General features: G+C 69.4%; 4 protein-coding genes across 4 annotated transcripts; 1 reads left to right on the forward strand and 3 right to left on the reverse strand.

The window, feature by feature from the left end:
• Positions 1 to 4168: 4168 nt before the first annotated feature.
• On the reverse strand, positions 4169 to 4945 carry INS (insulin). The gene is given in 3 exon segments (XM_037517388.1): positions 4169 to 4260; positions 4263 to 4316; positions 4759 to 4945. Coding segments are annotated over 3 exon segments (333 nt in total).
• Positions 4946 to 6861: 1916 nt separating this feature from the next.
• Positions 6862 to 12198, reverse strand: TH (tyrosine hydroxylase). The gene is made up of 13 exons (XM_037515663.1): positions 12109 to 12198; positions 10612 to 10812; positions 9892 to 10066; positions 9585 to 9673; positions 9344 to 9411; positions 9121 to 9171; positions 8805 to 8950; positions 8591 to 8726; positions 8446 to 8515; positions 8001 to 8057; positions 7790 to 7885; positions 7555 to 7688; positions 6862 to 7021 (listed from the first exon to the last, which is right to left on the reverse strand). Exons 1-13 carry the CDS (start codon positions 12196 to 12198, stop codon positions 6862 to 6864), a joined length of 1473 nt encoding a protein of 490 aa, XP_037371560.1.
• A 24225-nt stretch (positions 12199 to 36423) lies between these two features.
• On the reverse strand, positions 36424 to 36998 carry ASCL2 (achaete-scute family bHLH transcription factor 2). Its single transcript, XM_037515664.1, is given in 2 exon segments — positions 36424 to 36566; positions 36569 to 36998. Coding segments are annotated over 2 exon segments (564 nt in total). The 5' UTR covers positions 36990 to 36998.
• A 12351-nt stretch (positions 36999 to 49349) lies between these two features.
• Positions 49350 to 60362, forward strand: TSPAN32 (tetraspanin 32). Its single transcript, XM_054697544.1, has 9 exons — positions 49350 to 49415; positions 49789 to 49903; positions 50573 to 50670; positions 53417 to 53491; positions 55452 to 55553; positions 55935 to 56021; positions 56621 to 56704; positions 56999 to 57090; positions 59939 to 60362. Exons 1-9 carry the CDS (start codon positions 49350 to 49352, stop codon positions 60360 to 60362), a joined length of 1143 nt encoding a protein of 380 aa, XP_054553519.1.
• Positions 60363 to 65058: the final 4696 nt, after the last annotated feature.

The raw sequence follows: 65058 nt of genomic DNA on the forward strand, positions 1-65058 counted from the left end.
CCCAGCCCTGCTCTCTGGAACCTCATTCTCCAACCGTGATAGGACAAGGAGCCCCCGGGCCATCCTTGGGGAACTGTCCTGCAGGGCTCCCCTGCATCCCATCAGGAGCCGTGGAGTCCTTTCCCAGGAAGACAGTCAGCTCCCTCCTTCCCCGGACACCAGAGAACCAACCCGTGGTGTGGCCTGAGGCCCAAAGGCCCAGATCGGGCGCCATCAGCCAAAGGCACTGAACTCACGCTGCAGACCCCAGCCCTGGCCCTGGGCCCCCGCAGGCCGCCCCCACGCAGCCCGGCGGAGCTGAGAGGAAGCTGGCGCCAGTGTGTTCTCAGGTACCTCTGTTCTGAGTTCTGACCACAGCGGGTGCTGGGGTGGCAGCCCCAGCCTCCTCCCCCGTCTGTGGCTCCGCAGCTCTCCTCCCCTCCGGCCTGGCCTCTCTCTGCGCGCCTTTCTCCCAGGAGGTGCAGGTGCAGGGAGCAGCCCCAGCGGGCAGCCAGGACAAGTCCATTCTCTGGGAGGGACAAGGAGACTGAGGGAGGTCACAGAGGACCAGCTAGGTGCAGGGAGGACCAGCAAGGCCCAGGGAGGACCAGGGAAGACCAGGGAGGTCAGAGAGGCAGGTGCACGCCTCAGTTTCCTGTCTCAGTCTCCCACCCTGCCCTGCTGAGCCACTTGAGGAAACTGCCCTGAGCCTGGAAATTCAGACACAGAAAAGCAGGAGCCAGAAAATGAGCCCCCGGCAGCGGGTGGTGGCTGTAGGAGGGGCCGGCTGGTGCGGGGGGCCTGCCTGGTCAGAGGGTACGTTTCTGAGAGGCTGGGCTTGGAAAACAAGGAGCAGGGGCGCGGGTGAGGGACACAGGCGGGCCGCCGGGCTCTGCTTTCCGAAAGCACAGATGGGCTGGGAGGAGGTCAAGTGAGGCCTGGGGGGATGTGTCCCTGGCCCCCACTTCTGACAGCTCAGCGGTCTGGTCCCCGGTGGGGCACGCAGCCGACCCCCAGGCTGGGGCAGATGGGTTTCCAGACGGAAGGCCCATGCTGTGTGGTCCCGGTGCTAGGGTTCAGCCCCTGACACCCTGGCCCGTGGCCCCAGGGCTATGCCTGACCTCGTCCCTCTGAGCATCCGGGGGCACAGAGCTGGGGAGGTGGCACCCAGCTCCACCCAGCCCTAGTGACCCATGTCCAACATCCCCAGAGGTGGCCTGAGGTGCCGCCACACCTCAGCCCAGCACCTTGGAGGATAGGAATTGGGGGGTGAGCCCCCAAGCCCAGCAGAGACCCTGCCCTGGGGCCCAGGAGACCCCCCCGAGGGTCTGCGTTCAGACTTGCAGCGGATGGCACCCGGTGGGGAGTCTGGGAGGGCTGGGGGCCGAGTGGGAGCAGGAGGTGAGCCAAGGGCTGGGGGCGGTGTGGGGCGCCAGCACAGGCCAGCGGGCCACGGGGCGAGAGAGCGCGCCGGCCTCCACCTTCTGGCCCTGAGGCCGCCTGGCCTGGCAGTGACAGCGTCACCCCTGCCTCCAATTCCCCGGGGTGCCTGCCTTCCGCCTCTGCTCCTGGTTTGCTCTGCTTTGTGGGGGAGAGGTGGGAAGTCACTGCAAGGACCCCCCCAGACCTCTGGGATCCTGAAGGCAAGAATCAGACTCTCCCTGGAGATTGTCCCACAAGGAGGGGGCCTCCTAGGCATTGTCCAGCTGCCCCCCCCCGAAGCCTCCGGGGCTTCACCCGGGTCCCGCGTAGACCCCACGGCTGCAGGATGCAGGGTGGACAGCCCTGTGGGGTCCCTGGTGAGAGGTGACAAGTCTTAGTCTCCGACCCACATAGAGGCCTGAGCTGAGGGGCCGCTGCAGCCCAAAAGTGGGGCTTTGGCCCCCTCTGCTGGCCATCTGTGGAATGCCGCAGCCCTGCTGCCTGGGCCGGCGTCCGGAGGGCAACAGGCCGGTGGGGCCGGCTCCCCAGGCGGGGACACAGCTGGCCCCTCGCAGCCTCACCGGACTCACTCTGGCTGGGGACCCCCAGGCTCTGCCAAGAGCCCTTTGTTCAGGGGACACAGGTTCCGGGTTCACTCTGCTCCCTGCCAGACCCCTGGCCCTCGAGGGCAGGGGCCGATGCCCCCTCCCTGCGCCCACCCACCCCCCACCCGCCCCGTGCCCCTCAGGCCTGGAGGACAGTGAGGAAGGCAAATATTCGCTGCCAGCAGAGAAGGCAAACACCGCCAGGTGCCAGCTCGCCCTGCCGGGAGCGGAGGCAGACCAGTGTCCTGGAGGCAGCTGCCCAGCAGAGCCTGGGGTGGGCCCAGAAGGCGGACCCCGGTCTGGCCTGGCCCCCCAGGAGCAGGCGCCATGTCCCCACCCTCCACTCGTGAGCAGGACTGAGCTGCGGAGTGCGGGTGCCTCGGCAGCCTCACCGGGGGACCGGCCCTCCGGCCAGGGGCTGGGGACACGGGGGGGGCTGGGACCCTTGGAGCCTCTGCCTCCCGCTTTGGGGCCACTGGGCCCCCCCTGGGGTGGCCGCACCCCCGCCGTGCCTGCCATGGCCAGCCCAGGGCCGAGGAAGCCCAGGTCCAAGGGCAGCAGGCGAGGCCCCGGATGCACCGGCCTTGGATTCCCAGAAGGGGCAGGTCCGGGCAGGGCCGAGTGCCAGAGCCCGCCCCAGGGGTGACCCGGCGCCGGGGGTGCTGAGGTTTCGGTGGGGTGGGGGCGCCAGGCCGGAGACAGCTGCCTCTGCCACCCCCTGACCTTGGGCCCCACGACCTCACCCATGGCCGGGAGGGCCCCCGCTCCCGTCCTGCCGGGACCAGTCCTGCCGAGGGCCGGGGAGGCTGGGGGGCTGGGGGGCGCACCCAGGGCGACCCCACTGTGACCAGATCTGGGGGCCGGACCTCCGGGTCCATGGGCGTGACCCCGCTCAGGGCACCCGGGAGGCACCCCCAGCACCTCCAGCACCCACCACGCGGGGGCCCAGGCCCCAGGGGCTCTGCTTCCGCCGCTCGGAGCTGTGGGTGCCCGAGCGCAGGGGCCGCCCAGGTCGCCCTGGTCTGGTCTCGAGGGCAGCGCTGGCCCGCGCCCGGCCGGCAGGCCCCGCGTACCTTGGCTTCCGCGGAGCGCCCTCGCCTCTGCCCGAGCCCGAGGGGCCGCCGGTGCCCCCCGCAGGACTCGCCTCCGCCCTCCTCCAGCCCGGTCTGCCCTGCCCTGCCCTGGGCCTGGCCCTGGCCCCTGCTCCGGGGGCGGCGCTGGTCTGGGCCGTGACTCCCTGGGGTGTGGCCGCGTTCATGGGCGGGTGCCCTGGTGGGTGGGGTCCCCCGTCCCAGTGCCCCCCACACCTGGCGAGCTCCTGTGAAGGGGCAGGTTGGTTTGCACCCGGAGGCCGGCGGGCTGGCCGGACCTGGTGAGCCCAGGGCGCCCGCTGGCCCTTCAGGTGCCCGGCCTGGCCACCTGGACCCCCTGGCCCGCGGGCAGTGCGTGGGCAGGGCCCGACGGCTTCACCCTGGGCCGCTCTGAGCGCTGAGGAGGCCTCAGGCCCGGCCCCTGCGGACCTGGCCCCTGGGCGACCTTGTCCTCAGGCCTCGCCGTGGGGCTTGTGCTAAGAGGGAGGGCTGGGGGCAGCCTGTGCGTGGCCCTGTCGGCTGCCATTCTTGGGGGACACAGCCAGAGTCCCCTGAGCACTGAGTGGTCTGAGCCGGGCCCGACTCTTGGGGTGCCCGCTGGCCTCTCCCAACCCTTCCTGGGCAAGAGGGCGCCCCTGGCTGCGGCTGGGCAGGGGCTGCGGCTGGGCCAGGACAACCCCTGGGCCTCTCCCCTCCTCACCCCTGCAGGCCTCCCCGCTAGCCCACGCCGGGGGCAGCCGGAGCCCCAGGGACGGCCCCCCCACCCCGCCCATGCTGCTCCTCCTGGAAAAGCTGTCGGGGTGTCGGTCCAGGAGCGTCTGCTCCGGCCTCGTGGAGCCCCCGCAGCCCCGTGCGCCCAGCGCAGCCGCGGCCGCAGGACGGGGCCACGGCAGGGGCGGCAGCAGGCCCGGGGGCCACGTGTCCCGGCGCCCAGTGGGAAGCTGGTCCCTGCGCCTGTGCAGAGGACAGGGCTCGGGGCAGGACCCCAGGCCGCCGGCGCCCCCACCCGCGCCCGCCCCCCACACACAGACGCTGGCGCAGGCTCTCGCGAGGTTTATTGGGGGGCGGGGGCTAGTTGCAGTAGCTCTCCAGCTGGTAGAGGGAGCAGATGCTGGTGCAGCACTGTTCCACGATGCCGCGCTTCTGCGGGGCCCCCGCCAGGCCCCCGCGCCGGCGCCCCCACCCAGCGCCGCCTCGTCCACCGCGGCCAGCGGCCAGTCTGGAGCAGCGGGAGGGAGAGAGGAGCCGGCGGTCAGGGGACGCCCCGCTGAGCTGGGCTCCCGCCCCGGCCCCCGCGCCCCAGCCCCCAGCGGGGCCCCACGGGGCTTCCCGGGTGGTCCCAGGGCCCAGCCAGGGGTCTCCCCGCCTGACCCCACCCACAGCCGCCACTCCCTGGGGCGGGGTGCTCTCCCGCACCCAGGCTGCCCGGGACAGCTCCCCGAGGCCTGGGGGACGGGAGGCCGGGGCTGCCCATCACCCCAACACAGTGCCCAGTGCTAATCCTGGCCCTGAAGTCCCCCCACACGCCCCTGTCCTCGGAGGGGGGTGTTGTCTGAGCAGAATGAGTTTCGGGGCAGCAAGTTCAGCGGGGCCGCGGGGTCGCAGGGCCGCGGGGAAGGCGGGGCGGGCAGGCCAGCGGCCGGCCGGCCGGGGCGGCTCACCCTGTGGGTCCCCCAGCTCGCGCCGGGCCTTGGGCGTGTAGAAGAAGCCGCGCTCCCCGCACACCAGGTAGAGCGCCTCCACCAGGTGGGAGCCGCACAGGTGCTGGTTGACGAAGGCGGGCGCCGGGCGCGGCCCCCACACGGCCAGTAGTGCCAGCAGGGGCAGGAGGCGCGTCCACAGGGCCATGGCGGAGGGAGGACCTGGGCACAAAGGGGTGAGCCCGGAGGGGGTGCGCCCAGACCCTCACCCAGGGCTCACTGGGGGAACCCCACTCCCGCCACCCTCCTGGCCAGCCGCACCCCTGCACGCCTGGGGCCCCACAGACCTGCTGGCGACACCTGGGAGCTTGGGCAGGAGGACGGGGAGCAGCGGGCCCCACCGCCTTTATAGCCCCTGCCCCGCGCCGGGCCGCCGGGGCCCCTGGGTGGCAGATGGCGGGGGGCTGAGGCTGCAGTTTCTGGGCCATTTCCCCGGTGCTGGGTCGGCAGGATCACCTCCTTGGCGTCAGCACCGCGGGTGCCGCGGCCCCAGGGTGGCCAGCTCGCAGCGGGGGGCAGAGCACCTGCCCCACCTGGCCTCCATTTCCACATGAGTCCAGGGGAACTGGCGGGAGGAGCTGATCTGTCCTGGGGAACCCCTCAGATGGGCCGAGGCCTGAGGGGTGCTCCTGGCCCCAACCCCCACACAGCGGCCGGCTGAGACCCCCCCAGCTCCCCGGGGCTGCAGAGAGGGGTCCGCCACCCCATCTCTCAGCTTCAAGTGGGGGCGGCAGAGCCCCCCGCATGGGGACCACAGGGATCCAGGGACATTTGGGGAGGCCGATGCCCCTGCCAGCTACCCTCTTGACCTCCACCCCTCTGCCGGGGGCTGCCCTCTTAGCCTGGCCCCGCCATTGGCCTCCCCTAGGCTCCGGGACCGGCACCCAGAGGAAGGGCAGGGTCCCCGGCCCCTGTCCCGTCGCTGAGCACTGGGGTCTGTGGCCCTCTTGAGGCAAGGACAGGCTCCCCGACACCATGGACGACCCACACTCCCTGCCTGCGCCCCCAGCAGGGAGGACCTGGGCACAGAGGGGTGAGCCCTCAGCTCACAGCTGCAACCAGGGAGATGTGGGGACCCCTGAGACAGGGATCCAGGGCAGGAGCCTGGGGGAGCGGGGACCAGCAGGCAGTGTCCAGGGGCCAGTGGGCGGGAGGGAGACGGGTGGCTGGCAGCCCCAGGGTGGGGGGAACAGCGAGGGAGGTGGGAGGCCCTGGAGGTCGACAGGGGTGTGCAGGCCCCGCGGCCCCACTGCCGAAGTCAGTGCCTCTCGGGCGTGGGGGCACCGACAGCCGGGCATGGCCTGGAGGACCACCAGTGTCCACCTCCCGGGCTGCTGTCTCCAGGGCCGGAGGGGGACAGAGGCCTCTCCTGGTGCCGGGCCACGGCCAGACCCCAGTGGCCAGATCCACCCCCACTGGGCTCCGGAGGCCAGGCCCTGGTCAGCTGGGAAGGGGCCAGCGGCCTCCCGGTCAGCAAGCACTTCGGGGGCTGCTCTGAGTGGGGCGGGCGCAGGGGTCCGCACCTGCCCTGCCAGGCCACACCCTGGAGCGCGCCCTCCCTGCTGGGGTCCCCAGGCACAGGGCCTGGCTGCCGGTCCTCCCGCTCCCGCGGGCGGGGTCTCCTCTGCCCAGCGGCAGGGCTCGGCTCAGGCCGGCTTCGGGGGGCAGGGAGCTTGGCCTGGGGGCTCCTGTGCCCGGGCCAGAGGCCAGGAGGCTGCAGCAGAGGACGGCGCGGCGGTGGGAGGGTGCAGCCCCTCCACGGTGAGCCTGCACCCCAGTCAGCACACACACCAGGGGCTGGTGCCTGGGCACTCGCTTTTATTGAGGCGACCGGCGGGCAGCTGGTGGTGGTGGGTGGACGGGGCAGCGCACGAGGACACGGCTCCCCAGGCAGAGCTCAGAAGCCGGGTGGGGCTCTGCCGGGGGGCGGGGCCGGGGCCGGGCTGGGGGCGGGGCCGGCGGGGCGGGGCCTGGCCGGGGGCGGGGCCTGGCCGGGGGCGGGGCCTGGCCGGGGGCGGGGCCGGCGGGGCGGGGCCAGAGGGGGCGGGGCCGGCGGGGGCGGGGCTAGCTGATGGCGCTCAGCGCGTGGGCCAGGGCGTGCAGCTCGTCCTGGACGCCCTCCAGGGAGCGCTGGATGGCCCGGGGGCTGTCCAGCACGTCGATGGCCAGAGTGTATGGGTCGAACTTGACGGCGAAGGGACGCTGGATGCGAGAGGCGTAGCTCCTGGGAGAGGGCGGCGCCCTCAGTGGGTAGGGGTGTGGGCAGAGTGGGGGGCCGGCTCCCCGGCCTTTCTGAGCCTCCCGCGCCCCGGCAGCCCGGTCCAGCCGCCGGACAGAACGCGGGGCGGCCAGTCCCCGGCCCCAGTCAGCCCCTGCAGGTCGCCCAGCCCTCCCTGCTCCACCAGGCCCAGTTCGGTCAGGCCTCCTCCTCCAGGAAGCCCTCCCAGACTGTGCCTTGGGGAGCCCCAGCCCCGTCCCTGTCCCTAAGCTAGCGCGTGGGGCGACCTCTCCACACCAGGCACACAGCCCCTTACTTTTCTCTGTGACAACAGGCGCCTGCCTAGGCCCCTAGGCGCTGTCTTGCTCGGCCCCTGCCACCCCCAGGAGGGCTGCCACTGATCCCTGCACCCCCAGGCGTGGACATCCCCCCTCGAGGTCGGCAGGCTGCCCCGCCTGGCACTCAACCTGCCCACCAGCCAGCAGCCCCGGGCCTTGAGGTGCCTGCAGACACAGGCCCCGCGCAGGCCGCCCACCAACCTGAGCTTGTCCTTGGCGTCGCCGAAGCTCTCGGACACGAAGTACACGGACTGGTACGTCTGGTCCTGGTAGGGCTGCACGGCCGCGGCATCGGGGTCGAAGGCCCGTACCTCGGGCTCCGAGGACAGCGAGTGCTGGGGGCGCGGGCAGGGAGTGTGGGTCGTCCGTACCCACTGCGCCGTGCCCTGCGCCCCCACCCTGGCCGCCAGCCTGCCCGCCCGCCAGGGCGCCTCACCAGGAGCTCCCCGTAGGAGGACAGCAGCCCCGCGCCGTAGGCCTTCACCTCGCCGTTCTGCTTGCACAGCCCGAACTCCACGGTGAACCAGTACAGCTGCAGGTGGGGGCGCAGGTCGGTGGGGGCGCGCGGCTGGGCTCTGGGGGTCCTGCAGCAGGGCAGCCAGGCCCCACCCCCCACCCCTCCGGGCCCTGCACAGGACGGAGCGCACCGTGGACAGCTTCTCGATTTCCTCGTCCGACGCCCCCAGGGACGCGAGGCCAATGTCCTGCGGGAGGAGGGGCGGCTGAGGGGCTCTGCTCAGCAAATTGCAGGGCAACCCCTGGGTGAGGAGGGGTCACCCCGGGTTCCCTGGGCGCGGCCCAGTGTGCAGGGGCCCTCCTGGGGTGCAGGCCCCCGCCCCAGGATCGTCAGGGCCCTGACTGTCCTGCTTTCCCTCATGTGCCCAGTAGAGGCCTGGGGTGTGACTCCACTCCCTGCCCCCCCAACGCACTCTGGCCCCCTGGCTTGGAGAATTCCTCCTCCTCCTTTTCATAAGGTGGCCTTCCCAAGTGGGCCCAGCACATGCACAAGGCCCATCCCGGCACCATCCACCTGGGGGCTCCGCGGGGTAGGGCCTGGCCAGTGGCCGGGTTGGGGGACGGCTGGGGTCTCACCTGGGAGAACTGGGCAAAGGTGCGGTCGGCCAGCATGGGCACGTGGCCCAGAAGCTCATGGCAGCAGTCCCTGGGGGCGGGAGGGGAGGTGGGTGTGGGCCTGGCCGCACCCTCCCGCGCCCCAGGACGCCCTGCGCGGACTCACGGCTCGGGGGAGTGCATGGGCGAGGAGGCATGGCGGATGTACTGCGTGCACTGGAACACGCGGAAGGCCAGGCTGGCCAGGAAGTCCCGGGCGGACAGCAGGCCTGCCACGGGCCGCAGCTGGAAGCCGGTCCGCTCTGCAAGGCGGGGGGCGGTCGGGGCGCGAAGGCGGGCAGGGCCCCGCACCCCTCCCGCCTCCGCCGCGCGGCGCGCACCCTTCAGGAAGCGGGACACGTCCTCCAGCTGCGGGATGCTGTCGGCGCGGTAGCCGCTGAAGCGCTCCAGGAGCTCGAAGGCCTGCAGGTGCTCGCGGCAGGCGTGGGTGACGTAGAGGCCCCGCAGGGTGCTGTAGACCTCCTTCCTGCGGGCGAGCGTCTCAGGGGCGCCCCGGCCCCCAGCGTGCTCTGCCCCACCCTCCCAGGGGCTCCCAGCCAGCCCAGGCCCCAGCCTGCGGCGCCAGGCCTCGGGTCCCTCCGGCGGGCGCCCCTGCGCGGGGCTCCGGCCTCCTGCCCGCCCCCAGCGGTCTCTCACCAGGTGGCGATCTCCTCGGCCGTGTACTCCACGCGGGGAATGGGGTCACCACTGCGGAGGGGTCAGCGGTCAGTGAGGCCCCGGGGGCCTCGGCCAACTGTTCAACCGCTCTCTGCCACAGCCGCCTCGCCGTGACTCGGGGCCCCAGCTGGCCACAAGGTGGTGGTGGGGACAAAGACCCCCCCCAGCCGCTCGGTGGCAGGACGTCTGGGCCCCTCCTCACTGCTTGTACTGGAAGGCGATCTCCGCGATCAGCCTGCGGCGCTGGCGGTAGGCCTGGTCAGAGTAGCCCTGCGGGCAAGTGGACGCTGGTGGGGGCCGCCCGCCCCACCTCCCCGGCCCACCCCCGGATCCCGGCTCCCGCCCCCCGCCCCACTCCCCCCACCCCGCAGAGCCGGGGACCCAGCCCCCCACCCCAGCCGGGCACCCCGCAGCACCGCCAGCCCCCGGGCAGCGGGACTCACCGGGTGGTCCAGATCCAGGTCAGGATCAAACTTGGTGACCAGGTGCTGGCACTTGTCCAGCTCGGAGACCTTCCTCGGGAACCAGAGGACTTCACAGAGGGGCGCGGGGACAACAGCATGAGCGCGCGCCGGGGCGCCCACCCCGGGGGTCGGCCGGGGCTGCCACAGCGGGGCACGTGTGGGGCGGGGGGGAGGGGGCCCAGTCAGCGGGGAGAGTGTCCCGGCGTCATTCCAGGGACCCTGTGGGAGCCCCTGCCCCCGAGGTCTCGAGGTCCCGGGGTGGCACGGGGGACGGGGCCGGCCTCACCCTTGTGCTCCCCCGCGCCACGCACGTCCTCCGCCGCGCGGCGCACGGAGCTGAGCAGGGCGGGCAGGTCCCTGCTGGGCACCTCGCACCGGACAAAGTACTCCAGGTGGGGGCCCCCCGCCCGCGGCCTCTGCGCCGGCCGCGTCTCCAGGTGGTGGATCTTGGTGTCAAAGGTCTTAGGGAGCAAAAGCAGGAAAGCGGGGCCGGCAGAGGGGGACAAGACGTGGACGGAGGGGGACAGAGGGGGAACGAGGTGAGGGACAAGGAAGCAGGGGGAAGCCTGGGGTCCCGGCCACACGTGGGCCGGGCTTGTGGCTCTGGGGTTCTTCTGGGCACGGGGGGGCTCTCCCTTGACCCGGCCGCGGAGATGCCACCGCGTGTCCTGAGGCCACACCCAGGCCGCCTGAGCAACCGTCCCCCCACCCGCGGCCTCACACGGGGCGGGGCCCTGGGGACCCCACCGACAGCCCGGCACCGGGGCCCGGGTCTCGCCCGCCCAGCTGCCGCTGCGTGTCCCGGAGCTGGCCCAGCGCCCGCCGTGCCCGGCCAGCCGGAGCAGTTAATCCTCAGCTGCCGCGCGGCGGGGCCCGGGGGCTGCGGGCGTGTGTGAGGGTGTCTGGGGACCGGACTGGAGGCGGAGCTGGGGGCTCCCGGCCCCTGTCCCCTCGTGACCGGGGGCCCTCCCCGCGCCCCTCCGGCGGGGCCGCCCTGCCCCCTCACCTCGAAGGCCTGCACCACGCGGGCCAGGGCGGCCGGCTGGGCGCCCCGCGGGGTGAAGAGCAGGCTGAGCCGGGCCCGGCCGTCCCGCTGCTCCACCCCGGCCTCCAGCAGCTCCCCCGGCTCGGCTGCGGCCGCGGCCTTCTCCCGCTCCTTCCGCGCGTCCTGGATGAGGCTCTGCCTCCGCCCGGTGAAGCGCGGGGACTGTGGGGACAGACGCAGCTGCCTCGGGGCCACTGTGCCCCCGAGGGATGGCCACCAGGTCCGGGCACACTTGGGGTCACGCCACCCGTGGCAGGGGGGCGGCCAGAAGCTGCTGGCAGCCAGCAGGGGGCGGGGAGGTGGCTGGGATTCTGGTCCCCGCAGACCCTAACTGGATTAGGTGACAGGAAGCAGTGACAGGCGCTGCAGCTGCTGTCCCTCTGGCCCGGGGGTGGACAGCAGCCAGAGGGCCAGGGGCCAGGGGACGTGGGGTCTGGCCGCCTGGAGGAAGCCTCCGGCCTGGTCCCAGACCCCAGCCCAGATCCACTGACTGACCGATTCTCGGGGCGCAGGGCACAGAGCCACCCCTCACCCTCCTGGGGACTCTGGTGCCTGCCACAGTCTGTCCCAGGGAGACCCAGGCCAGTATGTCCAATACAGCACCCAGGACCCCCTACCCTGGTCAGACGGGTGCTCCAGGCCTGGAGCAGACCCTCCAAGGAGGTCCTGGGGCTGCAGGAGCCCCAGTCGACCCTGGGGTGGGGCAGAGCCTGGCTGCGCCAGGCCAGGGAGAGCCTGGGTCAGTGGGTCCTGGGCCTCGGGATGCCTTCCGGGGGCCTCTGCCGGGTGGTTGGTCCCTTCAGCCCTGTCCTCATCGAGTGGACGGGCAGCTTCGGTGTGCGGAGTGGGGCATCCCTCCTGGCTCCCCGAGGATCCATACAGCCCCCCTCCCCGTGGCAAAGCCCTCAGTGTGCAGTCCCGTGGAGGGGCCGCGTGGGCTGCTGTCACCGGTCCCCGTGAACTCGGGGGCCCTAAGAGGCAGAGGATGCTGGGAACTGTCGGGGTGGGGGGAGGCTGCTGGGCAGGTGCGGCCCCAGGCGGGCGGCGACACTGGGCGTGGAGAGCGTGGTGGGGTGCAGACGGGCGTCAGGACGGCGGAGGCACTCGGAGGATGGGCTGGGGCACCCTGAGCCTGGGCCCCCGGCGCTCCAGCCGGGCACCCCAGCAGAACGGGGTCCGCACCCCGCTTGCCCCACACCTCCACCTGAGCTGTGGCTGGGCCCGGGCGGGGCCGGGAAGGGGCCTGGCCCCAGGTGGCCCCGGGCTGCTGTGTGCCCACCAGGGCGGCTGGAGACTCTGTGCGGGGACCAGCCCCTCTGGCCACCGCGGGGGCTGCTCGCCGGGACGCCTCTAAGACCCCCAGGAGGATTTTCTCCAATTCTGCCACAATGGGGGGCTCAAGCACCCGCAAGGGCGGCCCGCCCGGGCTCCTGCCCCCCGCGCGGCCTGCCCCCTTACCATGATGGCCTCGGCCTGCTTGGCGTCCAGCTCGGAGACGGCCCGGCGGAAGCCCTTGGCCTGCGGCGAGGCTGCGCTGGGGGTGGGCATGGCGCTGCCGGGTCAGGCTCGGCTCCGGCCCTCTGCCAGCGCCTCTTATAGGCTGAGCTGACGTCAAAGCCCCCCTGGGTCCCCCACCTCCCACCTCCCGCGTCCCGCTCCGCCTGCCGCCGCCTGAGGGAGTGGGTGGGCGCAGAGCGGAGACAGCGGCTCTGTCCCATTAAATCTAATTGCAGCCACCGTCTCAGGCACGGCCGGGGACGCTGAATCATCCCTGATCTGGCCCTGCGGGCTGGGCATGCGGGGACCCTCAGCCGCGCACCCCGGTGGGAGGCGGGCAGGCGCAGGGAGGGCTGTTCTGGGCACTCGGGTGCAGGGACACAAACCCTGCACCTTCGGGGCGGAGGCCCCTTCAGCCTCAGCGCTCGGACGGGGGAGGCGGCTGCTCTTCCAGAAGGTTCTCACGTTGCCACATTTCCCAGCAGGATCCTGCAGGCTGTTCCCCTTGCCTGGCCCCGGCCCTGGCCACTGCGCCCAGCTCCCAAGCGTGTCAGCAGGACCCGAGGTGTCCAGGAGGCCCCCTCTGCCCAGCGTGGAGGACAACAGCTCCACGCAGAGGACTGGCTGACCGGGGGTACCGGGCGCCCTGCCCTCTGAGTGAGCCCCACGTGGCAGCCCCACAGCCCCACCCTGTACCCTGTAGCCCCGCACCCCAAAGTTTCAGGTGACACTGCACACAGCAGGAGCCCCCCGTCCCCACAGGTCCATCCCAGGCTGGTCACTGAGTGACCGCTGCCCACCTCCCTGCACTGGAGCCCCCCAGGAACCACCACTGCACCGCACACCTCTGCCTCCCCAGCCTGGCCTTGCCACTCCCCGCCTCTGCACGCCACGGCTCCCTGGAGCATGCCTCAGCGCCCCTGTGCTCCTACCCCACCCGGCGGGGCGGCCGCCCCCCAGGACGAAGGGGCCCAGGCCTGTGGTCAGGGGGCTGAGGCGGGGGTGGGGGTGGGGACAGATCCGCGACGTGCAGGCCACAGCCGGTGTGGATTTAACCTTTCGGCAAATGTCTTCCACCCGCACAAATATTGCTTCTTAATTCCCTTTCCTGCCTGAGCGCCGCGGGCTGCACGGAAGCCAGTGGGGGCTGCGTGTCCGGAATTCTCCCCCGGGGCCAGGCGACCCTCCACAAGGCCCCAAGCCAGCGCCAGAGTGGGCCTCCGGAGCCCGGGGAGGCTGAAGGGGGTCTCAGAGGGTCCGGCCTGGGCCTGGGGTGGGGCCGCTCGGGGTGAACTGGGCCAGGGCTCCCGCACAGGGAACCAGGGTCTGGAGTCCCAGGGGTTGGCGCCCTGGGATCTGGACGCTTGGGCCCGAGGGCCCCCTCACCTGCTCCTACAGGCGCCCTTGGCCCCTCTGCCAGCACCCCTGCCCTGCCGTGGCCCCCACAAGGTCCTGAGCAGTCACAGAGTCTGCCAGGCCCTTCAGAGTGCAGAGCTGGAGGCCTTCGGAGGCCTCGGCCAGGCTTCATGCCCACGTGGGCACCAGCGCCCTGGCCGGCCCCAGGGGTCGGAGCTCCAGGACCCCTCCGCTTGCCACAGACCCTGCTCGCCCGCTCCGCCCCACACCTGGCCCAAGCCGGGCCACCCTGCTCCCCACAGCTCCGGGGTCCATGCTGTGCTCGCTGCCTCTGACCCGGGCCGAAGATCACGTCTAAGGTGTGAGTGGCAGCAGGTGTGCGAATGGTGTGTCCTGGGACACAGGCGCACCCATGCACACACTCGTGTGCACACCCACGTAGCCCCCCTGGCTGCCACCCTCAGCTCTGGAGGGCCAGGGTCTCCAGAGAGGCCCCTCCCCGCAGAAGCCCAGGCACACAGGCTGCACCCCCAGGCCTGGCCCCTGCCCCCCACCCTGCAGAGGTCGAGTTCCAGAGGGACAGAGGCCAGCCTGGGGGCGCAGGCCCCTTCCGTGGGGCCCTGGGGGTGGCGGGGAGTGGCGCCCACCATCCCCCACGCTGGAAGAAGCAAGAATCTCGCCGCTGGAACCACCGCCCCCCTCGCCTGCCGGAGCTGAAATGTCAGAGCAATTAGCCCTAACAAGGCTGTCCGCGGGCGGGAGCAGCAGGCGAGGCGGCGTCCGCCCAGAACACGCCGGACCAGCCCCGCCGCAGTCGCGGTCGATGGGACCCACTCAGGGATAATGGGGCGTTTTGAAGTCACACCGCAGCCAGCCGGCGGGAGCGCCTCGGCCGGGGAGCCCCCACCTGCCTGGGCTCCAGGGTCCCTCCCCTGGCCACAGCCGGGCAGACCCTCAGCCTGGGGCTGCCCCGCCTCCAGGCAGGCCTCCCTCCTGCCTCTCCTCCCACCGCCTGCCTGCAGGGGCCTCGCCTCCCGGGCGCGGTCTCCGCTGACTCAGTGTCCCCAGCTGCACAGTGGGGCACCAGGCTTCGCCGGCACCAGGGATTAGCCCTTGGGGGCCCCCAGAAAGGCTCTTGCCCTCTACCGTGGGGTCCTCGTCCTCGCCCTCCAGTGGGGTCTGCGTGGCTGGGCCACCGCGGGGATGGAAGGGGCGGGAAGGTGTGTCCCTGGGGCTCCAGAGGACGGCTGGGTAGCTGGAGGCCCTGGGGAGCAGGGGGACGGGAGGAGCTGAGGGACAGGTGACAGGGGCCTCGGCCACCAGAGGTCTCCACCACCCCTGACAACCAGCCCCACCCGGGCAGGCGGCCCCTCGGCCCCACAGCAGCCCCTGTGGGCCACGCCCCGGCACCCCCTCCTCACCCAGGGTGCCGGATGAGAAACTGGGGCCCCTGCTGTGCGCCCCAGGAGTAGGCCCCTCGGCTCCACCAGCAGCTTTACTGGTCTGTGCGCGTGAGCAGGTGTGCGCCTGGGCCTGTGTGTGCAGGAGCCCTGTGAGCGTGGGCACGTGTGTGCACTGCGCCCGGCACACGCGTGTGCAGCCCTGGGGCGCGCAGTCGGGGCTCAGAGGCCGAGCAGGCTGGTGGCCCCGGCTCCCTGTCCCTCCCGCCGGTGCTCTCGGCCCCTCGCTGGGAACCGCCAACCCCCGGGAGGGCCAGCGAGTCAGCCCCCCCGCCCCCCCGCCGGCTCGGCCTGACAATTAGCGGGAGAGCAGCAGGGCCCCACATCCCCATTAGTCACTCGAGGCAGCCGGTGGCAGCTGTTCTTGGCAGCAGTCACGTCTAATTGCAAAGCCAGTGCCCTCAGCCTGGCGCTCCAGGCGGGTCCCGCCCATGTGCCCGCTTTTGGGGAGCCGAGGCTCCCAGCAGCGCGGGCAGCCCTGTCCCCCATCTCACCCCCACCCCCTCTCTTCCTGTTCTACAGGGGAGCTGGTGAGGGCCCCTCGGCATGTGTGGGACCACATGGCTGTATTACCAGAGGTATAGTGGCCAAACCAGGGGAGGGGACGGCCATGCTCTGCTCCATGTGGGCCAGACCCCAGTGGGGAGCCTCCCAGAGACCCACCTGGAGGCCAGTGTGGGTTCCCCAAGGCCCCGGCTCTGCTCTCCCCGGCTCCTCTGGGGGTCCAGCACCTCCCTGGACAAGGTCAGGCCAAGCCCCCACCCTCCTGGCACTCAGGGACTCCTTGGGGCTCTGGTGCCCAGAGTTGGGGATGCCCTGATATCCCTGACACCGACACTTAGGGTGCAACACCAGAGCTGTGACCCTGCCAGGGTACCCCAAGGTGATCTCCTCGTCTGCTGCCCTGGACGACTCTGCCCCTCTGGCTTGGGGGCAGCTCTGGGTGCAGAACCAGACGCATGTGGACCCCACAGGCCAGCGAGCCAGGGCACGGGGCGGTGGGGGGGTGGGGGGTGCAGCGCTGGGGACAGCACCCGGCGTGGGACAAGCGGCTCCGCAGGCCTGCTGGCTGCTGAGTTGCTGGGAGCTGCCGAGCTCCCACCTGGGCAGCCCGGCCTGGGTGGAAAGGGGGGGCTCCCTTGCCAGGCTCTGTCCTAGAGCCTGGGGCAGCAGAGGAGCCCCCTTTCTGACCCCACAAAGTCTGCTGGGCCTCTGGCCAGGTGCCTGGGTGGGGACAGCACACCTCCCCCAGCCCCGCGACCCCCTGTGTGTCCCTGTGCCCCCTGCACGCCTGACGCATACCCCACACCCCCGTGTACCCCCACATCCCACACACTCCCCGCACCCCTGCACATCCCACACCCCCCCACACACCCTGCACCCCCACACCCCCGTGTACTCACACCCCGAGCACCCTCTGCCTACCCCATACCCCTGCACCCCCACTGGCTTCACTGCCTGCAGCTCCTCTGGGCCGGCAGCCCCGAGCGCGCTGACATTTCCCGCCGCCGCTCCCTGACATTTGCGCAGGCTTATCCCGCCGGCCCCGCCGCGCGCCTCTAATCCTGAGCTTGTTTTTAATAAGTTCCACCCTAAGCCGGCGCCCTCCAGCCCGGCTGCCGCCCACCTGGGCCCCGGGGGACGGGGCCAGGGCCCCTGGGATGCCGCTGCAGGACACCCAGGCCCCGCCGGCAGGACGCGGTGGGCCCCCAAGGTGGCCCGGGTCACCCCTCCTGTCCTCACACTCACCGCTCGCTCACTCACCCCACCCACCGGCCTGGGCCCTCTGCCGCCCACAAGGGGCTCCTGGTATCCCTGCAGCAGCTGCCCAGCCAGCAGAGGGGAATCGGGGGAACCTAGGCGAGACCGGACCCCGGGCCTGTGTCCCGCGCCCCCATTCCACCCTGTCCGTGCTGCCCTGCACCCCCGTCCGCTCACGCCCCCTTCCCAACACCCCCAAAGCCGGCCATCCCTCCCGGGCGGGGGTGCTCCCTGGCTCCCTTGGGGGCTGCAGGTACCCCAGTGTCCCTGCTGGCTCCTGGCTGCCACCCACTCCTGCGTCCCGCCCGTGGGCAACGCCTCCTGAATACCGACTTCTTTCAGAGTGGTCAGGCGCCAAGTGCCCCGTGTTCACCTGCCCGAGTGCAAGGCGCGCGGCCAGCACCCCCGCCCCGGGGCCTCACCGCCGGCCTCTCGGAACCTCCTCCCCCCGCTGAAGCGCCGCACCCCACACGCATCCGCTCCCCACCTCCTTGCTGTCTCCCCAGACTCGACGAGTCTAAGGGCCGTGGGGGTCGTTCCCACGGCCTCAGTCCTTTCGGGTGAGTCGCCGGCGCCCCCGTGCAGGAGCGGGGTGGGCCCGGCCTTCCTCGGGGCTGAAGAGCACTCCACGCGTGCCCGCCGCCCCGCGTACCCGCCGCGCCCGGAGCCCCGCGGCTGCTGCCCGCTCGGCTCTGAGCAGCACGGCCTGCGCCAGCCCTCCTGCCGCGCCTCCGGGACGAGACCAGGGCGCCGGGACCCCAGGAATCCATTTTCAGCTGGAGGCCTGTCCCGGCTGATCCTGGGCGGCCGCGGGGCTCACACCCCATAGCACTCGGGGCCCGGCCCCTGCCCGGCGGCGGCTCTTCTGCTCTTTATTCACCACAGACGCCCTCGCGCTCGCGCGGACACCCGAGCCCCAGGCCTCCTGCTCCCTCGCCCCGGCCAGCGCCTCTGGGCGACCCAGCCACGCGTGCCCTGCGGGCTCAAAGAGGCACGGCCAGTGCCCGCCACGCTCCAGCGAGCCCAGGGGCCCCAGCAGGCCGATGTCTGAGCCCCCGCGGGACAGGGCTCCCCTCCCGCCCTCGAGGGCCCCTGTGCCTGCGGGGGGGGCTCCCTCCACGCCCGGCCTCCTTCCCAGCGCTGCAGGCGGGAGCTCCGCCCCGGCGCCCAGGGCTGGCCCCTGACCCGCGGGCGCAGCCCCGGGCCTTGCGACATCAGCGAGTGGCCGGACTGGCGTCAGGGGTGAGCCGCACAGGCCGGGGCTGACGCCAGCGAGCGCCCTCCGGGAGGCCTGCTGCCAGGCCAGGGAAGGCCGCAGATGGCCGCCCAGGTCCCCTGGGGCTGTTTAGAAGGGGGGGGCCTGGAAGGAGGAAGCGGGGCCAGGGCCCTTCTGCAAGACGCTGCAGGAAGGGGGGCGCCGGGCCGGGCTGCGATGGCTCTGGCGGGCGAGCACACAGGCGGCTTCTGCCCGGCCGGGGTCTGGCCGGGGTCCTCGCCCGGGACCCTCCTGGGTCTGCGAGCACGCGTGTGCCTTTCCTGCCCGAGCACGGGGAGGGAGGGGTGCTCGCCAGGCAGCTGCTTGCCCCCCCCCCTTCCCTCTGCACATTGGGAGCTCCCGGGCGGCCGGCTAGGGCCCGGAGAGCTGGGGCTGGCCACTCGGCCCCTGGGGCACAGCCCGCTGTCCCTCCCCTGAGGCCCGGCGGGCACGGGCCAGGCAGACTCGCTCCCGGCCGCCCCGGTGCAGACAGGAGGGGTGCAGAGCCAGGCCCCCCCCCCCCGGGAGCCGGCCTCCCTTGGCTCCCCGCGCTTCTGCAGGGCAGGGGAGGCCCCGGGCAGGGGCCCAGCTACACAGCCTGGCCAGCCCCCCAGGGAGGGACAGAGCCCCCCCCTCCCGGCCAGCGGTGGCCCAGCAGGCAGGCGGGAGGATGCCGGGTTCCGAACCAGATCCCCAGGACCCTGGTCCCTAGAGGACGTCAGCAGCACCCGGCTGCCCGGAGGAAGGCCAGCCCGCCCGAGCCCCTTAGGGGCTGCCGCCCAGGACGCAGCAAAGGGGCAAACTAAGAGAAGAGGCGCCTCTGCCGTGCCCCCAGCTGCGTGGGGTGCAGACCCCAGCTGGGGGTCTCCACAACCCACCCCAGCTTGTGGGGGGACGGGGGAGGAGCCCGAGCAGAGGGCTGCTGGGGGGAGAGGGTGGCGCGCGGGCGCGGCCCCCAGGGGGTGCGGAAGCCCCTGCTCAGGGCGAGGTGCGCCGCCAGGGAAGCTGGAGGCCGGGGCGGGCAGGGAGGGCGCCTCGAGTCTCTTATCTGTCTGCATCGACCCCGGGGCCGCGGCCGGGAGCTGAGTCCTGCACGCACTCAGGGAGTAATTGCAGGGACAGGACAATCCGGAGACAGCGCCCGGGGCTGAGAAAGCCCAGAGCACCCGCACCCCTGGGAGCAGCGGCGCGGAGGTGGGGTGTGGCCACCCCTCGCCCGCTGTCCCTGGGGTGGCTGTGACACAGCAGGAGGGGTCTTCAAACGCACCCCAAGCCCCCTTGGAAGTCAGGTGGGTGGCGTGTCTGTGTCTTCACCTTTGAGACTGAACAGCCCCCTGTTTTCACTGGAAACATCGACGTGGCTCCCCAGCTCCGCACCCCTAGAGAGCAGAAAGCGCCAGACACGCATGGAGAAAGCGGGTGCCTCCAGGAGAGGCACAGAGGGCCCTAGGAAGCAGCGCAGGGACACCCGCAAGCGCCCGGAAAGGGGCTTTGCAGACACCCGTGCGTAATGGCCGAGGAAGCCCACTGCCCACACGCAAGGGCTTGGGCCTGGGGTCCCGGCCCACCTTCAGGGGGGCAGCTTCTGGGACCCCAAGACAGAGCCCCTGCCTCTGAGCGGAGAGGTGCTGAGGGGGGTGCGTGGGGCCCATCCCAGGCAGGTGCAGGCCCATGGCCTCAGTGTCCCCGCCCTCGTGGATCAGGGGCTGGGGGCAGGAGGCGGTGGCTGGGCGGTGCTGGCAGAGGACGCCACGTCCCCTGGCCAGGGCCCGAGTCCCGCGGGGCCCTGGCTGTGGCACCTGCGCTCTGCAGGAGCAGCCGCCCTTGCGCACAGCACCCCGGAGCTTGCAGCCACTCCAGCCGCTCCACGCAGGGGCCCTGGTTTGTGTCACCCTAGCAGGTGACACCCGCTTCCCCGCCAGGGAGTGCCAGGCTAAGGCGGGAGGCCAGCTGGGCTGGGGCGCTGGGAGGATGAGGTGTGGGCTGCAGAGGGGGTGTCGGCCCAGGGTTGGGAGCTGGGCTGGAGGCGCCGCAGTGAGGGGCACCGGAGGCCCCATTCCTGGTCCCCACTGGCAGTGGGAAGGGAGTCCACGCGGTGAGGGCTCTGCCTGGCCGTTTGGAGGCAGAGGGACGTGCTGCCCAGGCCACCCAGCCGGTGGGCCCCGAACCTGCCCCTGCACGGCGCCCCTGCACGGCGCTTGGCTCCCCGGCCGGAGCGCAGGTGCGTGCGTGCGGCGGATGCGGGCACAGGTGTCTGCAAGCGCGGTCGTGGGCGGCCAATGAAGCGCTACAGGTGCGCGCGTGTGCCGGCGCGGGTGGGTGGGTGCGGGCACAGGTGTGGGGCACAGGTGTGGGGCACAGGTGTGCGTGCGCGTCACTTCCGCGTGCGCCCTGCAGGCGCGGAGGCGGAGGCCTGAGCCCGGCGCCCGTGGCCGGCCGTCAGGGACGCCGGCAGGTAGGGGCGCCCCTGGGGCTCGGGCCCCGCGGGGGGCGGCTCGGGCAGCGTGTGCTGGGATGGGGGTGCCCTCCGGGGTGGCGTGTGCTGGCGCGGACCCCGCCCTCCAGCTCTCCTCCCTGCGGGTGCGGGGGGGGGGGGGCCAGCACCCCGCCGCCTCCCTCCTGAGCTCCTCGCCGCCCTCGCGTGGCCGCCGGCGGTCAGCGCCCTCCCGGCCCACGGGGGGAGGGGGGGGGTGGTTGTGGGGGGCAGGGTCTAAGCTGAAGAGGGGGCGCCCGCCCCTGCCCCCGGGGCGGCCCGCAGAGGCACAGCTGGGCTCCTGGGGGCTGGGGCGGCCGGCACGGAACTCTGGGGAGGCCCGACGCACCCCCGCACCCCGGGGCTGGTGGCGGGGCCGTGGTCCCCCCAGGCCCTGAAGCCCCCTGGGGCCCGTGGGCTGGGGCTGGCCGCGCGGGTCCGAATGCTGGACGCCCCGGAAGGGCGGGGGCGCCCGGAGCGGGGCGGGGTGCGGGGAGCGGGGCGCGGGGTGCGGAGAGCGGGGCGCGGGTCTGGGAGACCAGCCAGGGTCCACCTCCCCCCTCCAAAGCCGCCCCGCCCCGTCGCCCTGGCCAACGCGGGCCCGGGAGGCCGCACGGCCCTGTCCTGGGCTCCCGGCCTAGACCTCCCCTCCCCGCAGCCCCTAGAGCTTCGTGGGGTGCATTTGTGGGGTACCCCAACCCACTAGAGGCGCTGTTGGCATCACCCCCACTTGAGGAGAGGCCACTCGCTCTGGACACCCCAGGCTCTCCGTGAGGGGCTCAAGAAACGGGAGCGTGGGCGTAGGGCCTCGCGCACCCCCGAGGCCCCCGGACCCCCCGGCCGCCCCGACCCCGGCCGCCCCCGCGGGGCTCGCGCGCCTGCACACGCCTGCGCATGCGCACCGCTGGGAGGGCGCGCCCTGGGCTCTTGCTGCAGTGCGGCCAGTTGGCCACACGGGGGCGCCCTCGCCCCATGTTTGGAGGCGCCCACCGGCTTCAGGGCCAGGGAGGGTGCCCAGGACGCGGGGACGGGAACGCGGTGGGTCCCCCCATCCAGCTACTGCAGGGCAGCCCAGACTGGCCAGTAGACCCTGGAGGGAGGCAAGTGCTGAGTGACTGCGTTGGGGTCTGGGCGTGGAGGGTGGAGCCCAGAGAGGGGGAGCGGCAGGCCCGCTCGGGGGTCCCCACCTGCCAGGCAGCAGGGCCCACCAGGCCATGCTTCCACCCCCTGGTTTCACCCCCCGGTTCCCACCAGGCCATGGCCAGTCCCCCACCCCCACAGGCCTACAGCCGCCTCCACTGTCTCCCAGGACAAAGCCAGGTTCTGGGGACAGAACTCACCCCACAAGGGCTCTCCCTGGGCCCGGCACATGCGCCACCTGCCCAGGCTGCCTCACGGCCAGGCTGCAGACTTGGGGACCCGAGTGCTGGCAGGTGGCACTTCTGGGGGTGCCCAGGGAGGAGGGGGGCTGCTGGGGCCCGGTCAGCGTCCTCACCTGGGAACAAGGAAGCCCCCCTAGGGGGTCCAGACAGAGGGGCACCCCTCTCTGCTGGCCCCGGGAAGGGGTCACGGCCTGGCCGTGTGGGCCGTGGCAGCTGGGGGGTTGCAGGCTGCTCAGTGCTCTGCCTACCGGCGCCCACACAGCTGAGGGTCCCCTGGGTAAAGAGATGCACACCCCTGCCCCAGGTTCCCGGGCGCCCGGGCCAGGCTGCTAGGAGCCGTCTGCACATCCCCTAGTTTACTCAGGGGGGGCATAAAGGCTGCCGCCAGGAGGCCTCTGAGCTCAGGGGAGCCCCGTCCATCCCCTGTGGTGGTCAGGAGAGCCCCCTCCCACCCCCCCATTCTCTGGCGCAGGGTCTGTCCTGTGCAGCGCATGGTCTGAAACACCAGCCCTGATCCCCGGGGCCTGAGTCCACCCTTCAGCCCAAGAAGCGCATGCCAGATGCCTCCCCTCAGACCCAGTGCCCCAAACGCCCACGCAGGCCTGGGAGGTGAGGGTGTGGCCCTGGGGTTGCGCCTCCCCGGCCCTGCCTCAGCCGTGGGCGCTGGGGCTGGGCCATGTGGGGGGAGAGGGGACCCCTCACTCTTGCCCCAGCATCTGCCCCACTCCCTCCCGGAGGCCCAGGGGGGTTGCCGTCTGGACGCCACCACGACAGGCCTGCTTGGAGGGCGGGGTGGCCAGGCCGTGGGCCGTGGGCGCGAGCGAGCGGAGGGGCGCGGCCGAGCTGGTGCAGGCGCTCACACCCGGGACAGGGCCGGCCTGGCGGCCACGCGGCTGCAGCCACCTCCCTCAGCACCAGGCGTGGGCGCGCGTGCCCGGCGTGAGCGCGTATGCAGCCTCCCACCCGCCCGTGTGCACGCCCTGCTGACGCGGCCGTCGGCGGGCTCCGCCCAGGCTCTGGGCCCCTCTGGTGCCTGGCACCCCAAGGGCACAGGGAATGACCCCCAGGGACAGCATGGGAGGCAGCCAGGCCACCGGGGCCTCCACGTGAACTTGGGGAGCCCACCAAGGACGGGGTGTCTGGCCTCGCCAGAGGCTGCAGCGAGCCCCTCCCGCTGTGACACCCCGCCTGCTCGAGGTCGCCCTCCGGCAGGCGCTGGGGTCCCAGCCCACAGGGGGCCCTCCCGCAGAGCCCCCGGGTCCGGCCCCGGGCCGGAAGCCACGCGCCCCTTGCCCGGGTGGCCAGGCCTCAGGGCAGCTCACCCCGGGCCGAGGGCCCCGCCTGCGGAGGAGCGGGAGGCGGGCAGAGCCGTCCGGCGGGCACCCCGTGTCTGGGCAGGGGCGCCCCGCTCGGCCGCGGCGGCGGAAATCCCTGTAGCCCGAAGCACAAAGAGGCCGCGGGCTCTGATTCTGCGGTTTTACAGCGACGCCGGAGATAAGTCCCTTTGATTCCGGCTGCTTTTATGAGGCTGGGGCTGCCGTCGCCTCCCGGCCCGCGGGGGAACAAACGGGTTTATGGCCGTCCCGTCAGATGCGGGGCCGCGCTGATAAGGCCCCCCACCCCCCGGCCCCGATGGGCCTGCGGCCGCCCAGAACCCACCGGCCGCTCCTCCTGCCTGGGGTCACCAGGAGGGGGGACCCTCCTTGGGCCACCCTCCCCCAGGGCGGACCTGCCCCGAACCCCGCCCCCCCACCGCGGAGTCTGCAGCCCGGGCCGCGGGCGGGCCTCTGCCCACCCCAGCGGGGACCCAAGGCCGGCGGGCCACGGGCAGGGCGGCCGCCAAGGGCCAGAGACAGCCTCGGCCCTGCTCGTCCGGGGACACCAAGGGCCTGCCGAGGGCGGCTGGCAGTGGGGACCAGCCGGGCCCCCCAGGACTCCCCCTCCGGCGGGAGCGCCAGCTCGGGCCCAGCCGCACCCTGGGTGGCATCGGAGGCCCCCACAGCCACCCCAGGACCCCCACCCAGGGGCCTCTCGGAAGTCCCCTCTCCTAACCGGTGGGCGGGGCGGCAGCCCACAGCCCTGACCGCGCGGCCGGCGTGGACACGGAGCCGGGGGCCTGGCCTGCCTGCCCCGCCTCTCCACTGCCCCCTTCAACCTCCTGGGTCCCCTGGGCACCCCCTGGCAGCCCAGAGATGGAACATGGGCATCGGGGAGGGGTGGCTGCCTCAGAGGGAGGTTGCACCGGAGGGGGGGCGGCACAGGCTGGGGACCCCAGCAGTGGGTAGCCTCACGGAGGTGGGCTCTGCCGGCCTCAGGTCCCCTCTCCTGCCACCCCAGCCCCGTGGGTCCTTGTCTCAAGGCCCTCGGGGTGTCTCCTGGGACCTGCTGGGGCCTGGGGCAGACGGGGTGCCTGGTTGAGAAGACCCTCTCCTTGCCTTCCCCCCTGGGGGGCCTGGGCCTGCGCCTTTGACCCCATTCCTGGGCTGTGGGTAGAATTCTGGGGGGGGGGGGGTGGCTCTGTGGCTCCAGGATTCCAGAGGTTTCCAGGTCAGGGCAGGTTGGGGCCAGGGATCCTGGGGTGGGGGCCCCCGGGGTAGGTGTGTCCTCAGAGGTCTCCCCCGAACTCCCCGCCGGCTGGGGCTTTGCCTGGGGCAGCAGGCTCTGCTGGGGAGGGGGTGACAAATTGCTAATTGGCGTCTGGGGCGGGGCTGCACCTGACAGGGCTGTCCCGGGGCTGGTGACTCACCTGCCCACACCCTGCCTGGCCTGGCCTCCTCCTGCCTCCCCGCTCCTGCCCCCCCACACCGCCCAGCCTGGGCCTCCGTGGGCAGACACACCCCAGAACCCTCCTCCAGGGCCAGGGCTGGGCTGGGGGTGCCCCCAGGGCAGAGGGGACACGCGGCAGCGGCCCCTCAGAGCGTGGGCGCCTGAACCCACCTGTTGGCCACCCGGGGCCAGAGCCCCAGCCAGCATGGTGGGGCACAGGGGGTGACCGGAGAGGCACCCGGCCTGGCCACCGCACTTGCTCATGGCGATGTGGGTGCGGCCTTCCTGCTGGTGCCCCCTCGGGGCCTCTGCTCGGCCAGCAGGACGCCCATGTGGGGGCCACGGGCCGCCCGGGGCCCAGGGCGAGCTGGAAGAGACGGCCTGGACATGGGGCAGCGGTCGCGCAGCCCGGCAGTGTGGACACGGGAGCGCCCGCTGGGGGAGCTTGGGCGGGCGCAGCCCCATGCAGGCCTGGGGAGGCTGCAGGGGTGCGGGCTCCCTGCTTCTCCGCGGCGAGGCCAGACCGCGGCCCACCTGACCTGGGCTCCCAGGCCGCGTGGCGTTGCCCCCCGCTGCGCACCCCCACGAGGCTACGCTGGCCTCATGGTGGCCTCTGGGCCACGGGGCTGGGAGGGGCGGAGCCGTCGGCTCCCATCGCCAGTGCGCCCACCGGGCTGGGTGGACGTGGGTGGGCCCCGGCTGTCCACTGCGCCCGCCGCCCACTTGTCTGGGGTCCTCGGGGCGGCGGGCGCGGCTGAGTTTCCGTGAGATGCCCGCTTGGTGAGGAGCGGGGTGCACAGCCTGGGGGCTCTCCTGCAGCAGCAGCGTGCAGAGGCCCTGGGGCAGGGGTGCGGCTGGAGCCCCAGGCCGCAGGAGGCCGCGGTGGGAGCAGGCCTGCGGGGGAGTGTGGACCCCGCCACAGGCACGGTCACCACCAACGCCACATCCGGCCCTCGCGGCCCTCAGGGCCGCCCGCAAGCAGTCCCACCCCACTCAGGCCCACGCCTGGGGGCGCCTCTGGGAGAGTCTCTGGAGCCCCCCACGTTGACCTGGGAAGCCAGGAAGGCAGGAGCGGTCCCCATCGGCAGAGGGTCCAGAAAGGCAGGGGGCGGGCCAGCCTGGGGTTGCCCAGCCTTCCTCCGCAGCGGGCAGGTGGCCTGTCCGCCTGGGCCAGCCCGGGCGCGGGGCAGGCTGGTGACAGAGCAGCGGCAGCCCCACCCCCACGCTGCCCACAAGCCTCCCGGGAGAAGCCGCAGCCGGACCTGGCTGGCCCTGCATTCCCGTCCTGGGGCTGCCCACTGGCCGCCGCGTGTCTCGGCCTGTCTGGCCACAGGGCATCAGGCCAGGGAGGCCAAGGCCCCGGCGGGGCGTGCAGGCTGGAGTCCAGGCCGCGGGAGGGCGCTCGCTCCCGCCAGGACAGCCGGCAGGCCGCGTGGTCTGCAGTGGAGCAAGCGGGGCTGATCGGGAGGGGCTGCCAAGCCGCGGCAGGGGGGGCCTTGACCCAGCCTGGAGCGGCAGCCAGGGCTCCTGGCAGGGGCAGGGTCCCTCCTACAGGCCCGGCCCCAGTCAGAGGAGGGCGGGGCCGCAGCCCTCTGTCCCCCTCCCCGGGGCCAGCCCTCCCCCCCGCCGGGCCCGGCCCTTCCCACTCCCCCCGCGTCCCCCTCCACGGGCCTGGGCCAGGGCTGCGCAGGCCCTGGGCCCTCCTGACCCGGCTTTCCTCCCGGCAGCCGGCAGGCCCGGGCCTGCCCCAGGGCCGCTCCCGCAGGGCGGCCGTGGAGACGAGTCCTCGCCGGGGCTGGGCTCCGGCTTCCCTGCTGAGCGGCCCTCCAGGCTGCCCCCCCAGGAGAGGCCTGTGGACGGCCCGGCCCCACGTCGGGCATCTGCGTGGGCATCCACGCGGGCATCCACGGGGCGCGGCGGGGACAACCCGGTAGAGACCGGAGGACAAAGTCGCCCCTCGCTGCCTGACCTGCTCTGTCCAGACTGGCCCTCCTGTCCCTTCCCGCCCTCGGAGGGGGTCTCCGGGGAGCGGGGCTACCCCAGCGGGCACCTGCGTGTGGTCCCGGGGCCTGTGGCATGGAAGTGCTCAGCCCCAGCCCCCAGAGGTCAGCCGGGCCCTCCTGGCTGCGGTCACGGCCCTCGGGACACCCCCTCCTGCCCCCCCCCCCACAGGGTTGATGCTGCTGCCGGGAGGGGGGTGGGGCTCGCCACGAGCCACTGGGAGGCGGCGGGAGCTGTGACATCACGACCGAGGGGAGGTCACTCGGGGGCTGCGGCTCTGTCCTGGCTCTGGACCTGTGCCCAGGCCGCCCGAGAGGGGACACCCACCGGGGCTCGAGCCCCCGGTGCCGCAGCCAACAGACCACCACCCCTGCCCCCCAGCACCCCTCCTTTCGAAAAGCTCCTGGGTCGAGGCTGTCGAGCGGCCCTGGGGGTGCCTACCCCAGCGCGGGAGGTGCCAGGACACGGGGGGCCACAGCCCCATCAGCCGGGAGGTTTATGGTGCCTCGGAGCCCCCCGCTTGCCGCGGGCCTGGCCCCTGCACCTGTCTCTGTTTGCACAAATCCTGACCTGATCGACCGAATCACGGAGCTTTGAAGGCTGTGCCAGGCCCCGCGGGCCCCCACAGGCCACCCTGGCCGCACAAACAAGCGCACCTTTGTCTCCAGCACCCCCCTCCCCGCCGGCTGTTAATAGTTAAGCGGCTGGGGGTGGGGGAGGGCCCCCGCCGAGGCTGGGCCGGAGCCAGCAGGCACGGCCCGGGCATCCCTGACCCTCACCCCTGGCCGTGCCACCCCCGGCCCCCCACTGCACCCAGGCCCCAGGACGAGGCCCGCCGAGCGGCCCCCGCGCGCTCCTAGGAAGGGACCGCGCACAGCGGGGACCCGAGCCCCACGCCAGCGGCAGGCTGCGCGCCAGCAGAAGGGGCCTCCGAGTGCCCACTGCCAGAGGGGCCAGCCAGGGTGGGGCACCGTGCACGGGTCCTCGGCCGGGCAGAGCGCCCTGGTGCGGGCCGGCCCTTCCGCGGGGGGCAGCTGTGTCCAGGACAGGCTGGGAGATGAGCGGGAGCCCAGGGCTGGAGGAGGAGGGAAGGGGCAGTGCCGGGGCCTGCAGGGCTCTGCGCGGGACGGCAGAAGCACCCAGAAGGAACGAGGGGTGCCCCCTCCAGACGCCTAGGCCGGCGGGTTTCGCACGCGTTGCCAGAGCCAGGCCCCGCCGGGGGCCGGGAGGCGGGAGGCCGGCCGAGCAGGCCTCCCTGGGTGGCGGAGAGACGCGTGGCTCTGCTGCCCTCCCGCCTCCTGCCACCGTTTCCTGAGGGCCTACTATGTGCCGGCTGCGGCCGGTTCAGGGTGTGGGGGCGACAGGCCGTCCGCTTGCTGCCGACACAGCGCAGGGGGACGCGCAGACACCGGTAACTGGACCCGCGGGCCCAGGGGGGTGAACGTGGGGCGAGGCTGGGGTGTTGCCCTCCGGGGCCCCTGGGGTCCAGCTGCCTCCACAGTCCCCGCCCCGACCCAGCGGTCTACGCCTCCCCCCTCCCTGTGCCCTCCGCTGGAGGGTGCCTGGCCTGCCCACGAAGCCCCTGCCCCTCCGGCCGGCCGGGCTGCCCGCCCCCACCCTCCGCAGGCCGGCACGGGAGACCCCCGCCGCGCGCTCCTCGCCCAGGCCTGTGCCTCATGCGCCCGGGCGCCAGGGCTGGGGGGGCCTGCAGGCCGGGGCCGGCGCCCTGGGGCCTCCGTGCAGGCGGGCGGGGCAGGGCGGGTGACCCCTGAGTGTGGGGGGTCACAGGTCCGATCAGGGACGAGCAGCAGCTGCGTTCCCGGGGGTCCCCAGAACCCGGGCGGGCGGCGAGACCGCGAGTCTCGAGAGGCTGTTGACCATGACGCGGACCTGCCAAGGGCCTGGGAGGCTGGGAGGACGCAGAGCCGCTGCCCCCCCCCCCAGGGTCCCCGGGAGGCAACCCCTGCCCCCGCCACGGCCACAGCCTGAAGACAGCGGCTGCCTGTCGTGTGGGGCCGGCCGGTGGGGGACTCCACGCCGGTGCTCCCCGCCAGGGCAGCTGAGGAGGCAGACCAGGGCCGCCTCCCGGGGCCCGCCAGCGCGGCCTCCCCTCTCCTCTGCTCTCCCCCCGCCGCTGCCGCCCACCTCAGCCCACACCCCCGGGTGTCCCGCCCGGGGAACGTGCCAGTGGGCTGGGCACACGCAGCGCACAGCAGGGGCCCGCCCGCCGCGTCCCGCTGACCCGCGCTCCCAGCCACTGCCTCTGGCACCGCCACTACCCACTACCTGTGCGGCACCCCTTCCCCCCAGAGTGAGGGCACTGTTGGCTTGGAGGGAGCCCCGGGAGGACGGGCAGCACCCCTGCTTCCGGCACCCCCTCTGCGGGCATCTGCACCCCGGGCCCCACAGAGCCCCTCCTTGCTCTCTGCTTTGTGGGCTCCTTTCTTCGGGGGGCCAAGGGGCTGCTGAGGGTGGGGTCCCCACCAGGAGGTCCCAGCACACCGGGGAGCCCTCCCAACAAGCTGCGGCGGGCGGAGCCGGCAGGGCGGTTGCCACAAGGCCTGAGGCCCCTGGAAGGGCGGGAAAGCAGCCGCGGCTGCAGCGCCACCAAGTCAAGTGTCAGCCCCCGGGGAGGCGGAGGGGGCAGGCGGAAGGGCAGGCCCAGGCGGGAGGAGACTGGCCCTCTGCTGGCGCCACGGCTGACCGGGGAGACGGGGCTGCGGAGGGGCTGCCCTGACCACCGCGCAGGGGCCCTGAGGCCATGCCGGAGTGGGGGTCTCAGCAGGATGGGGGCGCGGGAGGGGCTTGGAGCTGCATCCAGGCAGCGGAGGTGGGCACGTTGCTGGCCGCAGCAGCTGTGCCCCCAGAGGGGACGGTCCCTTCCTCCCAGGCCCTTGTCCTGAGCGGGATGTAACCCTTTTTTAAAATATTTATTTATGCACACAAGAACTGGGGTACAGGCCAGAGATGCGGGGGGTGAGAGGATTCCCCAGAGGCAGAGTGGGGAGCAGGACAGGCAGACGGACTGAAACCCCCTGCTGAGGGGAGCAGCGGGGAGCCAGGAGAGGTCTGCTGCGCCCTGTCAGTCGCTCCCTGGCTGGGGCTCGAACTCTTGCTGCAGAGGCTGCGGACAGCTTCAGAGGCTGCGTCTTAACCGCTGCGCCACCAGGGAGGCCCGGGACCTAACCCTGGACTGAGCCCGGGGGCGGGGGGCATCCCTGAGGCCAAAGCTGAGGTGGAAGGTTCGGAGGTCGACATGCAGGGAAGGGCCAGCCGGGACTGCCATGTGTCCGTGTCATTCTGGTGTCTGTGTCACCCCGTCGTGGGCGGGGTCCAGGCCATGCAGGGGGCGTCTCAGGCAGTGCCCAGGAGCTGGGGCAGGGCAGGGCGGGATGCAGGACGGGCTCCCAGCAACCCTAGAGAGTCAGGAGCCCTGTGGGCAGCAGGCAGGGCCGCAGGAGAGGGCCGGGCATGGGGAGCTGGGCCATGCCCCCAGCCTGGGACCGAGTTTGGAAGTGGGGTCTTTGCAGAGTGATCGATACAGTGAGGCCGCAGGTGGGGCCGGCCCCGGGCCGTGTCCCTGTGAGAGGAGGGACAGCCCTGAGGACGCGGCAGGGGCATCCACCCGCCGGGAGAGGCCTTGGGGGGCCCCGCTGGACGGCACACGTGCGGGGTCAGCTGCTGAGGCTGCAGGACGAACGAGGGGTCTGGCTCACAGGAACCCCGAGCGGGCTGCTTACCAGCAACCAATCACCTGCTCCCAGCTCCCAAGTGGCCCCGTCCAGTGGCCACAGAAAGCCGGACCCCGGGGCACTGGACACAGCGACCCTCCCGAGAGCTCCTGCCCGCGGGCTGTGGGCTGCAGCTCCAGGCTGTCCCCGTCCCCTGCCCCCGTGGCCTCGGGCCGCGCTCCCAGTCACCCTCCCAGATTTTCCCGGAGGTGCTGACAAGACGGTCCTAACATTCCAGTGGAAACGGAGAAAGCCGCGGAGGGCTCGAGTCTGCCTGTGGAGCCACCACCTGGTCTGTGTAGACGCTGCGGCAGCGCGGACCCGAGGCCCCGGCGGGGCGGCCCGGCAGCAGGACGCAGGCCCAGGCAGCGAGCGCCCAGCGCGGGCAGAGACGCGGCACCGCGCGTCTCACACCTTACACAGAGGTCACCTCAAAACAAGCCACAGGGGGCTTCCTGGTGGCACAGGCGGTCGAGCGCCGCGCTGTGAAGCTGTCCGCAGCCTCTGCAGTGCCGGTTCGATCCCCGCCGGCCTCGGAGCAACCCACATGGCGGCAGGCCTCTCCTGACTCCCCGCCGCTCCCCTCAGCAGTGTATCTCGTCAGTCTGCCTGCTCTGCGCCCCGCTCTGGCTCTGGTGAATCCTCTCACTCCCTGCATCTCTGGCCTGTACCCCGGCTCTTGTGTGCATCAATAAATCAATCTCTAAAAAACAACGATAAGCCACACACTTCAAGACCAGGAAGCATGTAGAAGGGAATACGGGTGAAATCTGCGTGACCTGCACAGCCAGGCGTCAGGCTCTGCACGCTGGCCTCGGGGCCACTCGTGCCAGGGGTCACGCCCTGCGGGGCTGCCCCTCCAGGCCCCGGGTTTTCAGCAGCGGGACCTCCAGCCGGGGGTCAGCAGACGTGGCCGCGTCCCCGGGCCGCAGCGCGCTGGAGGGCCCGGTGGGGCTCGCATCCCCAGCTACGCCGCCAAGGCGCTCGTGGAAGGAACTGGGAACTCAGCAGCCGCTAACTTGGCCTTTCCCTCAGGAAAGGGCAGAGCCGCGGGGACGGAGAGGACGCCACACACAGCCCCTCGCCATCAGACGGCGCCTGCGCCGGGATCCGCGGGAGCCCGGGACTCAAGGTGAGGAAGCAGCCGGTGGGCAGGTGGGTGCCTTAGGGCAGCATCCACTCAAGGCCGAGGCCTGAGGGGCGAAGCGGCAGCAGGCCTGCGGGTGGGGGCAGCGGGTCCTCACCCCAGAGACGCCGGGCCGGCCTGTGCCCAGGGGCTTCTTGTCCCCGGTGGAGGGCACCGAGGTGGCACCGGCTCCCTGGCCCTGCCCAGCAAGGTCCAGCTGGCCTGTGTGTGTGTGTGTGTGTGTGCATGTGCGCCGGGCACGCCCATGTCTGCCTGTGTGTGCACGTGTGCTCCTTGAGGGTGGGGTGGGGTGGGTCCCGTCTCCTCTGAACCGGGCCCGCGGGGGGCGGGGCGGGCGGGGCCTGCAGGTGAAGTGGGGCGAGAGCAGGCGCCCCAGGCAGTGGCAGGCGCCTGCCCAGAACAGGTTGGGACTGCACGTGCACTGCCCGGCCATCCCGGGGGAGCTGGCGAGGGGAGGGGAGCGGTGTGGGGGAGGGTCTGCTGCTGCCCTCCTCCCGGTCAGGCCGAGGGGGCCGCCCATCCCCCCTCCGGGAAGCCCTCGCTGCTCACCCTGGGCACAGGGATCTGGGCTGCCCCTTGGTTGCACTTTGACCCCGTGGTCGGTCCCCCCCAGCGCTCTCAAGGGCTCCCAGATATTCGAGAGGAGGGTCCCGGGACTCTCACCCGCGCCCCGTTGCAGCTTCCTCAGCACTGAGGCCTCCTGGCTGGGCCCCCAGGCAGGCGCCGCATCCTCCCTGCCATGTAAACCAGCACCGCTGTGGTCAGTGCCTCAGCCCCGCGGCTGCAGGAGTCCGCAGGGCACTGCCGCAGGCCCGGAGGCCCCTCGGGAGCCCGGGGCCCAGCACCCGGGGGACACCGGGAGCCCAGCACGGGGCCAGCATGTGCGCACCTGCCCGGCTCTGCGGCCAGAGGGCAAGCCCAGGCTTTCCCCTTCTACTCAGCGGCGGGGCCCCTGTGCCCCTGTGCCCGCAGGCCCGCCCCTCCTCCTGGGCCCCACACGGACACTCGGCTCAGGATTTCCGGGCCCGGGCTGGGACACAGGATGAGGATGAAGCCGGCCAGGGTGTGATGGGCGGGCGGCTGCCCAGAAGCTCTTGCGCTGACCCGACGGCGGTGGAGGGCAGGGACGGGCAGGGGTCTCAGGACGCCCGCCGGCGGACACTGCCCGCTGACGTGGGCGGAGGCTGGAGAGCACGTGACGTTCCTGGCAGGCCACCCGGTGCTCGTGCTTGGGTGAAATGCACCCAGCTGACCCCGCCCCAGGAGCCAAGGGCCCAGCGGGCGGGGGGCCTGGGGGTCCTGGGGCCGGGGCTGGGCCGGGCGGGGCGGCTGGGGCCCAGCACTCCCAGCTCCGTCCCAAGGACCGGCTCCTCCCGGGACCAGCCCCTCTGCTCCCTGGTCCAGAGCAGGCGGGGAGGCAGGTGGGGGCTGGGTCAGCCCACCTGGCAGCAGGGCCGAGGAGCCCAGGGGTCCCCCAGTGGGTGCAGGGCTCCCTGCCCTCCGCACCCCTCGGGAGCTCACATCCACTCCGCCCTCAGGTTCTGGCACCAACTGCAGCCCCGCCCGCTTCCAGGTGTCCTCCCGGGTCTCCAGGGCACCTGAGTCCCAGGGTGGTGTGCAGGCCAGGGCACTGGAGGAGGCTGGCCCTGGTCCCTGCCCGGCTGCCCGGGCTGACCGGAGGCCTTGGGGTCTGGGCTGCACGTGGATGGGTGCAGGCGGCTGAGCCGTCGTGGAGACCCGTCTCAAGCGCCCGCCGCCTGCCCACAAAAAGCATCCAAATGAGAGACAAATACCTGCGGGAGAGGAAGCTGGGGCATGGGGCAGCCGGGCAGCCTGCTGCCGTGGCCTCATTTGCGTAGTAATTGGGCGCGTGCAGAGATTTGCATGTTTATCACCGCAGCAGCAGCAGCAGCAGCCGCGGCCAGGTGGGGGCCAGGCGGGCCGCAGGGGCTCGGGTTAGGCCACGGCCCAGGGTGGGCCCCGCTGCCGGACAGGAGGGGCTGGGCCTGGGCCGTCCCTGAGCCCAGGCCCCACGCGGGGCTCTGTGGGTGGGGAGGGCGGAGCTCTCCGAGCAGACTGGCGGGGTGACGGTCCCGCGGGGAGAGCCAGCCCGGAGCTCCTCACCCCACGTGTGATGGGGCCGCCGGACTGTGCCCGGCGCATGCGGGCGTCCTCACCCCTGCGCCCCAGCTGCCACTGAGTCTGGGGCCCGCCCACCTCACAGAGGTCAAGTGGGGTCACGGGGTGGCCCCTGGCCCCCAGGACCGTGTCCCTCTAAGACACGCATACGGACACGCACAGAGGGGCGGCCCTGAGGCCACGGGGAGGGCCTGTCCCCCTGCCCTGCCCTGCACGCAGCCCGGGACAGGGACACTGTGCGGACCGCGGCGTAAGGGCTCCAGACGCAGGGCCCGGCTGGGCACCCCCGTCCCGGCCTCGGCACCCGTGGGGGCGGGCCTGGCAGCATTTTAAAGGGCAGGTTTATTAGGGAAAGAGGCACCTCTCTGGGGTGCAGTGGGGACACGCTGGGCGCCAGCCGACTCCACCCCCACGGCCCCTGTGCCCGGCTCCCCGGGCAGCGCTGGGCAGCGCCCCGGGCTGAGGGTCCTGGGAGAGGCAGAGCGTGCCGGTCAGGGGTGAAAGCTGCCCGTGGCCGGCAGAGGGCGAGGCCCCGCCGTGGGGCAGGCCCCTGGAGATGGGGTCCCCACTCTCCCCGAGGGGTGCCGCGGCTGCCAGGAGCTCTCTCTCTTCCTGGCTGGCAACAATTGGCGCGCTCGGCACGTCAGTGAAGATGCAGGCCGGGGAGGCGCGGGCCTCGTCCGCAGCGTGTGCTGGCGCCGTTTTCCTGAGGTCCCTCCAGCTTTGCAGGAGGGTGACCAGTTCCACGGCCCGGCCCTGGAAATGCCAGGCCCGGGCAGGGGGCAGCATGTTCGTCTCCTCCGCCCCGCGCCTGGGGACCCTTGGGCCTCCAGAGACAGAGCGGCAGGCGGCTGCAAAGGCCCCTCCCCTGACCCTAAATCAGAGTGGCCGCGAGGGCCCGGTGGGGTGCAGGGCCGGGCTGCCCTGCCCGCGGCTGTGATGGAGGCCGGGCCTCTCCTCAGTCTAGTCCGCAGGACAGGCCACCCCGTGAGGTCAGCCCGGGGCCCCCGCTTTAGGGACATGGCCGAGAGGCCTCACGTGGGGCCGAGGGCCCGCTGCTTCCCGGGGGAGGGGCAGTGCGTCCCTCCTCGGCCAGCACGCACCAGGCTGCTGCCCCGTTGGCACACCCGTGCCCCTCTGGCACAGAGAGGGCGCCCAGTGCAGGCCTTGTCATTCTCCATGCCCCAGCCACCCTGCCCGCACCCTGGGGTGCAGTGGAGTCCAGAGGAGAGCGGGCCCTGTGGCCCGCAGGTCACTGACGGTGCCTGGGCCTCACTGGCAGCCATGCCACCTGCCCCCCGTGCCCCCTCCCGTCCCTCAGAGCAGCAGCTCCACTTGGGCCGAAGCCCCAGGCACCAAAGTAACCCCGCCGGGCAGCCCCTCACGGGCCCAGGGCTACCCGGGAGCTGGGCGCTCCACCCCAGTTCCAACGGCTCCGGCCACGCCCTGCCGAAGGGGGGCCTTCAGCGCCCTAAAGCAGCCTGGGGGACCCCTGCAGCCCTGCTCCCACCCAGCAATAAAAGAGCTTCGTGCTCAGTCTGACTTCAAAGCTGCCGCCGCCCAAGGTAGGGCTGCGCCGCCGTCTCCAGGGCCCTCTGGGCTGGGGGCGGGTCCCCAGGAAGCTGCTGCCCCCCCTCGAGCCTCCCGCTGCCCAGGTGGGTCCTGCAGCCCCTGAAGTTGGGGGGCAGTGAGCTGGGCCACGGCGCTGCTGACCCCTCTCCTCACACCCCCCACGGGTCTGCAGGCCCCTCTCCGTGTGTCCCCCTTGGCAAGTGGGCAGCTGGCATGGGGCCAGCGCTGGGCGGCCGTGGAGCTCAGAACTGGGTCCCAGCCCTGAGGCGGGGCGGCTGCGCCCCAGAAGGGGCCAGCTGGGCCCCGCTGCACACCCGCACTGCCCGCAGGCCCCGCAGGGCTTCCCGAAGGCAGCCCAGCCCCAGCGGTGCCCGAGCCGCCCCGGTGCAGGGGCCCCGGCTCGGTGGACCCCAGCCCCGCAGCTGCAGAGCAGCGGGAGGACGAGTCCCGGGAGGGGAGCCGGAGGCCAGCGCCCTCCGGGCACTGCCCAGCCCTCACCCCCCGAGGGCTGCGGCCCGCGGGTTTATTCTCAGCCCCCCATCCCTGCCCACTCGGAGCTTGGCCAGGCGGGGGCATTCCAGTGGGGCGCGGGCGGCCCGTCTTTATTGGCTTCCAGGCCGGAGTCTGTACAAAGCGCGTCCTCGCCGCGGGCGCCGGGCCAGGCCTTGGGGGCCGGCCGTCCTCGGAGGTCCAGTCCGCGGGCGCCCCGGGCGCGGCATCGGGCAGCCTCGGGGCCCGCGGGGTCCAGCGGCGCGGGGTCTCCGGAGGCTGCGGGCGGCTCCTGGGGTCGGTCCGGCGCGGGCGGCGCGCGTCGAGCTGCGGGAGGGAGCGGACAGCGCCGGTGAGTGGGGCCGCCCCGCGCCCCCCGCCGCAGCGGCCTCGCTGGCGGGGAGACGCGAGTCCGCGGGCGCCCCGGGTTCGGCCCGAGGCGCGGGGCGGGGCGGGGCGCGGCCGGCGCGGTGAGTCAGGGCTCCGCGCCCCGCGGCTCTCGCCGCCGCCCCGCCCGGCGCGATTTGCAAGGCAAAGTGTCCCCCGCCCCGGCGCCCCCCGCCCGCCCCCGGCCCCCCCAGCCCCCCGCCGGGCGCCGCGCCGCGAGCGGGAGCCCCGCGACCCCGCCGGCAGGGCGGGTCCCGCTCGGGCGCGACGAGGTCGGGGAGCCGCCAGCGCGCGCCCGGCCCCCCCGCCCCGCACCCCCCGCTCGGCCCCCCGCGCCGGCCGTTACCTGGGCGGGGCTCAGCAGCCCCCCAGCCAGGCGGAGAGGTCGAGCAGCTCGCGCGCCGCGGGGCTCAGCGCGCCCTCGCCGCCGCTGCCGTCCAGGGAGCAGGCGGAGCGCGGGGAGCCGGGCTCCGAGCTGGCGCCGCGGCCCGGGGACGCCGGGGCGCCGGGGGCGCGGCGGGCGCGCGGGGCGGCCGGCGGGGCGCGGGGGCCCTCGCGGCGGGCGCCAGCAGCCCCCCGGCCAGCGCGGCGCGCAGGGCGTCGTGCTCGGCCAGCAGGCGCTGCAGCGCGCGGATGTACTCCACCGCCGAGCGCAGCGTCTCCACCTTGCTCAGCTTCTTGCTGGCGCCGCCGAGCGGCACGTGCTGCCGCAGCGCCTGGAACCCCAAGTTCACCAGCTTGACGCGGTTGCGCTCGCGCTCGTTGCGCCGCGCCACGGCCGCCGCGCCGCCCCCGGGGCCCGCCGCGCCCGGCCGCCGCCGCCGGCTGCAGCGCAGCAGCTCGGGGGACGCGGGGCGCCGCCGCAGGGAGCAGCCGCCGGGGACGCCGTGCGCGGGGGCCCGGGGCGGCGCGCGGGGGTCCATCGCGCTCGCATCCACTCGCGCGGCGCCTCCTGCGAGCCCCCGAGCTGCGCGGCGGGAGGGAGCGGCCGAGGGTCGGCAGCGGAGCGGGGACGGCGCCCCCGGGCTGCTGGCACCGCGCGCCCAGCGACCCCCGGGCGCACTCCCTGCTCGTCCGGCCGGGACGGCGAGGCGCGGAGGCCGGGAGGCGGGCGCGGGGAGCGTGGGGCGCTCGTGTGCCGCGCGTGCTGTCTCCCCGGCGGCGCGGGCGGCCGGGTTTAAAAGTATCGCTCACCCTCCTCGGCGCCGGCACCTCCTTTCTCACGCCCTCCCCCGCCCGCCGGCCGCGCTTCTCCCTCCCCCTGGCGCGCACAATCCGCAGAGTCCAATCGAGAGCGCGCCCCCCACCCGCCCCGGGGTGCGGCTCGCGGGCCCCGTGCGCCCTCGCCTCGCCCGGGCGCGGCCGCGAGTCCTCGGTGGGCGTCCCCGCCCCAGCAGGTGCCCCGCGCGCCCGCCCAGACGCGCGTCTCAGGTGCGCGCCCCGGTGCCACGGCCTCCGGGAGCTGCCGCCGGGCCCGTGCGACCCCCGCGGGCCCCCGCGCTCGCCCCCCAGCCCCCGCCCGCCCCGGAGCCCCGGCGCCGCCAGCCGCCCGCACGCGCGGCGCGCGCCGCGGGGGGCGGGGAGGGGTGGGGCCCCGGCTACGCGGCCCGAAGGGAGGAGCAGCGGGCGCGCCCCACAGCCGTCCCGGCCGGGGCGCAGACGCCGGGCGCGTGGCTCCCGGGGCGTCGCCGGCTGCGCCTCCCCGGCGTGGGCGCGCGCCCGCCCTGCGCGCCTGTGGCCGGCGCCCCCCTGGGTCTTCGTCCCTGGAAGTGGGACTGGGGGTGCAGCCCCCAGCGGGTGGGGCTTGGGGCGTGGTAGACGCCCGGCCGCGGCGGGGGGGGGGGGGGGGGGGTTTGCGGCTTCCTGGGCGCCTCCCCCCACCGCCCACGCAACCCTCTACCCGAGGTGTCTGTGCGCCCGGGCCCCGGGGAGCTGGACGCGGACGGCCGCGGCCCGCCCCGGGCCACCTTCTCCTCGTTGGTCCTTCCCGGCCCTCGCGCTCCGTCCCCCCGACCCCCGTCCGTGCCTTCGAGCGAGCCCCAGATGTTTGTTCCCTCAGTGCCCCCCTCAGCCCCACCACCCCTCCCTGAAGGCCCCCGAATTGGGACGGTGGGCACGGCCGCTGGGCACCCTAACCCTAACCCTAACCCCGAGGCTTCTCGCGCTTCGCCTCTTGAGACGCCACCTCAAGAGTTACTCCGGGCCGCTGGGGAGGGGCCTGCGGGGCGTGCGGGGTGTGTAGTTAAGGGGAGCGGTTCCTTCTGCCCCATAGTCGGGGGCTCCGGGGGGGCGGGGGGGGGCGGTGCCCGCAGGAGGTCACAGGCGCTCAGGCTTATCCCGAGGGGAGGGCCAGGTGCTCGGGACTGGCGGGGATGGTGCGCCGGCGCGGCCCTTCTGGGTTCCGGCTGGGGGGCCGGGACCCTCCCCAGGGCTGCAGGGCAGAAGGCCTCAGCGCTGAGCTGGGGCCCTGGCTCGGTTCCCCGCGGGATTGCCCTGGCAGGTCAGGCAGACCTTCCTGCTTTGGAGAGGTGAGCCGGAGGTCAGCACTGCCTGGGCCGGGTGGGCAGGTGCCCCACTGATTTGTTCTGCCCCCGTGGGGCAGACCAGCATGCCGCAGGGATGGCTGAGGCTGTGCCCTCATCAATTCTGCCATCACCAGGGCTTCATGAGACTGGGGTTCAGAACCCCAGACTCCTGGGGCACCCTGGGGAGACCAAAGGTCCAGAACTTGCTCTTCCGGAGGGAGAGGGATGGGGCTGCATCTCACCCTCCAGGACCTTGCTCGTCAGGGACGGGACCCAGCCCGCCTGGGGTCACAGCAGAGGGCTGGCCCAAGGCCACTGCCCAGCACCCCTCTGCCCCCTCCAGGGGCTGTGCCCTCCTTGGCAGCCCAGAGACACAGGTAGGACATTGGCCCAGCAGAGTCCTGCCTCCCAGGGCATGCCCAGCCCTCCCCAAGGACGAGGTGCTCCAGGCTTCCTCGGGTGGAGACCTAGGGAGTGTGACATGAGCTTCGACCATACAACGTTCCAAAACAGGAACAGGAGAGTGTGATAACATTATCAGTATCATACAGCCTGTGACTATAATGATAAGAAAAGGTGGAAGAATAATAACACCTCCGTGTTGTGACCATTACTGAGTGGTAGCACAATCGTTCCCACTGCATCTTTTCCCACTGTTTTTGCACCCAGGTGTATGCATGTGTGTCTGTACAGGCCGGGGTGACAAGCTAGACCAAGGGGCAAGCGTGCTGGCAGGCTGCGACTTCTTGTCTGAGTCACGTCCTGCTTTAAAATCAGACTCTGGCCTGAATGATGAAGTTCCTTGTGCTTCTTTCAATGCTGTGATGGAGGCAAGTGTTTCACTCTGTTCACCCTATTCCAGCTGATTGTAACCACCAGGAAGATTCAGGTCTCTAAGTAGTTCAGTTTCCTGGCCACCGTCGCATCATCTCACTTTTAACATTTTTGTGTCATTATATTTGAGATGTGTTTCTTGAAGATAGCCTAGACTTAGAACTGGCTTTTAAAGAATCCAATCCAGTGAGAGTTGCCTTTTGATTGAAATGTTTAGACCATTTACATTTAGTATGATCGTTCATCTAGTTAAGTCTATCATCTTGTTTTCCATGAGTCCTTTGCTTTTTTAGTTTTTTAACAATTAATGAGCAAGTTTTAAACAATCCCATTAGTTCCTTCATTGGCTTATGAACTATATTTCATTGTTTTTTTATTTGAGTGGTTGTTTTAGTTTCTATCTTTAGCTTACCACAGTCCACATAGGGGCAATATCATACAACTTCACACATGGTAGAAGTTTTACAAAAGTGCACTTTAATTTCTTCCCTCCTGGTCTTTCTGCTATTGTTGTCATACATTCTACTTTTACAAATGCTGCCACCCCTGCATAAAATAGTCATTGTTTTTGTTTTAATGGTCACTTATCTTTTTGTTGTTGTTGTTATTTCTACAAGAACCGGGGTACAGGCCAGATGTGCAGGAGGGTGAGAGGATTCACCAGAGACAGAGCAGGGAACAGAACAGGCAGAACGACCAAAATACACTGCTGAGGGGAGCAGTGGGGAGATGGAGAGGTCTGCTGTGCCATGCGGGTTGCTGTGTGGCTGGCAGGGATCAAACCGGTAGCATAGAGGCTGTGGACAGCTTCACAGCGCTGCGCTCAACTGCCTGCGCCACCAGGGAGGCCCTTGTCACTTATCTTTTAAGAATACTTAACTAATAACAAGTTTTAATTTATTTACTCACACAGTTTGTGTATATCTGTAATTCCACCTTGTTGGAGACCAGAATTTCAAAGTTTTAACTGAAGACAGGATTTGTGATGGTACCATGCCATGTTAAGCTCCAGTGAAGCAAAAAAAAAAAAAAAAAAAGAAATCATTTCTGTGAGAATCCTTGATCCAAAGGCAGCCAAATCAAAAAGGATAAAGTAAAATTGTTTCTTTTTGAAGATGACAGGAACTTGTATAGAGAGAACACTAAAGACTCCACAAAAAAATCTGTTAGAACTAATCAGAAATTCTGTAAAGTTGCAGGATACAAAATCGATATACAAAAATTGCTGTGATTGTATACACAAAAGATGAACATGTGAAAAAAGAAATAAGGTAGATAATCCCATTTACAATAGCATCGACAGTAATAAAGTAATTAGGAATGAACTTAACCAAAGAGGTGAAAGATCTGCTCCTAAAAACTAAGATATTGATGAAAGAAGTTGCAAACAAATGGATGGAAAGATAACTCACATTTATGGATAAGAATAATTAATATTGTTAAAATGTCCATGCTACCTAAAGCCACTCATACACTCAGTGCAATCCCTATCGTAATTCCAATGGCATTTTTTACAGAAATAGAGAAAATAATCCTAAAACCCACATGGAACACACACACACACACACACACACACACACACACACACAAAGAAAACAGTCAAAGCAATCTAGAGAAAGAACAACAAACCTGGAGGCATCACAGTTCCTGACTTCAGACTATGCTACAAAGCTATAATAATCAAACGGTATGGTGCTGGCATAAAAACAGACTCACAGACTGATGGAACAGAATCAAGACCCCCAAATAGGATCATGCACATCCAATCTCCAAATTTTGGACACAGGAACCAAGAATAATCAATGGGGGAAAGATAGTCTCTTCAATGAATGGTGTTAGGAAAACTGCATGTCCATGTGAAACGGAACCCATATCTTACAGCACTTATAAAATTTAACACTAAATGAATTAAAGACTTAAAGCTCTAGAGCATTTAGAGGAAGGCACAGGGCGAATCTCCTTGACATTGATCTTGTTAAAGAGTTGTTGAGTATGACGCCAAAAGCATAAGAAAGTGGGAGTACATTAACCTGAAGAGCACCTGTCCTGTACAGGAAGTGATCAATACAATGAAAAGCAACCTCCAGGGTCGTGGAAAATATCTACCAATTGCATATCTGAGGAGTCAATATCCAAAATATATAAAGAGGGCCTCCCTGGTGGTGTAGGGGTGTAGTCTCAATGCTATCACTGCTGCAGCCTGAGTGCGATCCCCAGCCAGCCAAGGAGCTGACCCATAGGCCCCCCTGTAGACCTCTCCTGTCTCCCCGCTGCTCCCCTCAGCAGTGGATTTCAGTAGATCTGCCTGTTCTGCTCCCCACTCTGTCTTTGATGAATCTTCTCTTGCCTATGCTCCAGTTCTTATATGTAAAATAAAGTCTTCAAAAAAAAATATGTATATATATATATATAACTCATACAACTCAGTAACAAAGGAACATACAATCTGATTTTAAAATGAGTAAAGGGCCTGACTACACGTTTGTCCAAAAAAGATATACAAATGGCCCACAGGTCCTTGCAAAGCTGCTCAGTATCACTGATCATCAGGGGAAATACAAATCAAAACCACAATGGGATATCACAGCACACCTGTCAGAATGGCTATTATCAGAAAGGCAGATAACAAGTGCTGGCGAGGGTGTGCAGGAAGGGGAGCTCTTGTGCACTGTCGGTGGAATGCAAATGGGTGCAGCCATAATGGGAGCAGGGTGGAAGTTCCTGAAAAAACTAAAGCTAGGCGGTGATATGAGCCAGCAGTCCCACGTCTCATGTTTAGGGCAGCATTGCTCACCGTAGCTAAGATGTGGAAACAACCTGTGTGTCCTTCAGTGAACAGATGGATAAAGAAACTGTGGTGTAGATATACCTGGGATATTACTCAGCCATGAGAAAGAAGGGAATCCTGTTCTTCACATCCAGGCGCATGGAACTTGAAGGCACTATGGTAATGAAATAAGTCAGAGAAAAACAAATTCTGTATAATATCACTCACAAGTGGAATCTTTTTTTAAAAAGAATTTATTTATTTATTACAAGCACTGAGTACAGTCAGAAGCGTGGGAGGGTGAGAGGATTCACCAGAGCCAGAGCGGGGAACAGAACAGGCAGACTGACACAGTACACTGCTGAGGGGAGCAGTGGGTGCGGCAGGAGAGGTCTGCGCGCCATGTGGGACCCTCGCCCCATGACCGGGGAATGAACTGGCGCTGCAGAGGCTGCGGCAGCTTCACAGCCCAGCGCTCAACTGCTGTGCCACCGGGGAGGCCCCATAAGTGGAATCTTAAATAAAGCCCAGCTCACAGAAGCAGAGCTGAATGGTGATTGCAGGGAGCTGGGGTGGGGTGGGGTGGGTAGGATTCAGTTTAAGGTGAAGAATAAGTGCTGGACTCTTGTGGATGGATAGACAACACGGTGACAGACTTAGCAGTGTCACCCTATGTAGCTGAAAGTCTCAGAGAGCTGTGGGACCCCCTCTGCAAAGAGGTGGCTGTGTTGAGCTGACAGATGTGGAAACCAGCTGTACCTTGAGAATCATTTTGCAATATGGGTGTTAACCCATCACGGTGTAGACCTTAAACCTACACAATGTTATGTCATTGTATCTCAATAAAACGGGGCAGATGAAAGAAAACTGGAGTGGCTATTTTAGTGTCAGAAAAAGTAGGTTTTGGAGTAAAGAAGATCGGGATAAAGAAGGTCCTTTTGTAACAATTAAGAGGTCAGCTGAGAGAAGACGACTATCCTAAGTGTTAATGCATAAAGCAAGAGCGCCTAGATCTGCAGAGAAGTACACAGATGCTCAGCTATAGCGGAGACTTCAGGATGGCAGACGTGTGGACAGCAATGATACAGAAAAGGTAAGTAAAATTATTAACCCACTTGACATCGATCGGAAATTGACATCGATTAATTTGACATTGATCAGAAATTCCACCCTAATCAGCAAAATATATTATTTCCAAATACATGTGAGCCCGCTACCAAATTAAACCATACAGTTCACAAGCCTTGAAAAGTGTAAATGAAATTGAGTTACGCAAATTATATTCTCTGTCCATAATGGAAGTAAATTATCCTAATAAAAGAAAGACACTTGAAAAGTCTCCAAATATTTGGAAATTGGAAAATAGATTTAAACAATCCATGTTCAAAGAATCAATCAAGAGAGAAAGTAGAAACCACTTTGAAGCCAAAAATAAGGGGAGACACAATACCCCAGCACTTGGTGGAAAATTCAAAGGACTCAGGACCTATTAGAACTTACAACTTTTACCGCTCAGGTGCTAGTTATTCTTGCATCCTATTAGCATAAATCTTGCAAATCACTAGCGCCAGCTTCCTAGAAACTAGAAAAAGAATAGCAGACTTTCCCCAACATGAGTAGAAGAAACACAAACACAAGCATCAGGGCAGAGTGAGGTGGGAACCACAGAGATGGGGGGGCGCCAGCCCCCCGGGGAGAAGCACTGCTCTCCCCACTGCGTGAGGGGTGCCGGGTCTGCAGGTCCGCAGAGGCTCAATAGCAGAGTGATTGGGGCAACGTGATGCGGTCAGCTGAGGTGAAACAGACACATCTTTGAAAGACAGGATGGACCAAAACTCACACAAGAGGAAGGAACCAGAAGAGCCCACCCCGTCAGCAAATTGAAGTAGCTAAAAACCTTCCTACGACGAAAAGCTCAGGCCTAGAGGGCATAACCGGTAAGTTCTCGCACACAGTCAAGCATGAAATAAAATTAATTTTACATAGACACATCCAGAGCAACCGAAACGACGGGGCTCAGCTGTGGCATTAGCGAGGCTCCACAAACGCAAGAAGGGCTGTGAGGCCCGGTGAGAACCAGCAGGCGTCACCGGGGAGGCGGCGGCTGGACACGCAGGAGCAGGACGTCCGTTTCCGCCAAGCTAAAGTATGGAGGCAGCACCCTCCCAAAGAAAATCCCAGGGGCGCTTGTTTCTGGAGAACGTGGCAAACTGATGTTTGAAACCTGTTATTACTCATATAATTTTACTTTCATTCCTTCATGGATACATTTACCTGTGAAAACTTGGGGAGTTTCGGGTTGGGTTGGAGGGATCATCATTTTTGCCAGTAAAGTCAGTGGATCTTTTCATGTGATGGCTTTTCCCTTCCCGCTGTTCACCTGGCGTGAATGGAGACAGAGTCCATCTGTGAGCTCCCCTCCTCCCTGTCTTTAGCCTGTTCTGCTGGGACCCCTTGCGGCCTGCAGTTTTTATTACCAGCTTCATCTAGCTTCGTATCAGATGGGGCAAGCCCCTCTTTCTAGTTCATTCCATTGAGAGCTGGCTGCCCTGCTTCCAGCCTGGCCGCGGGGGTGTCCGTGCTGAGCACCAGTGGAGCACTCGCACTCATGCTGACGGGGAGCACATGGGTGTCTGGTGACGGGGATGGCTTGCTGTCTGTCTACCAAGGGCGGGCTGGGCTCTGTCTGCTCCAGTGGCAAGGGGCAGGGTCCTCACTTGAGTCTCGTATTCTCCACGGAGGTCACCACAGTCCTGTCCCACTAATGTCAGGATCCCCAGCTGGTCAGCTTTGTTGAGATATCATTCATATACCATAGAATTCGCTTTTCATGTGTACAGGTCTTATACCTAATGCAACTTGGAAAAGAGGAACAAACTAGACCCAATGATAGCAGAAGGAAGGAAATCTAAAAATACAAGAGCAGAAACAAATGAGAGATCAAAAAGGTTATACCAAAAAAAATCAATGAAACGAAGAGCTGGTTCTTTGAAAAGATAAACAAAAGCAGACAAACCTCTAAGCAAGCTAGCAAAGAAAAGAGGAGAGATGGAATTATTACACAGAATCAGAAATGAAAGTGGAGAAATCACCACAGTACATACATGCAAAGGGTTAGAAGAGCTTGCTATGAACAACCACATGCTATTTGATAGCCTTGAAGAATTGGCAATTTTCTAGCTTAGCAAGACTAAACCAGGAAAGAACAAAAGTTGAATAAATTTATCACAATCAGGGAAATTAAAACAGTAATCAAAAATCTCCTCAAGGGCCTCCCCGGGGGCGCAGCGGTTGAGCACTGGGCTGCGAAGCTGCCCACAGCCTCTGCAGCGCCGATTCGATCCCCGGCCACTGGCGAGGGTCCCACATGGCGCGCAGACCTCTCCTGCCGCCCACTGCTCCCCTCAGCAGTGTACTTCGTCAGTCTGCCTGCTCTGCTCCCCGCTCTGGCTCTGGTGAATCCTCTCACCCTCCCGCGCTTCTGACTGTGCCCAGTGCTTGCATAAATAAATAAATAAATGTTAAAAAAAAATCTCAAAACGAAAGCCCAGGATCAGATGACTTTACAAGCAAATTCTATCAAATCTTCAAGGACGAACTTATGCCAGTCTTGCTCAAATTGTTTCTAAAGGTCCAAGAAGAGGGAATGGTCCCTAATACATTTACTCGGCCAACATTACCCTAACAAAACCAGATGAATACAGCACAAAAAAAGAGCTCTACAGAACAACATCCCCGATGAATGTTGACATGGAAATCTTCCACAAAACACTAGCAAATCCAACTCAACAACACATTACAAGGACTATTCATTATAATCAAGTGGGATTTATCCCAGGGATGCGAGGATTGTTTAACACACGTCAATCAATTAATGTAATAGATTCCATCAACAAGCAAGAAGACAAAAGACATATGAGAACATCAATAGATGCAGAGAAAGTATTTGACAAGATTCACCATCCATTTAATATTTACAAAAAAAAAAAAAAAAAAGAAGAAGAAGAAGGTGGGAATAAAAGGAGCCTACCTCGACACAATAAAAGACATAGAGCACAGATCGACAGCCGGTGTCATACGGGGGGGTGAAAAACTGAACGTTTCCCTCTAAGGTCAGGAAGGAGACAAGGGTGCCCACTGTCACCACTTCTGTTTAATTTTGTATTAGCGGTTTTAGCCAGAGCGATCAGACAACAACAGGAAATAAAAGGAATCCAGATTGGGAAGAAGAAGTGAAACCATATTATTTGCAGAAAATGTGACACTATATATAGAAACCGTAGACGCCACCAAAGAGCTACTAGAAACAATGAATAAATCAAGTGGCAACACCTAACACACAAAAATCTGTTGGTTTTTATAGCCAACTGATGAATGAGAAAGAAAGAAAAGAATTCCGTTCATAACTGCATCCCCGAGGAGCTGCGGGACTTCCACAGCGAAAGCCACCCTAGGAAATGGTGACATGGCGACGTGGCGAGGCGTCCATTCTCCCGGAGAGGAGGCGCAGGAGTCGGAATGATCATCTGCCAAAGCAACACGTAAACTTAACACAACTCCCATTAAAGTGCCAACAAAATTCTTCAAAGAAATAGAATAAAAATATTAAAATGTATATGAAACCAGAAAGCCTTTAACCAGCTAACGCAATCCCGGGGAACGGAGGAGGGGAACAGAGGCCTCGTGCTGCTGGCTTGAAACTCTGCCAGAGGCAGCAGTCACGAAAACAAGGCGGCGCTGGGATAAAGCCAGACGCCTGGGCCGACGGAACGGAATGGAGCGCCCAGGGATACATTCGTGTCTATGTCAAGTTTAATTCGTGGTAAAGGAGCCACGGCAGGGGAGAAGAGAGTCTCCTCAAGAAATGAAGCCGGGGAACGGGATGGCCATTCGTCAAGGAATGAACGTGGCCCGCTCTCTCCCTCCAAGCGTGAAAATCAATTCGAAACATCAAAGCCTCAGCTATAAGATCCACAACAATCAAGTGTGTGGAAGAAAACCCCGGCGACATCGACGGTAAAGACAATTTTGGAGATTTGACCCCATGGAAAGGGATAGAAAAGCAAAAAAGCAAAGTGGAATGACCTCAAGTCCGAAAGCTCTTACGCAGGCAAAGGCCACCTCAGTCGCCCCATGAGAGGGAGAAGGGAGCCACACGCCGGGCGGCCCACACGGGCATCGCCGAGAGGCACACGCGTGCCCCACTCAGGGGTAACGAGCGAACCGCGCGGTGAGTAAACGGGCAGTGGGCCTGAAGCGGGTCACCGGGCGGACACTGGGAGACGGGCAGCACCCCGACGGCGCCCAGCCTCCTCCCGACAGGGAGAGGCAGCTCGGGCCACGGGAAGGCGCCCCACGCCCGAGAGGCCCGTGGAGGGGACGCGGAGCCGAGCCGAGGCCGCGCCGCGGGGTGTGACTGAATGTGAACAGCTGGAAACGGGCGCACCGCGGGACCCGCCGCCCAGGCTCACGGAGCCGCCCCCGAGACTCTGCTGTCCAGCGGCCAGCAGCCCTGCAGCGTCCTCTCCGCAGCCGGACGTGGCGCTCTGAGCAGACGGGCCCGTCCATGCCGCGGACGCTGCTCGGCCGGGGGGCGACGGGGTGCTGCTGCGCGCAGCCAAGTGGCAGGGGTCCGAGGGCTCATGAGCGGCCGGGCCGGCGGGGACGGGCGCGGGGCCTTCATGCGGCACCTGCTGCAGCGGTGCGAAATCAGCTCGGGGTGCCGATGGGCAGCGAGGGGCCTGGGGCGGAGGGCGTGGGGCTGCAGGAAGGGCCCGGGGTACGAGGGAGGTGGGGGGGGGCAATAACTGGCAGTTCAGGAAACTTCCGAAAAATCACTGGCCGCCGAGGTCTCCATCTCGTGACAGAGGACGTCCACTCGGAAATCAAAGCATCGAAGTGGACCCGGCCGTGAGAGAGACGCCCGAGGCTGCGCTTCCCCTCGGCTCGTGAGTGTCCCTGAGCCGCGACGGGCTGCGACCTCTGGGCCGCTGGGGACAGTTCAGATCCGGACAGAGGGCGGGAGGCCGGACTCGGGCCCGTCAGCCCTCGCAGCCAGCCCTGCAGAGGTGCGGCTGGCACGGCCTCCCCCGGGGCTGCAGGGGCGCCTCCTGGGCGGGAGGGCCCGGGTCAGGGCAGGCTGCCTGCGCCTCGCCCGCCGAGGAGGAAGAGCGGCCGGGGCAGGCCTCCCTCCGAAGGCCGTTGGGAGGGTGGAGGCTGCCACCTTCTGGCCCAGGGCAGCAACCTCCCAGCCAGAAGGGCCTGCTGGAGGCCTGCACCCGCCGCCTGGGTCCCCGGGGTAACCGTCCGGGTAAACTGAGGCAGCAGACAGAAAACAGGCAGAGGCAGGGAGGCAAGTAGAGCTGAGAGAAGAAACACTGCGGGGAGTGCAGGGAGCAAGTGGTGGAGACTGGGGGGGCACACGGGGGGGGCGGGGGCAGGTGGGAGGGGCAGGTGGACAGGCCACAGGGGCAGGGGTGGCAGGGCCGGGGGGCGGGGGCGGGGGCGGTGCGCAGGTGCACACACAGGTGCGGGTGCCCACACGCGAGCACACCCAGGCGCACGGCCCTCCTGGAAACAGGCGGCAGCCTGGCCGCGCGCGCCCGGCCCTCGGGACAGGCCAGCCCCGGAGCCCCGTCCCCTGGCTTCTGGGGCCACCCCCGTGCTGCAGGGGTCCCGCCCCGCAGAGGTCTTGAGAGGACCCGCCTGACAAGAGGTGAGGCGACCCGGCCCCACGGCCCTCCTCCCCCCACGCCGCCCCCCAGCCCAGCTCCGCGCAGACCCGCCTGCCCCCGAGGCCTCAGACCCCAGGCTGCTTCGCCAGGCCCTTCCAGGGGTGTTTGCTGGTGAACGACCCTCAGGACGGTTGTCCCGGCCTCCTGGGAGGAGTGAGCCCCGCACGCTCCCGGGGCCCTCTGCTCCCCCACTCCCCGGCCTGAGACCCCACAGGGCGCCCGCCCCCCGGCCCAGCCACTCCTCCTACCGTCCCCTCCAGGGGCCACCGGGTGGCAGGGGCTGGCCCGGCTGCCCCACCCCTTCCTGCCGCCTCTTCCGGGGCACCCAGCCCCACTACAGACCGACTCTGGGGCGGCTCCCCTGCAGCTGAGGGGGAGCCCCCGCCCCCTGGAAACCACAGGGCGAGGAGCACACAGGCCGCCATGGGGCCTCGGCGCAGAGTCAGGGTCGCCAAGTGCCAGATGCTGGTCACCAGCTTCTTTGTCCTGGTAAGAGGCAGGTGGGGGGCCAGGCCCCGGCACTGTGGTCCATGCCCCCTGACCCCTGCCACACACCCCGCCCCACTGACACCCCTGCTCCTGTGGCCATGCGCTGGGCCCCGGTGGAGTGACTGGTGGCCCTCTGGGCAGGATGTCCTGCGGGCAGTGTCCATTCTGCCGGGCAGCCAGGGCCTGGGGAGAGCGGGCAGTGCGGGAGGGGGCTGGCAGGGAGCTGGGGGCACACATGGGAGGCTGCAGGGAGCTGGGGGCCCCTACTCTGCAGAGTGACCCGCAGTCGGGGGGCTTGGGCCAGCTGCCTGAGCGGGGTTGGGGAATGCCCACGGATCTGTGTGTCCAGCCGCCCACCTGGCCTGCTTCCTAGGTGCTGGGCCTCTCTGTGGCCGCCGTGGCAGCCCTCACCTACTTTGGGGCCCACTTTGCCGTCATCAGCCGCGCAGCCTGGGAGAGGGCACCCCACGGGCCAGCGCACTTCTGGGGTGAGTGGGCTTCTGCAGGACCGCTGTCGGGGAGGGGGCCCTGCGGGCAGGAAGGAGGGGGCCCTGGGGGCCGGGGAAGGGGCCCCGGGGCTGGGAGGGGGCGGGCTGGCGAGAGGGGCCGCTCCACGGGCGCCTGGGCAGTGCCTTGCTCCACCTGGGCCCCACCCGCAGGGGCTGAGGACGGGTGAGCCTGCGGGCTGCTGCTGGAGGGACCCACAGAGAGGGCGCCCCAGACAGGTCTGAGCAGCTCTGGGGACGCAGGGCGCTCGGCTGCCCTCAGGGGAGAGCACGGGAACAAGGAGGGCAGGAGCAGCTCAGCTCGGAGGGGTGGGTGCTCCCCTGGGCCTCCCAGCCCCCCACGCTATTCCCCAAAGCCTGCAGGCCCGCCTCGGCGGCTGGAGGGGAAGCCGGAGCCGGCCTGGCCCGATAAGATTACGGCCCCTCTCACCGCCGTTCCGGGGGTGGGGTCCTGGCCCCAGAGATAGTGCGGGCAGGAGGCAGAGCTGCAGGGGGGCCGGGCACCCCCTCCCCGGGTCCCTCTGAGCAGTGCAGGAAGGGGTGGGGCCCTGGGCCCCGGCGCCCCTGCGGCCACCTCGGGGTTGGGTTTCAGAACCGGCCCCCACGCAGGGGCCCCCTGTCCGGCACCCCTAACTCTTCTCTCTCCCCCAGCCGTCTCCTTGGGCACCGGGCTGGCGGGGCTCCTGATTCTGGGGGCCCTCCTGAGCGCCGCCGCCACGGTGAGGGAGGCCGCGGGCCTCATGGCGGGGGTGAGTTCTCCAGGCCCGTGGGGTCCCCGTGGCTCCTGCAGGGGTGTGGGTGGGCAGCGCCTCCCGGCCGAGCTGCTGCAGAGGCAGGGGCTGCCGGGTCTGCTGCTGTGGGGGGCGTGGGGGCTCGGGGGCGCGTCCCCCTTTCCTGTCATGAAGACACGGCGGGCGGTGGCCCCCAAAGTCCCGGGCAGCTGTGGTCTGGGCGGCCGCAGGCGAGTGGGCCCCAAGGCGTGGCCGGCACACCGCTCGCGCCAGGCCGGCCCTCGCCTGGGCAGCGCCACCCCAGCCCCGCCCCGCCTGCCCCCGGCTTCGGGGCTCCCCGTGCGGACCCGGCCCCAGGTTTGAGCGGACCCTCCCGCACCCCAGCCGCCCGCCCCCCCGCCCGGCCTCGGGAGTGGGGCTGCGCGAGCGCCTGTTTCCAGCCATCGCCGGGGCTGCGAGGACCCTCAGGGCATGGGGACCCCCCCGGGGCTGCGAGGACCCTCCGGGGCGTGGGTACCCCCCGGAGCTGCGAGGACCCTCCGGGGCGTGGGGATCCCCCGGGGCTGCGAGGACCCTCCGGGGCGTGGGGACCCCCGGAGCTGTGAGGACCCTCCGGGGCGTGGGGATCCCCCGGGGCTGCGAGGACCCTCCGGGGCGTGGGGACCCCCCCGAGCTGCGAGGACCCTCCGGGGCGTGGGGATCCCCCGGGGCTGCGAGGACCCTCCGGGGCGTGGGGACCCCCCCCAGCTGCGAGGACCCTCCGGGGTGTGGGGACCCCCCGGGGCTGCGAGGACCCTCCGGGGCGTGGGGACCTAGTGGGCCAGGCCCTGGGGCGGCGGCCCCGCCTGCGGTCTTGGCTCGGCTGGGCAGGGGGGCGTCCCGCGGGGCGGGGGGGGTCTCCCTCCAGGGGCGCCCGGGAGGGGCCCCAGCGGCCTGGGGGCGGGGCGCGGAGCGCGGAGCCGCCGCCAGGGGGCGCGGGGCGCAGGCGGGGCGCGGGGCGCAGGAGGGCGCGGGCCCACGTGTGCCCCCCAGCTTTCCGCGCTGCCACGGGTTCTTCTTGGGGTCGCCTCGGCAGCTCAGCACCCTGGCCGGGGGGCCGCGGTCGGGGACGCCTGGGCCTCCAGCCTGTCCCGGGCCGGACGGGGTCAGGAGCTGTTCGCGGGCGGGGCGTCCACCCGGGAGCCCCGGTGCTGACCGCCTTCCGCACCCCGGGCGCCCCGGCGGCGGCGGAGGCTGGGGCGTGGGCCCAGCGGGACGTGGGGCTCCGGGACCCGGGCCCGGAGCTCCGTGCGAGCGCGCGTGTGTGAGCGTGTGTTGTGAGCGCGTGCGCGCGTGTGCAGGTGCGTGCACCCGTGTGTGTGCCCGGGCGCCGTGTGCCTGCGCGTGTCGTGCGCGCCTCACGTGCCAGCGGGCGCCTGGGCGTGCTTGCTGCGCGTGCAAGCGCCTCGCGAGCCTGCGCGCTGCGTGTCGGGCCGCGGGCCGGGGAGGCCGGGCTGCCCAGCGCCGCCAGCCGCGCCCTCGCTGCCCCCGCGGGCGCCGGGGAGCTGCGGGCAGCCTGGCGCGGCCGGCGGGGCCGCTCGGGCTTGTTTCTGCTTTATTCTGAGTGGGGAGCGGAACGGGCAGGGGAGCGGGAACGGGCAGGGCGGGCAGCGCGCCCAGAAGCCCGGGCACCCGGGCAGCCCCCGGGAGGGACTCGGGCTCCTCTGGCGTGAGGGGTGGTTTCTGGAAAATGCTGGTCCTGAGCGGCCCGCAGCCCGCAGCCCAGGCGGCCGCCGGGGAGATGGTGTCCAGAGGGGGAGGCAGCCCTGGGGCGGGGGCACCTCGGAGGCCCGCACACCCTGGGCAGCAGGAGGGACCCGGCAGGCCCCAGGCCCTGGTGCCCACACCCAGTTTGGTGCTGGGAGCGGCCTTGCCCAGCGTGGGCAGAGGCCCAGGACGGCTTCTCCCACCCTGCCCAGCGCGTGTCTGCCCAGCGGCCGGCCTGCCCGCGCCCCTTCTGTGGGCACGTGTCGGGAGAACGGCCTTCCGGGCCGTGGGTCGCCAGGGGGCACGCCAGCCCGGGCCGTGGGGCCCTCAGGAGCCGGGGCGGGGCCTGGGCAGGGCCAGGAGGGGCCAGAGCTCCTGGAGGGCAGCCTGGCGGGCCAGACCTGGGTGCCAGCGCCTCTGGGTGGGCACCGTCCCCAGGGGCCGGCTCAGGCCCTCTGGAGCTCCTTCTGCCCTGCCCAGCCCGGGGGTGTCTGCGCATTGGGGGTGTTCTCTGGCTTCTGCAGGGGGGCTCAGAGCATAGGGTCCCTGGCTGAGAGGAAGGCCCAGTGGGGAGGTGGAGAAATGACCCCACCAGGGACGCCTCTCTTCTCCTAATTGGGGTTCAGGGCAATGGGAAGAGAGGGGCAGGGGCGCACAGCGTGAGAGAAGGCAGGCTGTGCCCCCCGGCAGCCCCCAGCTGCTGGCCCTGCCCTCTGGCCCTAGCCTCCGCCCCTGGAAGGGCCGGCCCTGGTGGGAGGTCAGCACCTGGAGCCTCCCCCGGCCTGGAGCGCCCAAGGGGGCAGTGTCAGCCCAGGCTCCGGGAAGGCTCTGCCTGGCCCTCCCGGGGTCAGTGGCCTCCGGAAGCAGCCCCAGGGGGCATGTGCCCTGTCACCCCCACCGCAGGATGGCTGCCCCGCCCAGGACAGGCAGGTGGCCCCTGCGGGCCGGTCACCAGGCCACCAGGTCAGGGGGGCATCGGCCAGGGGCAGCGCCTGGAGTGACCCGCCCGCCCCCACAGGGCTTCCTGTGCTTCGCGCTGGTGTTCTGCGCCCTGGTGCTCGTGGCCTTCTGGCGGTTCCAGACCCCCATGCCGGTGAGCACGCCCCGCCTCCACCCCCGCCCGCCTCCACCCCCGCCCTGCGCCCTCCCAGGGCTGGGGCAGGCTGGGGCCTGGGGACAGTCAGGCAGACGCGTCTGGACTCCTGGCCCTTCTGCCACACAGGGGCCCTCCAGGTCGGGGTCACAGCGCAGGGCCTGGGCTGGGGTCTGCCCGTCTGGCTCCCCTGCAGGCAGCTGCACCCCCGCCCCAATAGCTTGTGCTCCAGCTTAGTGGGGCCGCCTGCGCCCTGCCCACACGCCCTCCCCGAGTAGACGGGGCCTGAGCTGCCCAGGCCCCTGTGGGCAGCAGGTCTGAGCCTCTGAGCAGGGGGCAGGCCCAGCCCCGCCCTGACGCAGGCAGGCAAACCCCTTGGCCTGGAGCCGAACAGCCCCTGCCGGCCAGCCCAAGCCCTCTCCTCTGGGGGGTGGTGTCAGGAGCCCGGCGCCCGCCCAGACCCACTCACCCCCATTGCTCCCCGGCACCTGCCCGAGGGGCCCCCGAGACACCCCAGGCAAGGGTCAGACAGGGCCAGCCCCCGTGGGAGCCTGAGCACAGGGCCAGCGGCTCCTCCCATGGCCAGGCCCAGCACGGAGGGCGCCCCACCGCCCGCCACTCCGGACCCGGCTGCCAGTCCCTGGGGCCGCTCGGCCTTGGCAGGGCTGGGCTGCGGCCAGCACAGCCCCAGGGCTACTCATTACTGACCACAGCCCAAGCGCGCGCCCACAGCTCTGTGCCCGCTGGCCCGCAGCCACATCCGCCAGGAACGAGCTGGTCCCTGAATAATTCATGTGCGGGTGAGGCGCAGGCGGCTCTGGGGTCTGCCTGTTCTCACGGCTGGGCCCTGCCCGGTGGTCCTGGGGGCTGGCAGCAGGCCTGGGCACAGCCAGGAGGCGGAGCCGACCACGTGGGCAGGGCAGGGTGAGTTCAGGCAGAAAGAGGGGTCAGCAGCCCAGGAACCCTAAGTCCTTGGCTCTGAATCCTCCTCTTGGGGTCACCCCCAGGAGCTCTGGGGGGACTTAAGAGTAGGCAGGGAGCCCGGATCAGGGCCATGCAGCCCCTTAGTGCTGGAGGCGGGACTGGGGCTGCAACAGGGCTGCCTGCGAGGGTCCTGCTGCCTGTTCACCCGAGTCCTCCGGGCGGCAGGACCGCCACCTTCCTTCCCAGAAGGCAGCGTGAGGGGCAGAGCCAGCCTGAGTCCTCTGGTATACCCCAGCCCTCGGGGGCACAGCCCAGCAGGGAGGGCTCAGGGTCTCGAGGTGGACACTGGACCTGACAGGAGCCCCGGGGCCCCGTGGCAGTCTGGGAAGCCTTCTTGGAAGGGGAGATGTTCCAGTTGGTCTTTGAAGGAGTAGCTTGGTCCAGGGAGGGCATTTGGTCTCGGGGGTGCTGTGTAAACAAAGGACGGGGTGCTTACAAGGACAGAGACAGCGAGGCCTGGGTGATGTTGGGGTGTGGCGTGAGGACGGGGCTGGCCGCCTCCTCGCCACGGTCTGCCTGGGGAGCGCCTCTGTCCAGAGCCCTCCCTGGGCACGAGTGCCCCGACCAGGGCCTTGCCTGGAGCCAGCTGCCACACTTCGGGAGCGTGCTGTGCTGGGCGGCCCTGGAGACCACCAGAGTATAACCGCCCAGCCTGGTCTGCCCCGGGCTCCCGGTCAACAGAAGCAGGGGACCCCCCAGGCCCCGACCCCCACGCGTGCAGGAGCCAGGCGGGGCAGGCAAGCTGGGCTCTGACTTACCCCGGGCCGGGGGCAGGGGTGTGGCATCAGCCAGCCTTCTGGGGGAGAGGCCCACAGTTGAGGTCTGGGGGGATCTCCTGAGACCAGGCCCCCAGGGAGCTCTCCTGGGAGGAGGCGGGGGACCTACTGGGGCACTCAGCTCCGGGGTGGGACCCGCCTCGGGGAACCCCACGGGTTCCAGTGCAGCCCCGCCCCCAGCCCCCGCCGGCCGCCCTCAGGTGGAAGACGCTGCCCTGGATGCCTACGACCTGCTGTACGACCGGGCCCTGAGGCGCTCGCCCGCAGCCCCGAGCCGGGAGCTGGTGGCCGTCCAGGACACGGTGAGCGGCCCCGCCGGTGGCTCGGCTGTCGGCCTCCCCACTCGGGCACAGGCCCCAGAGTCAGCAGAGCTGGTCCAGGCGCCGGGCAGGGGAGCAAACGACAGGCCACTGACGCCCTCTGCGGGGGCGAGCGTCCCCCCTGCCCAGACAGGCTGCCACTGTGCACCCAGAAACCCTGCCCACACAGGGCAAAGCGGGTCGGATGGCGGCAGCCAGGTTAGGTGGGGCCCTCCTGGGCGGTCAGGGCCATGTGGTGAAGCCGCTTTGACAGGAAAGCCCAGGGTGGCATGGGGGGCAGCAGTGTCGCTCCGGTCACTGGGCGTCTTTGCGCCTCGGCCAGGCCGCTGGGCCCGGGACGAGCTGTGTCCGCTGTCACTGCAGTTCCTGTGCTGCGGGAAGAGCTCGCCCTTCGGCCTCCTGGGGAGCGCGGACGCCCACCTGTGCCAGGGCCCAGAGGCGGCGCGGCAGGTGAGGGGACTGGCGAGCATGACCCTGATGTGGGCCGGGCCCTGCGCCCCCTCAGGCGCTTCCAGGCCTGGGGGCTCAGCACAGGCCCAGGGCCAGAAGCACAGGGGTGGGGTGGCAGGCGGGCGGGCAGCTCTGGGTCTGGGGCGGGGAGGTGGGCAGCCGCCCCGCAGAGTCCAGCACCCCTAAGGGGGCGGGGGCAGGGCAGGCAAGAGGCCTCTGGAAGCCCCTCCCCTGCCACCCCTCAGTCCCCACCCAGTCCCACCCGGCCTCCAGGAACAGGCCCATCCTATCCCCAGGAGGGCACAGACGGCCCTGGGCCCAGCAAGGGGGCGCAGAGCTGGCCCCGAAGGCCCCTGCTAGAGTGCTGGGGGGGTCAGCAGCACGCAAGGGGCGAGAAGTCGGGGTGGCCTCATGTCTCTACCCCAGACAGCGCAGGGAACACCTAGAGGAAGGCACCCCTGGGCCTCAGGCCTGTGCCCTCGCGCCAAGCTCTCCCCGGCTCTGGGGGTCATGCCTGGCGCGAGGGCGCAGGCGCTGCTGGCAGCCCTGGGCGGAGCCGCTCCCGCCGGCTAGGAGGGGACATGCGCCGACTTCTCCAGGGCTGCCTGTCACGCATCCGGGGCTTCCTGAGGACCCACGCGACCATCGCCTCCGCGCTGACCACCTTAGGCCTGGCCTGCACGGTACTGCACCCATCCGGACCCGCCACCCCCACATGGAAGGGCGGGTGGGCGCCAAGGCTGCTGGTCTGCGGGGGAACAGGGAGGAGCCCCTCCCTTCTCGACTCAGCCCCTCCCCCCCATGCACCCCACTCTGCTTGGCCCCCACCCTCCGTGCACCCCCTCTGCTCAGCCCCTGCCCCCCCCCGGCACATCCCATTCTGCTCAGCCACACACACACCCCTCCTCCCTGCATCCCCCCTGCTCAGCCCCTGCCCCCCAGGTGTACCCCACTCAGCTCAGCTCCCGCACCCCTAGGTTTACGCCATGCTGCTCAGTTCCTTCCTCTGGTTCGCCATCCGCGCGGGCTACAGCTTGGACCGCAAAGGCAAATACACCCTGAAATCAAGGTAGGCCCCACCTGCCCCTCCACCCTCTCCCCATGGGTCCCGCAGCCCTGAGTTGGGGGGAAGCCAGCGGTCAGCCCTTGCCGGCCTCTGGGGAGCCCAGCCTGTGGAAGCAGGGCCTGGAGAATGGCCCGACCCCACATACCCTCTTCTGAGGCCAACACGGGACCCTGCTTTCCCCAATCCCTGCCAAGACCTGACCTCATGATGCCACTGACACCCCAGAGGGCAGCTCCTGCGCCCCAAAACTATAGCCCCAGGCCAGACTTTTGATCTTAGGGACCCCCAGGGCTCCCACGTTTAGGGAACAAGGAGGGCCCAGAGCCAGCCTGCCCACTGGCACTCCCGGCCCTGCTTGCCTGCCACCCCGTCTGCCCACCTCTGTCCTGGCCATCTGGGCCCTCCTTGCCGGGCACCCTGCCTGACCCCTTGCACAAGAATTGCCTCAGCCCACTCTGCTCCCCAGAACCCGCGAGTGCCGGCCGCAGCCCAGCTCCTGCGGACGCCCAGCGGGCTGCGAGGCCCGACGGAAGCAGATCTGCGGCACGACTGTCCAGCCCCGCGCAGGCTCGCCCCGCGGCCTGTCCACCCATGGGCTGTCCTTAAGGGGGCGAGAGCTGGTCCCTCTACGGGGGTGGGGTGGGACGGAGGCCCCCAGATCAACAGGCCTGTGTAAGCAGCCGGAGGGTGTCCAGGGGGACAGGCCGGGCAGAGGGCAGCTGAGTAGCCTGCGGGCTGCCGCGGAGGGTGCCTCAAGGTGACGTCCGGGCGGCCTGTCCCCCGCCCCAGCCCCGCAGGCTCTGGAGAAGGGCCTGGCTCGCAGGCCGCGGGCGGGGTCCAGGCTGTGCTGGGGGCAGTGATGTGACGGTGGCCATGCTCTGGGCCACTCTGTTCCTTTCCCCGGGCCCTGCCCTGGGGTCACCGTGACCCCTGGAGTCCTGCTCTGGGGAGTCTCTCTGCCCCGCGGGGTCCTCTGCTCAAGATCCAGCCCCGGCCCCCAGGGGCCGACAAAGGAGAAGGGAAGGTCAGGGGCCCCTTTCCACTTCCAAGGGGGGTTGGCTGCCCCCTCAAGTCCCACAGAGGGGCTCCTCTAAAGCAAGAACCCCCCATGCTGGACGCCTGACAGTGACCCCGCGGCCAGTGCAGCCTTGCAGTAACACGCCCGAGGCTCACACACGTGCTCACGCTGCACACGCGCCTCTGAGCTCATGGCGTGTCCACTGCGGGCGCCGCGGCCAGGGTCCCCGAGCCAGGGGGCTGGTGCAGGCGGCCCTCCTCGTGCCCCGGGTCCCCTGGCACAGGAGCCACGGCCCCCACGGGTCGCGGGGGGAGACTGCCCGCCTGCTGCCACGGGGCGCCCGCCACGCAGACCCCCTCCCGAGCGGCCCCAGCCTGGACGGCCCTGGAGGCAGGAGGACCCGCCTCCAAACCCACGTAGGAGCCGCCCCTCGCCCACCGGTGCCACCGCCACAGTCAGCCCGCAACCAGGGTCTCCCGGCACCAGATGGGCCCACGGGGGTGCCGTGCGGCATGGGGGCGGGCTGAGACCCCTCCTGCGGCTCCCCGTGGCGCCCGCTTCTGGCGCCTGATTCTCCGCTGGGCTCCACGCCCTTCGTGCTGCCCGGGGAGCACACAGGACACGCCTGGACGCCGCCCCGTCCGGCCTCACCCGGCTGCCCGGCCGGCGTCCCCAGCAGGGCCGGCCACGCCACGGCAGCTGGGGGCACTGCCCAGCACCGAGACACCCCAGGGCCCCCTCTCCACAGGGGCCCTCATCGCCCTCTGCAAGGCTGAGATCACTCGAGCCCTGCATCCACCCTGTCTCCTCAGTTACGGCAGTTTCCCAGCCCCCTGGCCCCCCGCCCCCACTGCCCTCCCCCGGCCCCCACAACGCCCCCAGCCCTCCCCCAAGCCCCCTGCCCCCAGCTGTCAGGGCAGAGCCAGAAGCCCAGGTCCTGCTCTCACTGGCCGCGGAGCCTCACCCCTGGGCCTGCCCCCGTCCTTGTGCCTGGAGGTCAGCACTGAACACTGGGTGGGGACGCTCAGCTGCCCAGAACCCCGGGGTTCTCCTTGCCCAGCGTCCCTGTACGTGCTGCCTGCTCCCCCCCGCCACCCGCTGGGCTGCGTCCGACCCCCATGGCGCCCCCGACGCCCTAGCTCTTCTTGGCAACCGGCAAGCAGGGGCGGCCACAGCAACCCGGTCCCCAGCAGACGCCCTCCTCGGCGGGGGAGCTCCCGACGCAGCAGCCACGGCCCAGGTCCCGAGCCCACCCCGCCGCCCCTCCTGCGCAGCGGCGCCCCGAGATCGAGCCCCGCTGCCACCTGCCGCGCTCGGCAACCTGGAGAGCGGGGTGGGGCGCTTGAGAGCCCGTGAGCAGGTCTCGGCCGGTTTCTTCACGGTCGTTCCATCAAGTCAGGCTTCCTCCTTACGGCCACGTCGGCGCGATGTGCCCACCGACACGGCACTCCGGGCAAGCCCGCGGGGTGCGCGTGTGCGTGGGGCGCCTCCGTGGCGTCTGCTGTGCGGAGACAGACGCCTCCTGAAGTCACGGGAGTGAACCCGTCGCGGGGAGGGAAAACGAACACTCCCCCCTCGAGGGAGCAGATAACCTTTCCTTTCGGCCCACGCGAGGTTTAATTTACCAAAGCGTGGCGGGTCCTGGCTTGGAAAGGAAAGGAAAGGGGGGTGTTTGTGAACCCTGGAGAACGGAGGCACGCGAGCGCATGACCGCCTCGGACACAACGCCGTAAACCGGCTCTCCCCGCGGCGCGCCCGGCCACGTCCGGGGTCTTGATCCGCGTCCCTGGCTTCTCGAATCCAGTTTTCCCGGGTCTGGACCTTCTTACCCAGCCCGGTTGAGGGACAAACCCGCACCCGGCAGCACGTGCCGAGGCCCCGGCCAGGCCGCCTCCGGGCGCCCGCGGACGACACCGCCACGAGCGACAGCGTCTGCCGAGGACAGGCGGCCCGGGGGCCGGGCCGGGACTCGGCCTGGCTCGCGCTGGCGGCGGGGGAGACCGGGCAGCGGGATCTGAAGGAACTTGCCGGCCAGAGCATGCTCGGGAGCTCTCGCCGCCTCGGAACACGCAGCCGCACACCGCGGGCGCCAGACTGCCCGCGCCAGCGCCCGGAGGCCTGGCCTGCTCCGGCCTCTCCGCGAGGAGGGAGGACGGGCCTCCTGGGGATTTCCAGAGTTCCTGGAAAGCGTCTCTACGTCAAGTCTCCGTTTAGAATTGGATTTGGGGAAGTCCGTGGAAAGCATAAAAGATGTTAAAGAGCCTGACCACGCGACACGGGCGCTTATCACCAAACGATGCCTGATTAGGCATTAGCCGAGCACCAAGGATTCCACAGGCGCCCAGAGAAGCTTCACGTCGTCCTGGGGGGGACTCAGCGCCTGAAACCCACAGGGCCGGGTTCGCCTCGGTGACCGAAGACCCCGTGATAAAGAGAGACCAGAGAACAAACGCTTGGTTCCCTGGCAGATTCCATGAAAGGGGAAGAAAGGCCCTCGCAGCCCTCGCAGCGCCTCCTCGGGCCGGGGCTCGGCAGGGCGGCCCTTCGCAGCAGACGACGGAAGCGCGTGTGGCCCCTGCAGCACGCCGTTCGGGGCGGCTTCATTAAAAGCTCCTCCCGGCACGCGTCTGTGTTCCTGCCCCCTGAGGAGCTGCATGGGGCGACTGGCAGTCTCGGCCAGAGCCCGCAGCCACGCCAGCCCCAGGACGGGGCCCAGAACGGCCGCCCTTCCTAGAGCCCGAGGGCGTCTGTCCCGTGTGCTTCTCCCCGCGTCTTCTCTCCCTGCGGCCGGCGCGGAGAAGCAGGGCGCCCCCCGCGTTCGCCTGTGCGCCCAGCATTTGCAGGGTGAGCCGAGCGCAGAGGCCGGCCGCCCGGATCCTCCTGAGGCCCGAAGGGGGCAGGGGTCGGGCACGCGTGCGCTTCTGCCCGGCAGCCGGCCTGGGACATGTCCTCCCGGCTTTGAGTGTGGACCCGCGCCGTCGGGGCCCGTGGGCCGCAGGCCCGTCACCCCACACGCCGGCTGTCGGAATAAGCCCCTTGTGCGTGTTCATCTCTCGGGGCTGTCTCCGCAGACCCCTGACCGATGCAAACTCAGGGTCCGAGCCCACCGCGGCCGCTGGGCCAGCCCCGGGGCCCCTTGGGCTAGGGGCACGGCCCTGGGTCAGGGTTTGCGGCACCAAGCCCGCAGCACGTCCTGTCCCCATCAAGAAGGGGCAGCGGGCATCTTGGGCTGGGGCCCCCAGAGGAAGCCCGTGGGCGGCCGTGAAGGCAGAGATCTTGGCTGGACCCCTGACCCCGCCCGCGGGTGGCAGTCCTGGGCTGGTGTGGAGGCCCCATGGGGCACAGCCCTCGGAGGCCCCGCAGGGGCCCCCACACACGGCAGCAGAACCAGCTCCACGCTGGGCTGCGGGTCTCAGCCGAGGCCCCGTTGGGCGGGGTGGGTTAGACTGGAGGTGCAGCGTCACCCGGGTAGTGGGCATCGTGAGGCTCTGTCCTGACCAGCCTGATGCCGCGTGACGGAGCGGGGCTCACTGAGCACCGGCCATTCAGGAGCCCCTGGGCCTGCCTGCTGTCCCCAGCCGGGCGTGGGTCAGCGGAGGAGGCCGCACGGTGGACACAGTGGAGCCCCACAGCCTCTGCGGTCGCCTTGGGCTGTTTGTCCCCAGACACGCAGGCGCCAGCAGGGACCCCAAACAGGCGGAGTCTGGTCATGCCCCTCAGGACAACGCAGGGCTGCTGCCCCCGAGGCCCCCAGCGCCGCCCTCGGTGAGAAGATGTGCAGCGGCCGCGGCCTGAGGAGGGTGGCCGGCCGGGGCGCAGGCGCAGAGGCCGGCAGAGCGGCCGGACGCAGGAGTGAGCGTGGACGGCTGGGGCCCGACTCCAGCTGCGGGACGGGGCCGTCTTTTCTCCTCCCCGCAAACCTGCCAGACCCAAAGGGTTCACAGAGATCCCCCCAGAACGTGGGGAAGCGTTTCTAGTTTGGGTGAGCACCTTCTCCGGGGTGGGCTGCAGGGGTGGGGTGGGGGCGATTCAGGGGGCAGCTCCCCAGTGCCTTGGTGCTCCAGGGCAGGGGCACTGCCCGTGGTGGCCGCTGGGGAAGGAATCTGGTGCCAAGGCTGAGGAGCAGCCTGAGCGTGGGCTGAGAAGCGAGAGGCCGAGGGCAGGTGGGCGGGCGGAGACCCCGGCCCAGACCCCATGGGTCAGGCCTCGCCCTTAGCCAGACGACAGCCCGGGCAGCCCTGCCCAGCCCGGGTGGGGGGTGGACACAGAGCCGCCCCCGCCCCACGGCTGCGTCACCCTCAGCCAGCCCCTGCCGGCCCCTCCTCCGCTCCCGGAGCCGCCAGGCCCTGGACAGGAAACATCAACAATGGACACCCCAACCCTGGCCTCTGCGGCCACCAGCGCTCCGGGGCCTGCCGGCCCCAGCCCCCACCGACTCCCGGCCCAGGTGCCCGTTGGTCGCAAACAAGCTTCTGAGCTTTGGACTCAGCCTCCCAGCAGCTCGCGGGGGCCTCCCCAGATGCAAGGCCCCTCCCCAGTTCCGAGTGAGCACTCGACAGCGAGACCCCCTCCTGGGCCCCAGGCCGGACGTGGCTTCCTGGCCTGGCCCTGCACCAGGAGGGGACAGGAGGTGCTACGGCAGCGGCCAGCGCGAGCAGGGCCAGGCCCCAGGAGCCGCTGGCTGGGGGGCAGGCCGGAGACACCACAGGGCCAGGGCTGAAGGCGAGGGAGGCCTGGGTCCCACCTGGGCTGGGGGGTGGGGGGAAGCAGGGTGAGCCGACACCAAGGCCTGGCCGGGTGGGTGCAGCCCAGGGCAAGCTGGTCACTCTGGGAAGCAGCACTGTCTGTGTGTCCTCCCAGCACCCCCACCTCCAAGTCAACGGTGGTGGTGGGGCAGCCGAGGGGCACCCAGGCCCCTCAAGGCCATCGCCCCAGGGCCAGAGCCCCTCCTCCCCAGCAGGCAGCACGGGGGCCCACAGGGGTCCGCCCCCAGCAGCACAGCCTCCTCCCACTCACAGGCCGCAGTGTCTGCCCCGCTGGGGACCGTGGCCTCCTGGTCCCTGCACCAGCCCGTCCTCCCCCGCCCTGCAGCTCACCGGAGGGCAGCGGACTGCTGAGGCCTGCCCCGGCCGCCCCCACCCCCTGCCGCCTGTGGTGCTCCCGCCTCTGCCGGCCAAGCTGGAGGGCCCAGCCGGGGCAGACCCCACGCAGGCCGCCGCGCTCTGAGCACACTCGGCCCCGAAGACTCGGCGTGCGGCCGGCCCCGTCACCGCCGCCCGCTTCCCTTTTGCCCCGACTCAGGACCACCCAGAGAGAGGCAAGTCCGCCCGAAGCAATGCCGGGGGCTCCCCACTCCGACGGGCACCCCACTCCGTCCACCGCGCCGGCGCCCCAGGCCCCAGGCCCCGGCCGGCACACGCTCGCGGGAAGGGGGGTTTTCCTCCCGCGCGGTGGGCGCCCGGGGCTGGCCGGACAGTGAACGGACAGGACGCGGATTCGCCGCAGACGATCCGTCTAATCCCGCGTGCGCGGGAGCCGCTGGGACGCCGGGCTCCAGAGCCAGCCTGGAAACCGAGGCGTAGACCCACCGCACCCCGAGCTGAGGATGGGCGGGACCTGGGGGACGGGGCATTCTCGGGGGCAGAGAAATCTGGGAGACAAAGGGGCCCGCGCCGCAGCATGTTTCGGGAAAGGCGGCTCCGGGTGACGGGCCCCGCCGCTGAGGGGGGCCGGGACAGGGAGGGCAGCTGGCCATTCCCACGGGGGCTGTCCCTGGGGTCAGCGGCTACGAGGGGGCGTCTCGCTCGTGGTCTGCAAACTGCTGGCCCACGTGCCTGGCGTCTCCCCGGGGAGGGGGCTGCCGCCCGCCCTGACCGACGGAGGCGGAGTCCTTGCCCCACGGGGCCAGGCCCATGGCCCGAAGGCCGCCCCACGGCACCCTCCAAACTGCCTGTGGCTGCTCTGGAACAAGCCTTGCAGGCGAAGGGCAGCTCTGGCCTGGCGAGGCAGCTGAGGGCCCGCTGCCCCTCCTGGGACGCGGCCTAGGCTGCCTGGTCCACCCGGAGGCCCTGGCACGAGCGAGTGTCTCTCACCAAGTGCCACGCTGGGCTCCAGGGCACGGCCGGGGCGCTGGTTCTTCAGAGTGATCCACTTCAGGTGATACCTAGGCCAAGGACGCGTCTCTTGGGGTGCCACTCCCCACTACTTCACGTTCCATAAAATGCCCTCATTTAAAGTGGACACTGAGTGGCGTTGAAATGTGGACTGAGAATCAGCAATGAGGAAGCCCCTGGCCGGGGCCTGGCCTGCAGCTGCCGGCACCCAGGCGGGCTCTCCCAGCCCGGCGCAGCCAGGGGCCCAGGGACGCGGCCCTCGGTCCAGGGACAGCCCACAGGTCACCCCACAAGTCACCAGTTCTGGGGAACTGTGCAGACCCCAGCCGGCAGCCTGAGGGGCAGCTGCGCCCAGGCCCACCCGCTCCCCCCCACGGCCCCTCCATTTATCCTCAGCCAGCACGCCCAGCAGTGCGCCCGCTCGGCAGCAGGCAGGGCTCCATGCGCACCTGCCGCAGGGGCTCCCCCACCCTGCCCCAGCCCCCCGGGGGTCGACTCTCGCCTCCGAGGGGCCTGCCCACAGGCCTCCCTGACCCCTGACCCCTAGCCAGGCCGACCAGGGCGACACGGCCCTGGTGCGCTCCCCGACGCCTGCGTGGGCGTTGATCTGTTTTTATGTTTTGCTCGATTCTGAGTCAAAGCGAGACTGCTGCAGAGCCGACGGCTGCTCGCGGCGGGTCCCTCCAGGCTTCTCACGGCCCGCACCCCGCCCCGTGCTGCAGGGAGACGGAGCCCCCCGTGGACCCCGCGGCCCTCGGGCTGTGCTGGGACAGCTGCTGGGCCGGGGCACCAGCCTCGGCGAGGGGTCCCGGGAGCCAGCTCTCGGGGGGCCCCACTTGC

Source organism: Talpa occidentalis, unplaced genomic scaffold (genome assembly GCF_014898055.3).
Source record: "Talpa occidentalis isolate TD23 unplaced genomic scaffold, MPIMG_talOcc4v2.1 talOcc4.17, whole genome shotgun sequence".
In the NCBI taxonomy this organism is placed as follows: domain Eukaryota; kingdom Metazoa; phylum Chordata; class Mammalia; order Eulipotyphla; family Talpidae; genus Talpa; species Talpa occidentalis.

Coding starts and splice junctions, on each gene's coding strand:
- TH (XM_037515663.1), bottom strand. CDS start 12,198: ATGCCCACCCCCAGCGCAGCCTCGCCGCAGGCCAAGGGCTTCCGCCGG. Junction 8,951..9,120: donor GCCGAGGAGATCGCCACCTG/GTGAGAGACCGC, acceptor GCTCGCCCGCAG/GAAGGAGGTCTACAGCACCC. Junction 7,022..7,554: donor GACGCCAAGGACAAGCTCAG/GTTGGTGGGCGG, acceptor GCCCTCTCCCAG/GAGCTACGCCTCTCGCATCC.
- TSPAN32 (XM_054697544.1), top strand. CDS start 49,350: ATGGGGCCTCGGCGCAGAGTCAGGGTCGCCAAGTGCCAGATGCTGGTC. Junction 56,022..56,620: donor GCCCAGAGGCGGCGCGGCAG/GTGAGGGGACTG, acceptor CGACTTCTCCAG/GGCTGCCTGTCACGCATCCG. Junction 57,091..59,938: donor AAATACACCCTGAAATCAAG/GTAGGCCCCACC, acceptor CTTCTTACCCAG/CCCGGTTGAGGGACAAACCC.